Here is a 72,089-nt window from a genome sequence, read left to right on the forward strand (position 1 = left end):
CAACCTTGGACAACTTGACAGTTAACCCAGCCTTACGAAGGCGATTGAGAACTTCTTGCAGATGATCTAGATGTTCTTCAAAGGTCTCCGAAAATACGACGACATCATCCAAGTAGTGATACAAGTACTCAAATTTGATGTCGGAGAAGACCCTATCTAGCAGCCTAGTGAGTACAGCTGCTCCCGTGGGGAGCCCGAAAGGCACGCTGTTGAATTCGTATAAATTCCAGTCCGTGACAAACGCTGTAATATGTTTAGACTCTTCCGCAAGGGGAATTTGATTGTAGGCCTGATTCAGGTCCAAGATAGTAAAGAACTTGGCCTTACGAAACCATGAAAAACAAGAATGAAGGTCAGGAAGGGGCACAGATTGTAACACCACCTTCCGATTGAGAGCCCTATAATCAATGACAGGCCTGAAGCCCCCTTGGGGTTTCGGGACTAGAGAAATAGGTGATGAATACGCCGACTTAGAGGGCCTAATAATACCATCCTTCAACATCTGATCGATGATTTCTTTCAGAGCCTTCATTTTAGGCGGAGATGACCTATAAGGTGGAAAACGGACAGGAATTGAATCCGTGACCTCAATTTTGTATTCAATAAGGTCAGTAACACCAAGAGTATCAGAGAACACCTCTGGAAATGACTGACATAATTTACGAATACTATTAGCCTGCTCCTCAGGTAGGTGTCTAAGGTCTAACAACATCTCATCCTGGGTAGGCGAAATAGATGAACATGATACAGAATTACACTTTAACAAGGGAATTTTACAATTGGACGCAAATTTGAATGTGCACGACTTACTCTGAAGATCGAGCACAAGACCAGTGTGAGAAATGAAGTCAGCTCCCAATATGATGGGGCAAGACAGGTGCTTAGCCACAAACAATTTGATTTTCCATGTAAATTTAAAAATACGAATTTTGACATTTACAGAACCTAGGATTTCCAATGGAGATGAATTAGCCGAAACATATTGAACAGGAGATGAGACATAGTCAGGTAGTTTACAAACAGATTTCAATTTAGAATACCATTCAGCCGAAAAAATCGAACAAACACTGCCTGAATCTAAAAGAGCTGTTACAGGTTCATTATTTAACTCAAGTTTGAGAAAAGGGACCGGTGCGGGGTTATCCGCCGCAATCCTAAGACACTCTTTGGGGCATTCAACAGATAGATTTGCAGATTGAACATTCCCTGAATTTACGACCTGTTTGCCAGGGGCTGAGCCTCGGGAAGATGGATTAGTCGACTCAGCCGAAGCCACTAGTCACTTTTGATTGATGTTGGAAGTTGCACCTGAAGTTGAGCAGGAGGGGGTGCTATTCGAATTGGGACAATTCTTGGCGATATGTGAGAAAGCCCCACATTTAAAACAGTCTTGTGATGAACCAGTTCCATTCCTTGTCCCACTAGACTTGAGCAATGGGCACTTGTTCCGAAGATGGTCGGGCGACCCGCAAGCATTGCATTTACGAGGTGTGACTGGTCGGCGAGGAGGAGGATGCCGAGGATTACCAAAAGAAGGAGGGGGTTCTTACGCAACACGCAAAGAATCGGCGTATCTAACTCCTTCCGCTGAGACGGCCAATGCTTCAAGTTCATAGAAGGTTTGCGGGCACGCCGCGAAACACAAATATGACCTATAGGATGGTGAAATTCCTTCTACAATAGCCTGTACAATCTGATCTTCAGGAAAATGAAGGGCAAACACCCTAGTATAGAATTTAATATCTTGGATGAAGTCTGCTAAGTTTTCATCCAAACGCTGTACACGATAATAGTACTTCTGAATAAGGGAGGACCTGGCCCTAGCCGGGATGAAGTTAGCTAGCAAGTGGGCGTGGAAATCCTCAATAGATGATTGCTCGGCAATGGCTCTTACTATTTTGTCTGAGAGAATACCAATTGCATAGGGATAGATGATTTGCAAAATCTGACATGGGGAAAGAGAAAACACAAGGGCATGATCCTGAAATTCAACTAAAAATCTTAAAAATGAAATTACGTCACTGGTGGTATTAACGGAAAACTTAGAGATACCTCTGAGCAACATTGCCAATGGATGAGGCAAGCTGCTAAACCCGGGTGACATAGTAGGTAAAGGTTTCAGTGGCAAGGAAGTTAATTCAGAACGTATATTATTCAACGATGCACGGCGTTCAGACTCGTTGTCCAATGGGGCAGAGATAGTTTGAGCAGCAACGGTTATCCTATTGGCTTCTCCCTTAGGAGGCTCTTCCTCGCTACCTACATTCATCGTGGTGGGTTGATCAATTTTGGGAGGAACTTCCCCAGTTAACAATTGAGTGACCTTGCTAGATAATTCAGAAATACTTTCAAGCAACGTACTAGCTTCCTTCCTCTGAACGTCATTCAACTTCAGAGACAACAGATCGTTAACTCTATTTGAAAAATGATATAGCCTGGCTTGCACACGCTTAATTTGATTAGGAGAAGGATCATTTTCGTCAAAAAAACTAACTACCGATGCTAGCCCAGTAGTATTCTCGGTGATCGTGGAAAGAGAGTCGTCAATTTCTTTCTCTCCAAAATTGGGGATGGAAATGGGCAAATCAAGGGACTCTCTAAGCTTGTTGGTGTCTAGCGCAACCGTGCCTCCAGATTGCACATTTCTGATAGTTAACTCATAGATCAACTCCTCCTTGCGCAAATAGTTAAGATGGAGAACATCGCGAGGGCTGGGCATGATGACAGAACAATTTTGAAAAAATCAGAAAATTCCAGCAACTGAGAAAATTGTTAGAGTTCGGAACAAACAATGTTTAGCCGTCAAAAGGGGCTAAATTGAGACCCATTCAACCACGCTCTGCTACCACTTGTTACGTGCTTTTGCGGTAGTTAGAGGTGAAAGAAGTTGCGGGTGTGAACGGGTCTCAAGCTACGAAATTAGAGTTCATGTAAAATTAACAAGGTTATATTTTCTTTTCAAAATAAAGAAATAACAAGCATGGCAGGTACAGAGTAGCAAGTCAACAAAATGTAGTTACAATATTTACCGGATTTGGGCTTCGCGCCCCAGATTCACAATTCCTGGGCAATCAGCCCAACCTTACTCCAAAATAAGTTTTAACAGAGGGGCAGAAAACCCCATTCATGCTCAGGAGCACTTGCTCCAAATTACACAGAAAATCCTCCTCGAGGCATACAACACTCAATTTTCAAGAAAGAGCCACTCGCTCTCAAACTTTAAGCCTCTCAAAGGCCACACCAAACTCCACCTTCAAGTTGTCCTCCCAGGACATAGACACAGGGGTAAAATACCCAACCTACTGAGGTCTATTAAGTGAGAAAAAGATTAATTACATGACCTCTAAAATAACAATTTGAGAGGAGGCGAACTTGCGCTCCTAATACACTTTGTTTAAAACCTACTTGGCACTAGGCCGTTAATGCAAGGGCTAATCCCATACTAAAGAAGTGACTTAAGAAAGAAACAATTTACATTACGTTAAAGAAGAATAGGTTGAGAAAAAAAATAAGTTCACCTCAAAACAATATGAGTGGGAGCTCGAGAGGGTTAAGCACTCTCTATCCCGATATGCAGTTTAAAGATAGAATAGATACCAAGGGTTTTTACATTTTAAGGAAGGTTACATTATGGAAAAAACTTCAGACCCGCCCCGAGAGTTAAACTGCTGAGCTAGCAAAGAAAGAAGTTATTAATCGGCCATTACCTTGTCGTTGACCGCTGCCGAAGAAAGAGGCGCTTCCCGCCCCCTGCTATGTACTTTACACCCTAAAAGATGGAACAGAAGTGGCGCAGAGACCCAAAAATCAGCAGTTTATATACTCTCGCGGAAAGTTCGAGGCGTTTTAGGGAAGAAAACACCCGCCCACAATCACTTTATTGGTTAGGGATAAGCAGCATATTCAAGTTGGGGGAAGATACATCAGATTGGTCAGAAATTAATTAAAGAAATTCGGGATTGGCTAAATACAAAACAAGGGGAAAGAGAGGGGTATACAGCCAACTTAAACAATCACAGAAAGAAATTTAACAAGAAACAAACTTTTGAAATAAAAATTTCTCCAAAAAACAGTTCTTTCACATCGCACTAGGGTGCACCATTGTAGTTTTTCAGTAGTGTCCTCTAGAAGAGAAAGTTCACACTTCTTACTACCGGTAAAACAAAAATACATCAAAAGTGGCACAGTTCAAAAACTCCAAACTTTCCAAGTAGTGACATCTTCTGAGAAACTTGAAAATTAATACCCTCGATAAAGTTCAGACTTCCTCCAGCAGAGGAGTTTCAACTGGCGCACATTTTAAATTAGCGGCGTGGAGGTGTACCGCCCGGTACAGTTTCCATCAAATATCTATGTGAATCTGAGGTGTCTGCGCTGGCTTACGTCAAAACAGAATACTGTGCACGACTAGATGTTGAAACTGATCTGAGATGTGCACTATCACAGTTAGAAACAACATTAAAACGCTTGTGAAAGGAAAACAGTGCCAGCTCTCTGATTAATCATTAATTCTGTTCTTACACAACCAAATCAAATGATGTAGTTCGAACAGTTAATTTCAGTGTGTGTTCAATTCTCCGAAATGCACACTGGCGGAAAAATATCCAAACACCATGAAATAAGGAATATAGAATACAGGCATTTTGGCAACCGATTTTTCGAGGTAACGTATTTAATTGATTAAAGGTAAAATAATACAGGTCAATGTCCGCGTGTAGCCGATGGCCTTAGATGTTAGGGCCCTTTAAACAACAAGCATCAATATCCGTGTGAGGAAAACCATTGCAAATATGCGATGCTGGTCCATTAATAACCGATGTAATCGCCTGACAGTTGAATGCAGGCATGCAAACATGCATGAATTGTGTCGTCCAAGTGCCGGCTGTCAGCTTGTGGGATAGAGTTCCATGTCTGTTGCACTTGATCGGTCAACACGGGGACGGTTATTGCCGGTTAGGATTTGTCGTACAATGATATCCCAGACGTGCTCGAATGGGGACAGATCGGGGGATCGAACACTCCTGGGCATCTTGTTGAAACACTGTAGAACACCTTGGGTTACAACAGTGGCATTATCGTGTTGGAAAACATCTCCGGGAATGCTGCTCATGAATGGCAGCATAGGTGTTGTGAGATCGGGGGAATGTGATGGGTAGGGGAACTCAGCCCCGCGGGAAGTTACTCGTCCTGGAAAGGTTCCTTGCAGCATAGCCATAGTCTGTCGAGCGGTGTGGCAGGTCGCCCCGTCCTGCTGGAACCACTGTCTATTCATCTGCATGTTCCTGGTACGACAAAACCTTCTTAGATCCTGAATAAATGGCCTGATCACCATGTTCCTATTTAACAGTAAGAGGTCCACCATCATCATTCTCTATGAAATACGGACCTAGCACACCGTTTCCTGACACTGCACACCAAATCGTCACACGCACATTATGTAGCGGTTTCTGGACTACAGCCTCTCGAAACCAAAAGAGCGACTTGTTTTGCGATTGATAAAACCGCCCAAGTGAATGTGAGTTTCGTCGGAGAACCACACATTGAACAAGAAATCTCGATCGTCGTACACCATGGCCAAAAATCGTGCACAATATTCCACCCTGACATGGCTATCGTGCTCCGTCAATCGTTGCCCAACCTGTATGTCTTTAAACAATCGTCGAAGTGACGTAGGGCTGGTGTTTGATTTCAGGGCTGTTCGCCGAAGACTTCGCTTTGGAGACTGCAACACCTGATTGAGGACAGGTCCATGATTTTCATTTGTGAACACAGTTACTGGCTTACCAGCCCTTCCCTTGCGTTGAGGCAATATACTACCCGTACAACGATTTTTTTTAACAATAGATAGCATAACTGTGTTGCTAGGTGCTGGCTTATTGAAGTGTTCTCGATATTGTTCAGCCACTAACTTTAAACTCGATCCACCTATATAACCGTTTCCGTGCGAGCGAAAATAATACTCTACTATAAACGCTATTTCCTCCGTCGCGAGACCCATTGTCACTTCCAATCACAGAGCACAACGTTCTTTACACAACTAAGAATTCATCATGGCGATGTAACAACACGAAACGTTCAGGCGTGCGCAAGCGCACTGTGCGAAAATGAGTACTGTAAACTTTGGCGCATACCGTAGTACTGACCAAGGGACTGCTTCTATAGCACAATACTCAATCGATGATACTTTTAGTCAAACGGGGTCCAAAATCCAAGTCACCGGCCCCTCACAATGGTACTTATCGCTAGGAAAGTAGAACCATGGTATTTATCATGTTGCGGTACTAATCAAGAGTAGCGTAGACTCGCGGTAATCCACACATTATGGTACTACCCACAGGTAATGAAATTCGCACATGTATTACAGACCTATGCTGTTTCACACATTGCGGCGCCATTTACAGGCAACGCAAACCTATGTTGTTCATCACATAAGGGTACTACCCACAGGGACTCGTACTATCCCGTGGCGTTCCACATATAGTGGGTACTAATCATAGGCAAGCGAGAACCATGGGTTCCGTTATCCCACAGTGTTGCTCTTATCGTGCTACAGATCACAATTACTGTAAAAGCCGTCGAGCCCTCGTTTGCTACTAATCACAAACTTATTTGGTACCTAAAATAGTGGTATTACTCGCAAGTAAAAGCGACCCTTGGTCTTCCCCGCGTGGTGGTATTAATCACAAGCAGTGTCACGGTTCTATATAATCAACCCTTGGTCGCCCCTTTTAGTCTCCTCTTACAACAGGCAGAGGATACCGTGGGTGAATTCTTCGTCTGCGTTCCCCACCCCAAGTGGTTGTGTGTTTGGTCCGCGAGAGGTATTTCATTTCCCTCAAGTCCGCCGGCAAGCCGGTTAGGACCCCCCTATCCACTACCTGGGACGCGCCACGTGGGAGTTTCACCTCACCCCCTGCTACGCCAGCGTAGTAGGTCCGTGGTATAAAAGTTTACTTCACCCAATTTCTTCTCTTCAGTTCCGAATTTATCTTCATTTTACGATCCTTGCTAACTTAAAAAACTCCATCCAAGCTTATTCGTCTTCTATCATATTTCCAAGCAGTCTCTCTACTGTCAGCTTGAAATATTCCGCTTAGTCGACCTCTTCGATTCCTCACTTCCAAACCTTCCCAGTCCAAAGCTTCAACATTCTCGTAACACAGATCTTTTGTCAAAAATCACCCATCGCGCTGCTTTCCTTTGAATAATTTCCATTTCTCCAATCAAGTAATCCTGGTGAGGATACACTAGAAATGAGGTCATATGAGTTACTTACACATTGTCTTATGTACATATTTACTGCCACCCCTGAACACCTTCATGATAATGTGAATAAGTATGTAACCGTTGTTTACAACCTCGTTTATGTGGTTATCCCAATGAACATCTTACCACCTGGGGCGATTAGAAGTTTCCGTTCGACGGCCGTACAGTCTTGAATCGGGATGCCAATCAAGCAAAATCGTCGTGAGCACTAAGGCACTCATCCCACCCACGCAACCAGGTTGGAGATCCCCGTGTTGTAAAACATCGTGTCCTGCGTAAAGAAGTCCTTAACCGCCTGCTGCACATCCTCGTCCAATAGGAAGCGTCGATCATTCAATGCCTTTCTGAGGGGACCGAAGGCCTGATAATCGCATAGGAAGAGATCAGAACTATAGGCCTCAGCCACCGCCCACTTGTTGTTGTCCGTAATGACCTCCAGATCCACCGCCGTCTTCTTTCGAAACGCAACCTTCACGGAACCTGGTGTACCATTCCACAACGACAGACATGCTGCCCCATATACAGTCTTCATTCTCCGATGGTTGTCCACCGGTGTTTGTCCTTAAGCAGCCAAGAAATGAACAGCCCGTTGGTCCTGTTTGGACGCATTTGGTAATAACGTCACCATAGTTCACGTGGCCGCGTTTAACGTACGCATCTCGGCACGATACGACTGCCACACTATTCCCTTTGCCTACATGTCCGTGCTTATATACCTGTACCGAAGTCACGATAAGTTGATTTGCAGCAATGCCCTCAAATGGAAACATTTTTTATCACGCCTTATATTTTCAGTGATACCAACAACACAATTTTAGGTATGGGAGTTAGACAAATTGGATGAATGAGTGTCATAAATTATGTTATAATTTACAATCTAAGTCAGACAGGTGCAGTTTTTTAAAGTTTTATATGTTCATTTACTGGATATAAAGAAGATCATATTTCAGTACAAGGAGAATTTCTAAATGGGAATGATTCTCTCTGACTTCAATATCGACAGTTCACAGAGGTTTAGGCCAATTGCAGTATGTAATATCCACTCTTCAGTCCTCGTGATTCCCAGCTCTGGAATTGACTGTCTGATGACGGATGCAGAAGCCATGTCAACTCTCCCCGTATTGCCTGGCTGGAAATCATTACTTTGGTGTAGTTCAAGCGATCCCGAGTTGAAAGCTTGGTCCACAAAATCCATCAGTCCATCGTAGTTTTGCTGTCCACTGCAGTGTTTATTAACAGTTATGGGAAATGCGTTACCATTTCAAAGATCATTATATTGTCATTATAGTCATCATACGTCATTTGTACACTCGTTATGTGACCAAACTGTCATGAAACCCTACCGCTTCAGTTAGCTCTCCGCCTTTGTGTTCATGGCATTGATTTTGTTGAGGATAATAATAACGAAATTTCTCTTCCTTTACAAATGTTTCTCTTACATGTAAAATTAAAAGAATAGATCTTCCTTTATTCTTCGGGTGTTTAGAAAATTCTTACAATGGGATGCCTAGGTTTTTCTTCTCCTTTAGGATTGAAATAAATAATTTCACGTGATACCAAACAGAATAATTATAATGCAACTATTTTAGAATAGTCCAAACTATCAACACTTTCAAGTGTGATAACAGTATTTTGTCATATCAGCCCATGACGTACCGTTCCAAAACATTGCCCATTATTTTTTTCTCTTATGGCTTAAATTGTTTAAAAAGGCTTTTTCCTTACTTATGCCCAGGAGTGAACGATATGTCAAGGCGCATCCTTATCGGCTTGGTATTTGCCGAGATATCCCGGAGTGTGAGTGAGTGGGTGGGTGGGTGGGTGGGCGGGTGGGTTGGTTGTTTGGTTGGTTGGTTGGGAGAGGACGGAGGTTATCGGAAGGTACAGAATGTCCACCTACTCAGTACCATTAGGTTAATATTATATCTTACATTATTGGTACTATTTTCGACTTTGCTACATTAGGTCATCTTCAGCCATGATCAAAATTGCAAATACATGCATAATTATATACCACCACCAATAAAATATGACAAATTGGTATGTCTTAAGTGAAGTCTTGATCTAAACTTGGTGCTGGTGTCCGTGCCGAGTGCACATAACTTACGAGGAACATGGGGACATTCAATCCACAATGAATTAAAACGAAGATCTTTACATCTGATGGATAGGCCACTTATTCAAGTTGTGAACGTGCTCTTAAATGCTATATAAACTGTCAAGGCATAATTTGTGGATCGAATGGGTCCATAACACACACAAACGATGATTATCAGCTCCAAGATCAATTCAAGACTCACTGATACTTGTCTATTATACGGACATTGCGTAGTCCAACAACACCAGTAACAAAAGTTTTAATGTGTTATTTTAATTCCAATTTTAAACGTGTAGTCTGATATTTCATCACGGCTTTCGATTAAGACTTTACTTAAGACATACCAATTTGTAATGTTTTATTGGTGGTTATATACAGTGTATAAGCATGTATTCCCAAATTTGATCATGGCTGAAAACGACTTAATGTAGCAAGGCCGAAAATAGTACCAATGATATTATGATATTAATCTAATGGTGTTGAATAGGTGGACTTTCCTATAACCTTTGATAGTGATCAATTGTCAATACGGACAATAATGAAATTCGTAACTTATGAGAGGAGTGAGTGAGTTGTTGGTTGGCTGGTTGGTTGGATGATTGAGTTAGGATGCAAGGGTAAAGTGAAAGAATGTATGAGTGAATGAGTGAGGGAAGGAGGGTGGATGGGAGAGAGGGAGTGCTATTTCAGGTTTACATATAGAGATTACGTTTTCAAGTTTAATGATTAAAACATAAAATTTTGCGAACTTTTACGAATTTCTCACCTTATTTTTCACTATTACTTTTCATGATCATTTTACATTAAAGAGCCAAATTTACTATCTACATTCCTCTGATTTATATACCTAACAACAGAGTAAAATAACACACTTTCAATTTCCTGCCATGTGCAGATTATTTTTGTGAATTGTTGCATATAAATAAATTCGTGTACTCTTGCCGAGGTGGTGCAGTTCTTTTTAGGCACAGCCCCAATGCGGGTGAGCTGCATGTAGCATTTTAACCACATACGAGCCCTCCTGCCATTCATAAATCTCTGGTAGTACTGGAAATCGAACCCGGGCCCCTGAGGACTGCAGTTAAAGCGACACTCCGGAGATAAAAATCGATGTTTTGCTCATTTTGGTGAAATTTTTTAATGACTGAAATTGAAAGGGTTGGGTTTCTTTTTTCTTGTCACGAAGTTATTCCGCCGAATTCAAACAATTTATCATTGTAATAATGCTTTGTTTACCAGTTGTAATTTTACATGTAAATCCCATTTTTCTCCCATAATATTCCGTCAAATGTAACAAAATTTGTATGGTATATGTATCAATACTATATTAAGAAACCTGCGTACGGAATTTGTGATTGCAGAATTTTTCATTTAGTAGGGATTTTTAAGTCTAAAATTTTAGAACTTAAAAATTATACAAACTTGAGTACGATAGGTCTTCTTATATAAATTATGTACATAGAAATCGACACGTTGTACTTTTAAAAGAAGTATTATCTACCTAATTACGAATTTATATTAACATGTTAATTAAATTTCATAAAAAATGGAATTCAAAATTTCAAAATATTTTTTGGAGAAACTAATACTTGTATATAAACAAATGTTCGTGATATCTCTACTTTTATGTAGGTGACATTCCCACAAAGTTTCGCGAAGATCAATGCATTAGGTAAAAGTATATTTTTATCTCCGGAGTGTCACCTTAATAGTGCCGACCGTTACTCTACGGAGGTGGACCAATTTATTAAGGCGAAGATCCACCCTGGAGAATACTCAACTATGCAGAAAACGCTAAGTGCAGAAATCTTCATACCCTGCTCAGCACTTGAATCACATAATACGTGCGTAATAGCATGTGACGCCCCCTGTCGCTCTGATTATGGCAGTGATGTGAAGTGACGTGATGTGACGTGACATACTGTACACTCCACAAGGTATTGAAGGCGTACTCCTGCGACCAGTGTTTACCCCCAGGTGCCCCTTCCCCTGGGAGGGAGCTAGAAGTGGGGATTTTTTCGTCACCGGTGTGTCAAGCGCTCCTCTTACTACTGTTGAGAAGAATTTAGCTTTAAACTCTGTAACCGACTAAAGATCGGCCGGTGGTTCAGAGTGAGTGTTTAGTGACGACTAGGAAGTAGACACAACAGTTTGCATGATTCTTGGCATAAGTTTATTTGTAGTTTGCGTTCAAATTGCGTGTCAATACTAGGTTTTAATTTAGGGTTCGAAATTAGTAACTTTAGCTTATCAAAAATGGGTGGGGGGGGGGGCGATAGGGAGGGAGTAAAAAAAATTAAAAAATTCTAGTGTGATAGTGTGGTGTTTGTGTTTGTTGTGTTGTGTTTAGCTTATTGTGGCTTTTAGCAGTTGTTTCATAACTTTTAGGTGCTATGGGTGGAGTTTACCTGTGGCTTCGTATTTCCAATTGTGCGGAGTAATGATTTTGTGTGGGTTTCAGCTTTGGCGTAGAATTTCGTTGGACTTGCCGTTGTGTCGTCTTCGAGATATGGGATTTGAGATTTGCTGTGTAGCTCTTGTATTCTTGTTCGTCTGTCTCATTTTAATGCGAAACCCTATTTAGAAGCTTTTGAATAGCCTTGGTGCCAGAGTTCCCCAAGAGAGAATAGCATAGAGGAGAACTGGCATTATCAACATCTTGAATACTGATCCATGACCAGTGCACAGACTCCCACAAGGCGCGGAGATTGCGTCGGCGCAGGTTCAAGGGTATGCAGATCCCTGCCGATATCATCTCAGAAGCGTTCGATAGGATTGAGATCGGGTGACTGTCAGAACTAAGCAAATATACCCATGTCTGAGGAGTGTTCCTTGAATCAATCGGCCACAATTCGGGAGTGATGGGGCGGTGCAATGTCTTGCTACAGGAAAGTGTTTCCTGCGTGATGCAGACAGCAGTTTCCTCTAATGTTTGCTGGTGAGGGACTTCGGCGCGTATATACCAGGGGTCCATTGCATCACCTGTGAGCAATCCTCTCACCGCCATCACTTGCTGAGCTGTAATCTATTGGCGAGAAGGACCCGTTTTCTCATGTGATGGGTGGTGCACTCGTACTTTGTCATTGTCATGTACCAACTGGTACATCAGCTCATCTGAGCAGGCGACTCTTTTCCAAAGTGGTTTTCCTATGCCCATCTGAGATATTGAGCTTTCTGAAGTCCGGTGAGCAGTAGTACCATTGTGGGGTGGTAAATCTTGTACCCTATTGCAACAAGATGTTTGTGGATGTCATAACCGCTCACTCTTTGTTGTTGTCCATCATTGAATTCACCAGTGATCCGATGCACACCATGCCCGTCTATCACTTCTTACCATCCGACAGTGACTTTCTCCATTAACACGTTGTACACCACGCCCGTCTATCACTTCTTACCATCCGACAGTGACTTTCTCCATTAACACGTTGTACACCACGCCCGTCTATCACTTCTTACCATCCGACAGTGACTTTCTCCATTAACACGTTGTACACCACGCCCGTCTATCACTTCTTACCATCCGACAGTGACTTTCTCCATTAATACGTTGTACACCACGACAGTTGACCCTTGGTGATTGTGGTGGTAATCCGCGATGCCAGGTACTCATGGAGCGCTCTTGACATAGCAGCCCATGAATAGTTCATTGTAAATATTATTTCGGAGATGGAATGACTCGTACGACTGGTACCGATAACCTGTCTGTAATCAAGTGCACAGATATCTCGTGTCTTATCTACCCTGTGGTAAACTTACTCAAGCGGCCAGTACTAGGTCTGAAGACATCGTAGTCAAGAACTACGCCGTACTATTACTACTTCAGCTGCTCATCAGTGTAAATCAGGCAAATCTTCGAAAATGAACCACCAATTACACTTGTAATTCACATGGTGCGTTTTAAGCAGGCATGTAAAGGTCACAAGCTGACTGACAACTCTGCGTGAAAGAAAAAGACGCCTGTCACGAACGCTAGCCCAGGACGTTTCAAGGTAGCGCACGCCTGGGAAGGTGGTGGAGTTTGTACATTACATGCTCATAACTGCGATACCCTGTGCAATACAAATATATTATTACATGTAAAGACATTACATAATTAAATGTGCACAATACCACGTTTGCAAAAAACGTGCGGGAAACAGATTGCTTTATTAACGCCGTGAACTAGTAAAATTAAAACTCTAAAGGTTGCCTTAAGCAATGAAGTACAAAATTCTGGGAGTGCAATTTAAGACTTCCAACCTCCAACTGAGTGTCAAGTTTGGCGTGATAAGAAGTCTCGACATCTGACGCAGCAGTTTCCTAGTAACTTTTAGACTTGTAAGGTGTTTTGTGGGGTTATTATTGCGATGGTTAGGTACACTACATTGCAGAGAATTTTTTTGGTCGAGTGCTGTTCAACACAAGAAGAAGAAACCAGATAAAGGTGCCTTCAAAATTCCTTTGTTTCCCAATTCTACGGTACCATAAAAACATTACGTGCAAGAACTCGTTCACAACTGGCGTAGTACAGGTCTCGTAACTAATAAGGAAAACCAGGGAAGGAAAACAGCTGTCACGCAGGAGAGGTTAGAAGGTATACAGGCAAGACTGAAGGTCAGTCCACATAAGTCGCTTCGGAGAGTAGATCAGGAAACGTGTGTGTTAAATTTGTCAGCACGCAATACAAAAGAATATTACATTTACGATCTTACCGGGCTCATTCAGAAGTGAGTTCAATTTCATTTACTAGTTTATTTATTTATTTATTTATTTATTTATTTATTTATTTATTTATTTATTTATTTATTTATTTATTTATTTATTTATTTATTTATTTATTTATTTATTTATTTATTTATTTATTTATTTATTTGTCCTGACCACGTATATAGCTGGTGAGTTCAGTTTCGTTTAGTTTCTATAGGTGTAATCATGCCGCTTCTTTGAGAAGACTACGTCCACTTCATTGCGGGCGGGCTCTGAGCACGCTGACATCGCTTCTCTGCGCTCCTATGCCTCGGTACTCCGCTACGAAGTCTTAAGTTATACTCCCTGTAGAAGGCATTCATTTTTTAGCGGCTTAACATGCCCAATTCTCCTATGAACAATTATGAAGCGCAATAATGCCAATTACTATGCCGCCTCTGTATCCCTTCTGCAGCGAAACTTAATGTTCTTTATAAACTTGAACGAAGGAATATAGGCTTCGATAAAAGTATCATCTCCTCGAGTAACCGTGTAGATACAACAGTATACAAATACAAACATACAAACAAATGACTCTGTCAATCCTTATACAGAACCCTATGTAGCTGTATGTTTCAACGATTACATGTAGATCTAATCAGGTGACTGGAGCCTGTCACAGCCCTGGGTCAGCAACGTGGGGAAGCACAAGCCGACTGAGGGGAAGAGACTTGTGACCGCACAGATATTTCGAGCACGTTGGGCAAAGTTTCAAACCAGTGATTTTGAGGGACAGTTAATTTCCACCTGTTGGCCCTGTTGAACACTACAACTAAATTTCGATACAATTGTGCCATTGTGGATTTAGGAAATGTAACCACGTTACATGAGTCTGTTATCCTCTCGCCTGCATGTTCCATATTTGATTTCAGCCTGTCAATAAATTAACAGTAGCCTCAGGTTGTAATGACGCAATGAATTAATTAAAAATACACTCTCCTTCAATATTTGGAATGTATCAGTAGCTTCCAATCCCAAGCCAATATGATACATGGTACTACAGTTCGGAGGACTCTTCAACACTTAAGTATGGTAATGAAGAGCGCAGAAAGAGTAAAATATTGAAATTCACAAAGATATGTCGGTTCTTCAAGATATTACCTTCTTTTTAGCACTGACCACCTTGCAAACCACCTCTCAGGTATCCTTCCATGTGAAACATACGGAGGCTCTCACTTCACCTACATGGCGTTTGTGACATGCAGGGACGTGTATTATGTTATGGGGGATTTGCATAAATTTTTTTTTGCTAGGGGCTTTACGTCGCACCGACACAGATAGGTCTTATGGCGACGATGGGATAGGAAAGGCCTAGGAGTTGGAAGGAAGCGGCCGTGGCCTTAATTAAAGTACAGCCTCAGCATTTGCCTGGTGTGAAAAATGGGAAACCACGGAAAACCATCTTCAGGGCTGCCGATAGTGGGATTCGAACCTACTATCTCCCGGATGCAAGCTCACAGCCTGCATAAATAGAAGGGATTGCAACATATAGTACCCGAAATATCCATGCAAATTGAATGGGAAGTTCTCGAAGCAGGCGAGAGAGAGAGAGAGAGAGAGAGAGAAATGTATGGGACGGAATTCCCTTTCTTGGGGTGTGAGAATGGCATTATGATCTCTTTCTGACAATTATTTTCAACAACAAAGGTCTCGTTGCACACTACAAATGAAACCATCATTTCACCGGCTACTTTCCAAAGTTGAGAATATTGCGTTTGCTACAACCTATAGCCTACCCCCGACATTATCTTCCCTAATAATAATAATAATAATAATAATAATAATAATAATAATAATGAACCATCCACCATACACAGAGGACTAATGAAAATCGTCCACTAATAATTATGGCCGTTTATATATAGTAAATATCTCATAAATATCTGTCAAGTCTATTTGTCAACAATGTTAAGTATAAACCGATATGTATGAAGCATATGTGCGTATGTACCAAATAGTACTTCTTCCATGTACATTGTACCGAAGAAGCTCATAAACCCTATTATAAAGTTGTGAATTATATATAATAAAATACAATAATAATAATAATAATAATAATGATAATTGTTCCGGGGTATCTGTGGAATACTGAGGTGACGGAAGGTGCCGGGGTGAATGGGTCTAACTACAATGTCAAGAATTGAATTAAAAATTTAACAAGGGTTATATTTCTTTCATTATAAGAAACAAACTTAACAAATTTCCACAAGGGAAAAATAACAATCAGGTACAAGGCCAATCTAGAAACCAGGTTAGGAAAAATCCAAGATTCAGAACCTTAACACTTTGGGCTTTAAGCCCCTAGTTTTACAATTTTACAAATGGAAGAAGAATTATTTAGTTAAGGGCAGAAATCTCCTAATTCATGGAGCACTTGCTCCCCAAAATACAATTTCTGCCCTTCTAGAGGCACTCTTTAAAATTACGAAACTTTTAAAAAAGCTAACAGGCTCTCAGGTCTCCAAGCCTACTCAAGGCAACATCAACTTACAATCACTGGCCTCTCAAGGCACAACTTACAATTTGAAAATGATTTATACGGGGGTATTTAATACCCAACCTACGGAGCCTTCATGAAAACAGAACATGTTAGGTAACTGGCCCAAACACAAAATGAATGGAGGCGAACACTGCGCTCCAAGATAATGAACGCTTAAAAACCTAAAGGGCTCTAGGCCGATGAAACAGGGACACTTTCCAAACTACTGAGGTGACTCGTATAGAAATTACTTTACCACATTACAGAATGAAAAACAGTTATAAAACGTAGTCACCTCAATTCAAGATGAAGGGGAGCTCGAGAGGGTAATTCAATCTCTATCCCCGACTTACAGTTAAAGATTTTATGAAGGTTTTACATTAGCCGGAAGAAAGTTACATTTTAGAAAAGCTTCTTACACAACTAAAGAGTCAGACCTTACCCTCGGCTTAAACTGCGGAGGTAGAAAGAAAGAATAAAGTTATCTTGCCATTACCTTGTAGATGTTATAGCTGCCGACGAAAGAGGCCACCCGCCTCCTGCTTAACACACACGCTCAGATAGACGTCGATCAATTGGACAAGAAACGTGAAAATCCGCAGTTTATAAACCCTCTGGGAAGGTCCGAGATCATTCAAGACTAAACCAGGTACACCCTCTCAATTCAATTGGTCAATTTCAATGTTACACTCAGAATCAAACAAGAAGCCTGTGATAGGTTGAAAACTAATTACAGAAATTTGGGATTGGCTAGATTCAAAACTGGCGGAAAGAAAAGGTAAATATTGCCAACCCAAAAATAAATGAACATCAATCAGTTACAAAAACCTAGAAATACAAAACAACTTTAAATTATAGGTTCTTTCACTTTGCACCAGAGGGCATGATCATAAATTTTGTGTAGTGTCATCTATGGGAGAATGTCCAAACTTCCTGATGAATGGCAATCAAAACAAATAGAAATTCACTCAATTTAGGAAACTGTACAATAACAAAATTACATAATATTTCGGTGGTGACATCTTCTGATTAAAGTTCCAATTTCCAGTTGTAGTAGTTTCCACATTAGTTCGATAGAGGAATTCATTAAGGCGCTAATTTTGAATGCGCGGCGTTGAGGTGTACCTCCCGCTATAATAACAATATGAATAATAATAATAATAATAATAATAATAATAATAATAATAATAATAATAATAATAATAATGTTATTGGCTTTTCGTCCCACTAACTTCTTTTGCGGTTTTCGGAGACGCCGAGGTGCCGGAATGTAGTCCCGCAGCAGTTCTTTTACGTGCCAGTAAATCTACCGACACAACACTGATGTATTTGAGCATCTTCAAATACCACCGGACTGAGCTAGGATCGAGCTTGCCAAGTTGGAGTCAGAAGGGCTGCGCTTCAACCGTCTGAGCCACTCAGCCCGGCTTCTTCCCTCCTGGAGGAGGAACTATCGAGACCTAATCGCTGAGTATGTAAGCTCAAGTTGAACTTCTAACAGTTTAGGTAGTATATTAGGAATATAAAACCCTTCAAAACCACACAAAGTTGCATTCATCTGCTCAATACCAATTAAGACCAAAAATAGAATCGTTTGGAGCCCTAGGCATCATTCATATATCTACAGTATAAGATCGAAAAATTTCAAAAGAGATTTTTAAAATATAATATTAAGAAAAACTGGCTGCTATCCCCGTATGTTACCCTATAGTTACCCTTTTAAATTTCGAAGTGGAAAGAGTAGAAATTCGCAGGCGAAGGGATGCAGTAATATTTATTTTTAAAATAGTAAAATATGCTGTTGATAATCCTGAATTACTGTCTATCTTACATCTCCATGTATCCCACTTCGGTTCCAGAAATGACATAACATTTTTGAAGGATAAAACCAGGACGTGTACCCGTGATAACTCGCCAGTGAACAGACTCTGTAGTATGTTCAACAGTGCCATTCAGAAAATTAATGGCCACGACTTCAGTATGCCAATGCGCGAGTTTCTAATGAACTTCATCGCGTAATTGTTTGAAGTCAAAAAAATGGGCAGTATCTGAGAACTACCTTATTTATCGTAATTACGCTTTTCCGTAAATTGCTTCATTTCTTGTGTCATTTTACTTTGATGTGTGTCTATCACCATATTAATAAATGGCTCCTTGATTTTTAGAAACAATTGGGGCCACAGCCGCTTCCTTCCCATTCCTATGTCTTTCCTGTTCCATTGCCGTCATAAGGCCTATCTGTGTCTGTGCGACGTAAAGCAAGTAGTAAAACAAAAGTTTTAGAAAAATACTTTGATATTTTATATTAATATTGTAGAATATAGTTTAGATATAAGTACTGCTATGTTAATTGTAGTTTATATGACGTAGTTGCCATTGTAATTGGGACACTAAGTCCTGCAGTGTGCAATAAATAAATAAATAAATAAATAAATAAATAAATAAATAAATAAATAAATAAATAAATAAATAAATAAATAAATAAATAAATAAATAAATAAATAAATAAATAAATAAATAAATAAATAAATAAATAAATAAATACACTGTATAACCAAAAATGACGCACCAGGGAGGAATTGTCCGATGGCGATAAAAATCGGTGGAGGTGAGGAACAGACATAGAAAGCTAAACGATCAACTGTGCAGAACAATCGAATGATTTATTGCAGAGTTAGAGCGTTACAAAGTGAGGACGTCAATAAGGTGTTGGTCCACCCCTGGCCTGGATGCAAGCTGTCACTCGACTTGGCATAGACTGATAAAGTTTCCGGATGGTGTCCTGCGGAATTTCCTGCCAAATGGTCTCCAACTTTTGGGCTAAATCGGCGACATTCCGGGATGTTCGCAATCGCCTTCCCATCACGTCCCAAATGTGCTATATTGGAGAGAGATCCGGCGACCGAGCTGGCCAAGGAGGGATAGAGCAAACTTAAAGACAGTTCATAGCAACACGTGCAGTGTGCGGCCGGGCATTATCCGGTTGGAAAGTAAGGGCTGGATGTCGCTGAAGGAACGGTAACACAACTGGCCGTAGAATGTCATCAACATACCTCTATGCTGTCAGTGTGCCAGGAATGACTACCAGAGGGGTCCGGCTATCAAAGGAGATGGCACCCCAGACCATCACCCCCTGTTGTGGGGCTGTGTGGCGTGCGATAGTCATGGCAGGATCTCCACGCTGGCCTCGACGTCTCCAAAGACGTATGCGGTTGTCGTCAGCGCACCGTCGGAAGCCGGACTCGTCACTAAAGTCTAGGGATGGGCGCGAATGAAGCCTGGAATCGGGAGCAACGACTCCACCGACTCCGAGCACCGGTCTCGATTCTCATGAAGCCTCGCGACTCCAAGCGAACTTGACTCTCATTGCGGGGCCGCTAGCGTGTCGAGGCGCGGAAAATAACATGAAATATCATACATGTTGCTGCCCGTTTGCCTATTGGGTTTTTTAAGAGTATTGTAGAGTGAAGTACGATATCGTTAACGAAGACGACGAGCGTAATGGAGTAGTTGAAATAGAATTCAACCTGTCATGTCAGAAAGTATCGGCATAGCAGACCACGGACATTTAATTTCACGTCTTTATTTGTCGTGATCAGAAAACTGATAAACGGATATCGATAGTAAATCATGAGTTGCACATGAACGATGAAAACAAATCTAATATGGGTAAATCCTCTAACATAATTCGAACATAGATTACACCATTAAAAGCCTCCGTGGCTCAGGCGGCAGCGCGTTGGCCTCTCACCGCTGGATTCCGTGGTTCAAATCCCGGTCACTACGTGAGATTTATTTTTCTCCGGGTACTCCGGTTTTCCCTGTCATCTTCCATTCTAGCAACACTCTTCAACATCATTTCATTTTATCTGTCAGTCATTCATCATTGCCGCAGAGGAGTGCGAGAGGCCTTGGCAACCGGTACAATTCCTGTCCTCTCCGCAGGATGGGGCTTCATTCATTCCATTCCTGACCCGGTCAGTGACTGGAAACCAGGTTGTAGGTTTTCATTATAATTCAAGGACCACGTTAAGTCTTGTTGTATTATTATTATTATTATTATTATTATTATTAGTAGTAGTAGTAGTAGTAGTAGTAGTAGTAGTAGTATACACAAAGCCCCTTTTCGCGACAGCCCTGGTAAGGCTTGGCCTACCAAGTGACCTCTGCCCAGCTCGAAGGCCAGTAGATTACGAGGTGCCGTGTGTTCAGCACGACGAATCATCTCGACCATTATTCTTGGCTCTCTAGACCCGGTCTCTACCTCAACGTGATCACGAAACCTGAGATACGGGTAAAAATCCCTGACCTGGCCGGAATCGATCCCGGGGCCTCCCTAGACTGCGGAGGCGGCTATTATGACGCACAATGTTTGGTAAAATATTTGTTGTAAAATCATACTCTAAGCACTCGCTTCTTTTTTTCTGTTTTATGCCCCAGGCCAGGGGTATTAATCATTTACAATTATTCTTTTTTTTTTTTTTGCTATGGGCTTTACGTCGCACCGACACAGAAAGGTCTTATGGCGACGATGGGATAGCAAAGGCCTAGGAGTTGGAAGGAAGCGGCCGTGGCCTTAATTAAGGTACAGCCCCAGCATTTGCCTGGTGTGAAAATGGGAAACCGCGGAAAACCATTTTCAGGGCTGCCGATAGTGGGATTCAAACCTACTATCTCCCGGATGCAAGCTCACAGCCGCGCGCCTCTACGCGCAATATTTACAATTAAAAACCTAACCCGGCCGAGAATCGAACCCGGGACCGCCGGGTGACAGGCGCACGCCTTTCACCCTACACCGCGGAGCTGAACTTGTTGAAGTCAATATTGGCGATTATGTAAACTTATACTGTCAGATTATTATTACCACTACAATTATCGTCATCATTATCATCATCGTCGCCAAAATAGACCTACAACATTAACACTAATGTTGATAAAATCCCGAAACAATATTTAATGTTTGCTGGCTAATAATCATCTTGTATTCATCGTATCACGAGTTACCAAGGGAGGAACGTGGAACTATAATTCCAAGCAGTTCCGACAATAGCTGATAGATGGCGTTACTGCATCAGGGGAGTCGACACTGGAGTCGAGAATATCGGTTCCAGAGGTAGCAGTCTGGACTCTTCGCGACTCCGTTCGCAGCCCATCCCTACTAAAGTCTACACGTCCCCAGTCAGTGCAGTTCCACGTTGCTCGAGCGTGGCACCACTGTAATCTGGCTTGACGGTGAATAGGCGTGAGTGGTAAGCGTCGTAACGGACGGCGCGAACGCAAATTCCTCTCGCTCAGGCGTCTGTTGATGGTCATGATGGAGACATATGTGCGGGTCACACGCTGGGTCGTTGCTGACGCCGACTCCGGTGCTGTGACAGCTGTTCTGACAATCGCTCTGTCTGCCCGTGCTGTTGTGGCCCTCGGTCGACCGATGCCGTCCTGACGCTGATGCCTGCCGTTGCTGACCCACGCTTGCCAGCATCGTCTGATCGCCGCATCACTTCGTCCCAAATGTCCAGCGACAGCTCGATTCGACCAACCAGCTTCTTTCAATCCGATCACACGACCTCTTTCAAACTCTGATATCTGCTCGTAATGGGCACGAATCCTTCCGCGTGGCATTCTTAGGTGATTCTTCGAAAACCTTTAAAGTAAATAGTGGGACGTAAAAACCATTATTATTATTATTATTATTATTATTATTATTATTATTATTATTATTATTATTATTATTATTATTATTATGAAGAAGAAGAAGAAGAGGAATAATAATTTGGTGTGTATATGGTAGAAGAAAGGATCAGTATGTTTGTCATAGTCACCCATAAAGCGCTTTGTAGAAAATAATGTAATAGTGATATTCAAAAACTAAGGAAGTTAAGATAGCGCAGTCGAATGCAACAGCTACTTTGAGCATACACTTAGAATCGCGCCTTATATACACCTGATGCATGCGCAGTGCGGATGCGTGGGAGCTCCCGCTATTCATTCATTCGACAGGAAACTTTAATAATTTACATGTTCGGTCCGAAGTTCCTTGCATACGTAATTTTCTTACAATCGGACAACGCCTTCTCGGTGCGTGTTTTTTTTATGCTATAGAGTGAAAATAAATAATTTGCCGGAATTTGTCGGCAACTCTGTTTCTTCGAAAACCTTTAAAGTAAATAGTAGGACGTAAAACCATTATTATTATTATTATTATTATTATTATTATTATTATTATTATTTGCTAGTTGCTTTACGTCGCACCGACACAGATAGGTCTTATGGCGACGATGGGACAGGGAAAGGCTAGAAGTGGGAAGGAAGCGGCCGTGGCCTTAATAAAGGTACAGACCCAGCATTTGCCTGGTGTGGAAATGGGAAACCACGGAAAACCATTTTCAGGGCTGCCGACAGTGGGGTTCGAACCTACTATCTCCCGAATACTGGATACTGGCCGCACTTAAGCGACTGCAGCTATCGAGCTCGGTATTATTATTATTATATTATTATTATTATTATTATTATTATTATTATTATTATTATTATTATTATTATTATTATTATTATTATTATTATTATTATTATTATTGGTGTGTATATGGTAGAAGAAGGTATCAGTATGTTTGTCATAGTCACCCATAAAGCGCTTTATAGAAAATAATGTAATGGTGATATTCACAATGTAAGGATCATTAATACAGTACTTTCAAGGGTCGTGCTCCATTACTTAGGAACACAGCCATTTATCTGCAGCCGATGATTAAATCAGCGAATGATTAGTTGTGAGAAAGTTCGTTCCATTTGCCTCTTGTTCATTACTCCGAGGACTAGTAACCCCACAATTCACGACGTTCCGATACAAGTTGTTGTGCAAGGAACAAGCAAGAAAGTTAACCGAGCAGCCAGTGATGAATAGCTCCCCGTGCCTTGTAGTTCGCTCGCGCTTAATTCATTTTCTGGTTCTCCTTTACTCCCGGCTTGGGATATTTCCTGTGCTGTTTACTTTTTATTTGTTTCTCGTGTGTTATTTTCTGCAGCACCGCGTGCTATTAGCCGGCGTAAAAACTGCTCTACCGAGGGAGAATGGATCCAAGCATTCAGAAAGATAAGCGAAGAGGTGGTTGAAAGGCTGTGCTAATGTACGACATGAATATAATAACAACAACAACAACAACAGTTATTACTCCAACGATAATGTGCTGAGATAATACAGAACCGTAGAATGCAAATAAGACATTTTTCCATGCTGTACATACATGCAGCAATGCAGTGCCGGTATGTAATTTAACGCCTGAGATTTTTACTCTTGTAAATACACCTATACTCCCCAATAAACTGTGGAAGCTGTCATTAAAAGCTGAACAGCAATACCGCATGGAACTGCCAAAGGTTTACACTAGCAAAACTAAGGGAATTATGTTCACAATTAATTAATCAGCCAATCAGTCAATAAATGATCATTGACCCGCATTAACGGCTGTAGCCCAGGTTGGCAGATTCCCTATGAATTGTTTACGTGTTCTTCCGTGGTTTCCCATTTTCACACCAGGCAAACGCTGGGACTGTACCTTAATTAATTATGTGTCGGTGAGGCGTAAAGCAAAATCTAGAAGAAATGTAATAACATTGTTTATGCAGTCCTTTCTTAAACTATGTCAAATAACTTGGAAATATATCGATAATATTCCTAGATAAATGACTCTATCTTCTAAGCCCATGACCTAGATTTTAGCCCCCATTATAACATCAGCTCCATTTCCTAAATCCACTTTGTATAACTGAATTATTGTTCCATTTTCACCTCTTGAATTCTAGCTTTATCTTCGTATTATAATCATCCCTACCTTTAAACGCTCCACTCAAGCTTGGTCTCCTACTAAAGTCATTCCAAGCCATCTCTCCAATGACAGCTCAGGAAAAAAAACGCTTCGTCGTGAAACTCGTCTTCTTTCTCGCAAGTTTTCCAAGCCCGACTTTGCAACATTTTAATACCACTACGCCTATGTTTTATATCATCCAGAACAAATCGTGCTGCTTCCCTTTACATATTTTCCACCTCTCAAATCAACTAATCCTGGAGTAGGTCCCTTACATTGAAACCACATTGTAATTGGGGTATTTGCAGAGGCATACGTCGTCTCCGTTTCATCCTTAATACAACCCTCAGAGATATGTAACCATATTTACAAACTTCGTAATGTTATTAACTCAGTGAAGATATTTCTTTATATTTACACCTTGTTACATACAATGCACTCAGTGAGGTGGTGGTGGTGGTGGTGGTGATTGTTGTTTTAATAGGAAGTACAACTAGGCACTAATCATCTATATAGACCTATCACTAATTGGAGAGAAAAATTGGAAGGGATCCGACACTTCGAAAACTCAAGGTATCGGCGAAGGAAAGACAAGTACCACGAAGGGCAAGCAAATGAAAGACCCCCCCAAGCCTCGAATGTCCTAATACCGTCGGGGTCGGAAAAGGACAAGAGTTGACGAAGGAAGGTCGGATAGGATAGATGAAAGTGAGGAGCCTGGTAAAGTAAGTGGGAGCAATGCCAGGACGCAGCGAAGGTCCCCGTGGTCGCCAACCCACGCTCCCAAGTTGACAGCTCTTGGCGGCCCTTTTACGACAGAGAGGTAAAATCGTGGGTGTTAATCTATCGCGCCCATCCACAGGGGAGGAGAAGACAGTGAGGTACTAACACCCTATCAAGACACTAATTTAAAACTCAGAAAACATTTCCTCTCGGTGACGATTACAACCTTACATTTTACGCCATCATACCAAAGTTCACTGTCCATCTCACTAAATTGTTGGATTGTTCTTTTAGTCGCTCGCAATCCTGTAACTTATTTACTACACTTTAGAGTATAACATGATCTGAAAATATCCTTATCTCTAATCCCAGTCCTTTACTCATAGCATTTATAAACTTAAGAAAACCTGTGACATATAAGAACACTGATAGACATGACATTCACACAAGCACGCTAATAAGAACGTAAATATTATTCTACAGTACATGCCGCCACGAACACAGGTAACTAATTTATTTTCATGTCGTCACAAATCCATCGAACGTGATAAGAACGGAACTCCCGATGGTGTACACTAGAAAATACTTGCTGTAGGACTTTACAAGGACAGCTAGTAATTTTAGCTTTCAAAAATGCGAAAATAGATTAATGTGTTAACAATGCAAATGGTAACATTAACGAGCGAGTTGGCCGTGCTGTTATAGAGGCGCAGCTGTGAGCTTGCATTCGGGAGATAATGGGTTCAAACCCCACTGTTGGCAGCCCTGAAGATGATTTCCCGTGGTTCCTTATTTTTACATCACGCAAATGCTGGGGATGTACCTTAATAAAAACCACGACCGCTTCCATTCCAGTCCTAACCCTTTTCTATCACATCGTCGCCGTATGACCTTCCTGTGTCGGTGTGACGTAAAGCAAATAGTAAAAATAAAAATATTTGAAAACAGTGTGTTGGGTGACGGCCACACGTTTTGACGTAGTCATTGTCTAACTAAAATGCATTGTGAGTACGGATTAGAAAGTTTGTTGTTGACAATTTATTTCTTAATCCTAAACAAAGTGATCCATTTTCATGAACATGAGTTCCAAAACATTTTGACACTCCGGAGCAGCAGGTGTTTTTGGCTGAGGCACCAGTACAGCGAAAGTCGTGTCACGACGCTCAGATATCTTAATTTCGAGACACTCTCGATATTCTTTTGACACTCGATATTGTGCTCATTGGAATTCTAACGAGCAGCTCTATTTTCGTGATTGCATTTCCTACAATATTTATGGAATTAATTGTGCATATGTCACGGCATTTTAACCGACTCTTTCTCTAAACGGTCTGCGGTGAGGTCTTCGGTTCAGATAGTCTCGAGTTCGATTCCCGGCCGGGTGGGGATTATAATCGCGTGTGATTAATTCTTCTGGCTAGGTGAATGGGTGTTTCAGTATTTCCAAAGACTCTCTTCTTCATATTCAGACAACACACCACATTACCAACCACCACAGAAATACGCAATAGAGATTACATTCCTTCACATAGAGCTGGTGTCAGGAAGAGTATCCGGCCGTAAAACAGGACCAAATCCATATGTGCGACTCAGTAGCATCCGCGACCCTACAGGTGTGGTAAAAAAAAGAAATGTCACGAGATTTTAAGAAGGAAATTATTTCTTACCACATTTTATACCACAGTTGTCTCAGATGTTCACCATTACATTTCATTTTGCCGTACAATAAGAACTGAATGAGGTGAATCAAACGACACTTTACACAATGGGCTACAACGCCGGAATACCGAGCTACACCCCAATTGTTAGCCGCGCGGCACGGTGACTTCAGTAGTTCACAGCACTAGTGTATCATCCTGTGACATCATGTCGAGGTTAGACTACTATACCTACATACGCTGATCCTTTCTCTTCACAATGAGCTATAAACATTGTCGTCGCGCTACTTGTCTAGAAATTATTTTAAATTTGAAAACGTTCACATTTTTGGAACTCTCATTCGCCGAAGTGAATTTCCGAAGCTATTAATGAATTCTACGCCAAAAACCAATGACATCATTACGTCATGACTCATCACATTGTAGAACTGTGACCTCGAGTTGCCGAGTTCAATCCCGGCTCAGTACGCTGCTCAAATACGCCAGCCACGTGTCATTTGCTGCGTGACAAAATTCTGGCACCTCAGCGTCTCAGTAAACCGTAAAATTATTTAGTGGGACACAAGAGCATAGAACATGCATATTCTTACCATACCTAACCACCAGTTCTCAGTATATGGCAATTCCTTCACAGTTACTGCATTTCGTGAATAGAACAATCCGCCACAATACGTCAAAGGATATCAGTGTCCAAGACATTTGGACGTGCATGAACAAAATATCTGATTGAAAGACACAAATAGTGAGGAAATAAGACATGATCTCTTTCCTACTTCCTAGTCCTGTTTTCTTTTAAGTAGTATTTGAAGGTGGTCAAATGCGTCAGTCTCGTATCGGTAGATTTACTGGCACGTTAAAGAACTACTGAACACCTACAACCCGTTTTCCAGTCCTTGACCGGGTCAGGGATGCAATGAATGAACCAGATATAGGCTATTATTACAATGGGGTCGCCACTCCCAAGGTGATTATTAATGACTGATAAATGCTATGAAATGAGAATGGAGAGTGTTTCTGGAATGAAAGATGACAGGGAAAACCGGAGTGCCCGGTGAAGAACCTGTACCGCCTCCGCGTTGTCCAGCACAAATCTCACATGGAGCGACCGGGATTTGAACCAAGCTATCCAACGGTGAGAGGCCGACGCGGTGCCGTCTGAGCCACGGAGGCTCTTTGATGAGCTACTACGGGACTAAATTTCGACACCTAGGCGTCTCCAAAAATCGTTAAAGTAGTTAGTGGGACGTAAAGCCAATAACATTATTATTAGATAATTATATTTTGTTTAGTAAACCATTCTTATTTCTACAATTTAAGTGTTTTTGTATATATTCGAAACTATACTCCTTTCCTGTGCTATTTACCCTTAACTGTCCGGTTCCATGCCTAAATGGTTAGTGTGCTGGCCTTTGGTCACAGGGGTCCCGGGTTCGATTCCCGGCAGGTTTGGGAATTTTAACCATCATTGGTTAATTCCGATGGCGCGGGGGATGGGTGCATGTGCCGTCTTCATAATCAATTCATCCTCATCATGACGTGCATGTTACTTACGGGAGTCAAATCAAGAGACCTGCACCTGGCGAGCTAAACCTGTCCTCGGACACTCCCGTTACTTCCAGCTTCCCATTTCATTTCGATTTTCCTTACATTTTAAAACATTTAATGTACAAGTAGTTACTGTCAGTCATAGTTCAGTAGTTCTATATAGTTTCAAGTTTAAGATAAGTTAACTTTCAATGATCTGTAATTATTTTAAATTCAGATTAAGTTACTGGTTAAATGTAAGACAGCGACAACTGTCCCTAACTTTGCCAGGATAAATAAATTACCTATCTTCTCTATCTATCTAAAACCATTAACATTATTATTAAGTAATAATATTTGATATGCCTAACTATCGACTTGCCGACCTAGTTAAGTAGTGTCACATAGGCACCTGATCTACCGGGCCGACGACCTCAGATGTTAGGCTCATTTAAACAACAAGCATCATCACCTTATTTACCCATTACTATCTTACGCCATGCTGCCATCTATTAGCAAAAGGTGCTTTTAACGTTGAGGAATTAATTTTGTCGGGTAACGCAAGTGCATGTTGAAGGTCATCGTGAAAATTAATCTTCGTTCATGTTCTAACCAGACAATGCAATGGCTATCAGAAAAAGTTATTATCTTGTGCAGAGACTTTATCTGGGAGACGGACGTTAAAATTCCGAACGTGAAAGCAGCAAACAAGCTCTCATGGCTCGATTCTGCGCCTGAAGTTAGATGACACGTACAGTGCTAGTGTAGGAGAGGAAGAAACATCCCCAGGGGCTTCTGCTCGACTCGACTCGTGAGATGAGCATCTTCGAACAACAAGCACAAGACGGCGATTCCCACATGTCTAATACATTCCTTAAGAAAATGGCTCCTGCTGCTTCATCTTTTTTCTGTATTGCAAACTACGCAGTATGTCCTAGCGGAACATACGATCCATTCAGGTGCGATACGGTGCCATACCTTACAACACTTGTGGTTTGGTGATTGTTATAGAAACTGAAAGGATAGGGGGAAATGTAACCCCTCAATATTAAAGGCTCCCGTCAATGATAATATAATGCAACAGCAGGAGTTAAACCTGAAGACCTGTCAGGCCTCAGAAGTGAATTATCAGCTGGAAATAACCCAGAGAGAACGTGACCCCACTAATTTGGACGCGCAGTATAAAGGATGGGAGACCAGAGTAGCGAAAGAGGAATCATTTGACTCATTTGGGGCACTATAACTAATTATTTACGCACAGGACGCGTAAAGTCTAAAAATATAGGCATAACATTTTAAAAATATGGGAGATAGACTGTTCGAACACCGCTGTTGTCAGCAGCCCTGAAATATTTTCCCGCGATTTCCCATTTTCACTCCAGGAAAATTCTGGGACTGTACATCGATTAAGGTCATGACTGATTATTTCCCACTCCTAGGCCTTTCCTATCCTATCGTCGCCATAACACCTGTCTGTGTCGGTGCGACGTGAAGCAAATTGTAGAAAAAGGGAATAAAAATGAAATATATCACTTTTATTCCTCAGGGCGGTGCTGATTTTTGTTCTAAGGGGAAGTATGACTAGATATCCGACCCCCTTAAGTGAATAAAAATAATAGGTGTAACCTCACAAAGTATCGTCGAAAGAAGATGCGCCATGAACATAAAAACTCTCTAGACTTAGGAATACTAATTCCGTCCGAATCGAATAGATTTCATAAGAAAAAGCAGGCGTTGACCACGGAAGGTAAGACAGGAATGATGCAAGTGAGGAGAAATTCCTTCATGCTAACGCTTTTTGTGGCCCTTACATCACTTTGTATGAAACCTTCATTCTTTGAAGAGTGAGGGATCTTAAAACCTTATTCTAGAATTAGAGTTTAGCGTGGCTGATTATTGTTGGGATTTCCCTTTAAAGAATTCTCTTCTCTATCAATGCCATCTCCTTTTATATACAATACAGTTATTAACATATAATTTATATCCAATACTATTACGAGTAATAAACAGATTTGTAAATAATGAATTAATGTTAAAAGTTCATAACTGTCGTCATGATCATGATCATCATCACTATAAGAAGGAGCAGAGTAATAAGAATGTTACAGATATTTACTGCCACATGATAAGAAGCAAAGCAATCACAGTCGCATACATTGTCTTCTTCTTTCTCTCGCGTCCTCCACAGCAGCTGTTGGCTCCGTCTGTTGAAGCACTGCCGTTATTAAGGTTTTGCACCTCAATCTTGGACGTCCTCTAGGTCATTTTTGAGATAGGTGAGAATTGAGCACTTGGTTTGGGAGAATTCTCTCTTTACTCCCGACATGCGCAAACCACTGCGGTCTTTCCTTTCCTACCATTCTACTAATATTTGGTTTCCCAAAGCGTCAGCATGTTTAACTTTCCCACCTTCCAGACTCCGCTACAGTCGGACCGTAGCTCTCTCTCAGCACTTCTCCCGAATGCATCAGTTCGCTCTTAAAGGCTTTTTCTCTGTTACACATGTCTCACATCCATACTTCAGTACTGTTAAATATTACTTCAGAATATTCGGATGACCCGGCTCCATGGCTAAATGGTTAGCGTGCTGGCCTTTGGTCACAGGGGTCTCGGGTTCGATTCCCGGCAGGGTCGGGAAATGTTACCATAATTGGTTAATTTTGCTGGCATGGGGACTGGGTGTATGTGTCGTCTTCGTCATCCTCATCGTGACACGCAGGTCGCCTACGGGATTAAGATCGAAAGATCTGCATCTGGCGAGCCGAACTTGTCCTCGGACACTCTCGGCACTAAAAGCCATACGCCATTTCATTTTTCTTCGGACGACATCTCTTCGCTGGATATGCCACAGATTATTACGTACCCAACCAAGTTCTAACTTAAAAATTTAAAAGCCAAGCATATAAATTTGCAGTGACAGTCACTTTAGTGAATATTACCAAGGGTCAACCAGCTTTACATTGAAGCCAAACCATAGGGATGTGTCTTTCCATTTCTGAACTCCACATTGCATTCCCCAGAATTACAACTACGTCCAGTTTTCTGACAAGCCAGATATGATGTCAGTTGGCTATTATGTAAACCTCTATTTAAAAGAGACATGAAGCCGTAAGCTTTCTCTTCATCCCTGTCTCATCATTAAATCTCCAGACCATAGAATCCTGGGTTGCTAGAAATTAATATAGATCCCCAAATTAGAAAATCTCAATTTATCGTATGCTTGTACCAATGAGGTTGAAGAGAACGACTTACTAAATATCTTCGACTGCACACACGCCCGACCTAATTGTTATAAGGAGCCCGCCGCCAATTAGAATACGATGGAGATTCATTCCAATAAGCTGCGACATCACGTTCATAGCGTGTACGACTCGAGTAGGTATTGGAGGCTATTAGCCCGATTCTGTGGAGATGTGAGGCTCGCTAGGGTTATCATCTGGTCTCCTCATTAACACACTTGTCGAAGGAATACGTTTGTCTCCCACGTAATTTCAGTTGTGAATTCCACGTCCGAAAGAGTTGGAAAATATATTTACGAAAGTCATAAATTAATTGTTATTAGATAAACAGTTTACATCTCCCTACTTATTTGTTTATATTTTATTATATATTTTAATAGTCTACTCTATGTCGCAACGACGCAGATAAATCTTATGGCGATGATGGAATAGAAAAAGGGCCGGAAGTGGGAAGAAAGCAGCCGTGGCCTTAATTAAGATACAGCCTAAGTATTTGTCTGGTGTGAAAATGGAAAACCACGGAGAACCGTCTTAAGGACTGCGGACAGTTGGGTTATAACCCATTATACCATTATGTCATATCTGCGCGCCCTTAACCACATGGCCATCTCGCTCAGTCTATTACTTCTTTCAAGAAGCTAAGAACGCTTGGCCCTTTCTTACACCATACAACCCAAGACCTAATAGGATCCCGAGAAAAAGCAGTGTCAAAAATGTCGACATAACACAGTTTACATTTCCTAATGCAATCCTATATGGAAAAATAAAATCACCACTACGTGTTTCTTCGGTGGTTGGTGGAGTGGCAAGTTGTAGATATACACTAAAGAGCAATTCTGTTAGATATACCTGGCTAGTAGTCTTTAGTCCTGATGACGGCGGTGATGTAGAATGGCATGGACTGTACAAGACACCGGAAGCGTTGGGGGACCATACTGGTGGTGATCGCTGTGTAGCCGCGCATAATAATTACAGCAGTGTCCAGGGCGCACACGACCCTCTCAATAGCATCCCAGATGTGATCAGTGGGATTCAGATCGAGTGACCTTGAAGGCCAGAAAGCATCTCGAGGTCCGTGGAGTGTACATAGTAGTAATCGTCCTTAATGTGGTAGCGATGGCCCGGTGAATTATCTTGCTAATAATAACAATAATAGTAATAACAATAATAATAATAAATAATAATAATAATGTCTTTGGCTTTACGTCCCACGAACTACTTTTACGATTTTCGGAGACGCCGGGGTGCCGAAAATGAGTCCCAGAGGAGTTCCTTTACGTGCCAATAAATCTACACACACGAGGCTGACGTATTGAGCATCTTCAAATACCACCGGACTGAGCTAGGATTGAACCTGCCAAGTTGGAGCCAAAGGCCAGCGCCTCAACCATCTGAGCCACTCATCCTGGTAATTATCTTGCCATTGGGACAGTCTCCTGAAGGGTGCTGGGGATGAACAAACGGGCGGACATGATCTGAAAGCAGTTTTCTGTATCGTTCGCCGGTGAGGTATGTCGGCAGATGTACGAGGCCTCCCATTTCTTCCCATATGAACAATACCCCACACGAGAATAGCATTACCACTTGCCTGACGTATAACATGCTGGCCTTGCTTCATGAGCTTGGCAACGCACTTTGACCCTGTCAACTGGTACTTCGACTCATCAGTCCAGGCGACATGTTTTCATGCTACCAAGAGCGCCATAGTGCAGACCTGGTAAGTCAGACCTTCCGACTAGAGTGGATAGTGTTTGCTGTGTTAGGGAAATTGCGTATCTGGGATTTTGGGGACAGCAACTGAGTGAATCTACCTCTCAACGATCCAGCCGTGAATCATAACCGTGATACAGATAACAGAAGGCCAGGACGCTTACCAGTCCGCCACGAAGCCGGCAATCCTCAGATGGTGGTAGTGGTGGTGATGGTGACTGTGATGGTGATGACTATTATTTTAATAGGAAGTACAACTAGGGAAACATCCTTTATTAATACTAATTAGAGGGAAAAATGGAAGGGCTCCTATAATTTATAAAATGAAAGTATCGGCCAAAGAAAGACAAGGGCCACTAAGGACGTGAAAATGTCAGGGTTCGCAAACCTAATACCGTAGGGGTAGAAAAGAAACAAAAGTTGATCAGGGGAGGTCGGATAGGATGGATGAAAGTGAGGAGCCTGGTATAAGTAAGTGGAAGCAATGCCAGAAGTCATCTAATTGCCCCGTGGTTGCCAACCCACACTCCAATGCTGAGAGTCCCTGGAGCCTCCTTTAGTCCTAAGGGAGGGAATACTCTGGGTGTTATTCTACCGCCCCCACGCATAGAGGCGAACATTCTAAGAATCTTATGCTCAGTGGCTGATAGTACTGTATTATACATTAAACAAGTTTATCCCTAACTTAACCTCCGAGTGGCCTCCAGTCATTGTTACCATCTGTTTTTCTCTCTAGTTTCATGTCTGGTATTTCAAATTATGAATAAGATACCCGTTTGCTAGTTGTTTTACGTCGCATCGGCACAGATAGGTCTTATGGTCACGATGGGACAGGGAAGGGCTAGGAGTGGGAATGAAGCGGCCGTGGCCTTACAGCATTTTCCTGGTGTGAAAAACCGTTTCCTAAGGATCTTCATGACTTTTACTGAGGTCGGTTTTATATTTAGATCCTATAATCTAGTGACTAGTAGAAATTCGCTCAATTATTCAACATTTTTAAGTGAGAAATATGAAATTCGTTTAGCCCCTTTGACGTAGATTGCATAAAATCTACATGATTAATATTCGGTTAAAATGTGAAGGTTGAAAACATTCTTTGAAATTAGTTTCAATTACTGGATACGCCATGGCAAGTGAAGGACACATCCGTCATATTTTTGTAAAATGGAGATTGTCGTGACACAGAAAAAAAACCATAGCCTTGGTCTTACAGTCTTTGAAGTTATGTCCTTACATTTGACTCAGAATATTCTTATATAACTCTTAGGTTATTCAGTCTGTCGAAACTAATTTAGGAAAAAGTTAATTTAGAAACTACCTAGAAAAGAAAAGGTAGCAGAACTATAATTCAACAACAAAAATCTTAATGACAAATATAAAAACATGTTTCGTTTTGAAAGGACATCATCAAATTCTATCAAATTACGCTCGAGAAATATTTAGAAATGTGTAAACATTTATGACTAAATCCTTAAATATCTGAAATTTGGAACTTAGTCCTCAGTTGTCCCGACTCCAAGATACAATGCAGTGTGGTGTAATACTCTGTCGAAACTGAAAAAACATATATCAGACTAACTACCACTGGTCACCGCAACTCCGTGACTTGGTGGGTTGAAATGTTGTAGATTGTGCTAAATTTCCAAAATATCGGAATATATATGTCTGAATGAATCAAGAACTATCGTAAAGGCTTTCAGAAGGAAAAAAGGGAAATCTGAGGAATCGTTCAAGTCCAAGAAGGCTATATTAGAACGTACCAGGAAGTACCTGTAGATAAGGAAATCGGAGACTTACGCGCAAACTATCGTACCATTAGTTTAGTATCTCATGCCTGCAAAATTTTAACACGTATTGTTTACAGAAGAATGGAAAAACAAGTTGAAGTTGAGTTGGGTGAAGATCAATTTGGATTCAGAAGAAATGTAGGAACACGTGAAGCAATCCTGACTTTGCGTCTGATCTTAGAAGATCGAATCAAGAAGGACAAGCCCACGTACATGGCATTCGTAGATCTAGAAAAGGCATTCGATAATGTTGATTGGATTCTGTAGGTGATTGGGATCAGATGCCGAGAACGAATACTTATCTACAATCTGTATAAAAATCAGTCTGCAGTGATAAGAATCGAGGGCTTTGAAAAAGAAGTAGCAATCCAGAAAGGAGTGAGGCAAGGCTGCAGTTTGTCCCCCCTCCTTTTCAATATTTACATGGAAAAGGCAGTAAAGGAAATCAAAGAGGAATTTGAAAAGGGAGTCACAATCCAAGGAGAGGAAATCAAAACCTTGAGATTTGCCGATGATATTGTTATTTTATCTGAGACTGCAGAAGATCTCGAAACGCTGCTGAATGGTATGGAGTACAAGATGAAAATAAATAAGTCCAAAACAAAAGTAATGGATTGCAGTCGAACGAAGGCAGGTGATGCAGGATATATTAAATTAGTAAATGAAGTCTTAAAGGAAGTAGATGAATATTGTTACTTGGTTAGTAAAATAACTAAAGATGACAGAAGTAAGGAGGACATAAAATGCAGATTAGCACAACATGGAAGAGCTTTCGTAAGAAAAGAAACTTCCTCTCTTCAAACATTGATATAGGAATTAGAAAGATGTTTTTGAAGACTTTCGTGTGAAGCGTGGTATTGTATGGAAGTGAAACATGGACGATAACTAGCTCACAAAGAAAGAGAATAGAAGCTTTTGAAATGTGGTGTTACAGAAGAATGCTAAGGGTGAGATGGATAGATCGAATTACAAATGAAGCGATACTGAATCGAATTGGCGAGAGGTGATCGATTTGGCTAAATTTGACGAGAAGAAGAGATAGAATGATAGGACACATCATAAGACACCCAGGACTTGTTCAGTTGGTTTTGGAAGGAAGTGTAGGTGGTAAGAACGGTAGGGGTAGACCAAAGTATGAATATGACAAGCAGATTAGAGCAGATGTAGGATGCAGTAGTTACGTAGAAATGAAAAAGTTAGCAAGGGTAGGGTGGCATGGACAGCTGCATCAAACCAGTCTATGGACTGATGACTCAAACAACAACAGCGCGCAGCAGGACGTCTAGTCAAGCATTTCTACCGCGTCCGTGGAGCCGATAGACTGAAAGTCGGCTATCAATGACAAAGCAGTGGGTAAAGACCTCTCACAGATTACTAATCACCATGTAATTGCATCTACTTCATTTCTGTTAGAAAAGCGTGTTCTCCGGCTTGAATTTTTCGGCCTTGTGTTTAACAATTGGTGGCGGCGGTGGTGGTGGTGGTGATTACCATTTTAACAGGAAGTACAACCAGGCAACCATCCTATATTACACTAATCAGAGGGAGAAGATGGAAGAGATCCGGCACTTCGAAAAATGAAGGTATCGTCCAATGAAAGGCAAGGGCCACGATGGATGTGAAAATGAAAAATTCCTTGGGCTCAAGTGTCCTAACACCGTCGGGGTCGGGAAAGAACAAGTGTTGACCAAGGGAGGTCTGATAGGATAGATGGAAGTGAGGAGCCTGGCACAAGTAAGTGGAAGCATCTTGATTAGATCCCACTCCTATTTTAGTTTTTGTAGACTTTTAGTTCATGCTCAAAATATTCAACAACAACAGTCTTTAAAATAAATAATTACTCAGCTAGATAAATTGAAAATCCACAGACTGTTTTCAGTCATTCGACCGGGTCAGGAATGTAATAAATGAAGCCCCATCTAGCGGCGATGGTAGGAATTGCGCCTACTGCCGAAGCCTTTCGCGCTCATCTGGGGTAATGACTAATGACTGACAGATGAAATAAACTATTAATAATCTTGACCATAGTGGCCGGTATTTGATCCGTATTGACATGATCACAACAAATATGTAGGTGGATGGTCTGCCTAGTCAGTACTAAATATTAATTATTTATATTTATTTACATGAGTCTAGTACATGTTTCTAGAATCTATATACATTCCCTCCATCAGATAGTCAAATTAAAATTAAAATTCCTGTACACAAAAAGACCTAATAAAAGGGGGTGTCCCCATTAAGAAATCCAAAACTAATGCCAATACAATTTGACATTTTAAAAATAGAAGAGTGGACGCATGGAATTAAATTATATTCAGTGGAATACGATAAAACACAATACAATAAAGTCTGTATGAATTTAAATATTGAGCACTACGTTTTTATGGTGGCGTTAGATCACTGTGTACGTGATGATCCGATGATTTGTTGTAAAATTCAATTGTAGTTAAGAATAGAATTAAATGGTGCAAAAAATGATTGTCATGCCGAAACCATCCGTTAATGGGTGTGTTATGCAGCCAGGTGATATGAGCCTAAAATGATCTGTACGAGGGATAAGTACAATTGAAACTATAATCGGAAGACTATGGCATAAACAAAATGAGAATACAACGCGTAAGGTTATTAAAACGTACGTGAGGCTGTCATGTAACCATTAAGGATATATAAAAGCGGATGAAGTTGTTCGGCGACTGATTGCGGAGTTGCAGTGGGAGGCGCGCTGAATGGACGGAGGAGGGGAAAGTACTGCCCCTGTGTGCTAACGTCATACTTCCCCTCTTTCGCGCTTTCCTTCCTTCTCTTTTGCTCTCTTCATAGCGTATTGGGTCACCAATTTTGAACAACTGGTTATCCTCTGCCATGTGCTCGTTAACGCTATTTTCATTATCAAATTTTTGTAACATGTAAATTTCTAACTTCTCAAGGGTATTCATTTATTTACTTTTGTTTAGCGGGTGTAATAGAACCATGTCCCGTTCAATATTAGTGAAGTGATGATTGTTTTTGTGCATGTGTTCGCACATGCCAGAGTATCTAGAATGTCTTCGTTCATTCACATGCTATTTATACCGTACCGACACACTCCTTCCCGACTGTCCTACTTACTGTTTTTCGCAGTCTTGGCAAGACAATTTATATACTCCTGACTAACTGAAAATGCTCCTGGTGTTAACGCTATTTATGTTGAAATTTTTTTATTTATTATTATCGGTCCTAAAGGATACGTGGATGTTGTGTCTCCTAAAGTGTTTAACCAAGCCATATGATTGTTTATTAATATAAGTGATTGTAGCAAATTTCTTCTTTTCTTTCCTATTTACAAGTACAGTGTTAGGTCTATTCGTGACCTTACCCTTTATCGTGTTGACAAAGCTCGTAGGGTAACCATTTCTTCTGACAATATCTTGGATAATGTTTATCTCTTTATTAAATTCATTTATATCTAGTGGCGTTCATACTGCTCTATTATCAGGCTATAAATTGCCGTATTTTTTTGTATTCTCCCGGGTGGTTTGAGTCTTTCCTGATAACAACATCTGTATGTGTAGGCTTTATGAATACATGATAAACTAGGTTTTTATTTTCTCTAGTTACTGTTACGTCTAGGTAGTTTAGACTTTTATTATCCTCCGATTCAATTGTAAAGGTTATGTGTTTATCTAACTTGTTTAACTGGTCTAACAGCTCGCTTGGTTTGAGGTCATGTTCGTTAATTCTGGAAACATGTACTAGACTCATGTAAATAAATATAAATAATTAATATTTAGTATTGACTAGGCGGACCATCCACTTACATATTTGTTGAGATGAAATGAAGTGATATTGGAGAGTGTCTTTGGATGAAAGTTGACACGGATAATCGGACTACCCAGAGAAAAATCTGTACTTTCTTCGCTTTGTCCGGCACAAATCTCATATGGAGAAACCAGAATGTGAACCGCAGAACTCAGTGATGAGAGGCCGGCTTGCTGCCACCTGAACCGCGGTGGCTTCAACCATATAAATAATTTTTTTTTTTTTTTTGCTAGTTGTTTTTACGTCGCACCGACACAGATAGGTCTTACGGCGACGATGGTACAGGAAAGGGCTAGGAGTGGGAAAGAAGCGGCCGTGGCCTTAATTAAGGTACAGCCCCAGCATTTGCCTGGTGTGAAAATGGGAAACCACGGAAAACCATTTTCAGGACTGCCGACAGTGGGGTTCGAACCTACTATCTCCCGAATACTGTATAAATAATTTAACCAAGTTTTATACAACATTACTTACTTACGCAATGGGACAAAACAAGACAATTGGTCGTCTTTGTGACATTTCTCTCACTACAAAGATTCTAATACGGTGTAACATGACCCCGGGGAAAGAAAAGGTAACATCCTTGAGCAATAAATGTGTCTCATTTTAAACATTATTATTCGTCGTTTCTTTACAGGAAGGATGTGGCATATTTCATATATTTTCTTCAAATATTTCCATATTCCTGCAGACGAAACTCTCGTAATATTTATTACATAACAAACGGAAAAGTTTGGCCCCCCATCCGCAGGCTACTTTCTTGGTCCGGACAGGTATATTGGAAGTGACTAATAAAGAGCAAATAAGAAAAGGATACCGACAGAGACATTTTTCGTCTTGGAGCTTACTACTGTGCGAGGTCAACCTATCAATAAATAGAAGAGAAAAATGTTAAATATCATCTCTATTAAAATTAATTGTCGTTTCATCTGTGTAAGGTTTTAGATTAAAATATTCATCAAGTACCACAACAAAAAGTAGGCGTATGAAAAGTAGGTGTTGTCTAGACAATGAAAAATTATTTTACCGACATGTGCGATCGGGTAACTTTACAGCACATTTCATGGCCACCGGGTGAGTTGGCCGTGAGGTTGGAGGCGCGCAGCTGTGAGCTCACATCCGGGAGATAGTGGGTTCAATTCCCACTGTCGGCAGCCCTGAAGATGGTTTTCCGTGGTTGCCCATTTTCACACCGGCAAATGTTGGGGCTGTACATTAATTAAGGCCACCGTCACTTCCTTTCCACTCCACTTCTGGCTCTTTTCTATCCCATCGTCGCCATAGGATCTCCATTGGTGAGATATAACGCAAATTGTAAATAAAAGGAAAAGGAAAGACTACAGGACCTCCTCCATATGCTAAAAAGTCACGCAGTTATGTTACATAAGAGAGAAGGGTAACGAAGACAGAAGTGGAGAAGATTATCCTACACGTTGGATCTCAGAGAGTGATTAGCTGCCCGGTTCGATTTTCGGCTCTGGCACGAAATTTGATAAGTGGTACGAGGACTGGAATTGGGTCCACTCAATCTCGAGAGATTAACTGAGTAGAGAGAGTTCGAATCCCACCTCAGCCAACCTCGAAGTGGTATTCCGTGGTTTCCCGCTTCTTCTCCAGGTATATGCCGGAATGGTATCTAACTGAACATCAAGGTCGCTTCCTTACCACTCCTAGTCCTTTTCTATCGCATCATCACCATAAGACTATCCGTGTAAAGCAAATTCTAAAATAATAATAATAATAATAATAATAATAATTGCAATTACATTTGTAATAATTCATCAAAAGGCTAGAAAATAACAGGTAGGGAATCTGCCACCTGTGCGACTGCCCTAAATGCAAATCAGTAGTGATTGATTTATTAATAATAATTTCGTGTGGCTATTACTTATCAGGTTGCAGCCCTCTTAAGGCATACCCTCCGATGAGGGTGGAGGGTAGTGTTATGTGTGGTGTGTGAGTTGCAGGGATTTTGGGGACAGCACAAACACCCATTCCCCTGGCTATTGGAATTAACCAATGAAGGGTAAAATCCCCGACCCGGCCGGGAATCGAACCCGGGACTCTCTGAACCGAAGGTCAGTACGCTGACCATTCCGCCAACGAGTCGTACGATTGATTGATTGATTGATTGATTGATTGATTGATTGATTGATTGATTGATTGATTGATTGATTGATTGATTGATTGATTGATTGATTGATTGATTGATTGATTGATTGATTGATTGATTGATTGATTGATTGATTGATTGATTGATTGATTGATTGATTGATTGATTGATTGATTGATTGATTGATTGATTGATTGATTGATTGATTGATTGATTGATTGTGAATAAATAAATAAATAAATAAAGTAAATTTCTATATCCATTCTTTTGTGCAGAAAGCAAATTTGCGAAAACGGTCCTCAATTTCAAATCTTTAGATTGCGTGCCAAAAGCCTCTCCGCAATGTCCATATGACGTAAGGGAATATGACGCTGTTCATGGCGATTCGTCAGTCGACTGGAGACGTTAAGTCTTGAGGAGACCCTTCCGTACTATTCAACAGAATTAGGCAAAACTGCGGTACCGGGCTTCACCTTCACACTTCCTACTATGGTATTTCACGTCGTTCATTTCATCTCATTAACTCCTCTGATGAGGCTGGCGTGAAGAAGGGCATCCAGACGTGAAAACTCGCTACGAAGATTCATCTCACTTCATGCCCGACCCTGTAGAGCAGGGCCTCTCAAACGCCCAAAATCTCACGCGTGCAAATCGAGGCACAAGAGCTCCGTGCACTGTGCATCGGTTCCACTCGGCTCGGGTCGGACCAACGCTTCGTTTCTGGGCAACTCCGCTAAGCTCGGCTCAACCCGACTCGGATTTGGAGCGCTACGGAGCAAGTGAGGAAAAGAGAGACAGGGGGAGCGAGTTAGACAGGTGTGTGGAAAGAGAGAGAGTGCGCTATTGCTCCAAATCGAGGAGTGGGGGTCTGCACTCTGGGCAACCAAGCGAAGTCGTCTTTTGCACCGTACACAGTGCATGCACCAGGCACATGCACCCTGAGAGGCCCTGCTGTAGAGGAACGAGTCAATGAGGGAAACAAAAGTAATTATGAACTCCGCTCCACGCTCTCACCCCACCTCGAAAACTGAACTCACGTTTTTTTCCCTCAATATGAACAAAAAAAGGAAAAAGAGCCATTAAATATATTAAATTTTGGTAATTTCGAAATGAACGGAGGGTATACTAGAGACTTACAGAATCAATTTTTTGCAAACGAAATGTTTCCAATATCAACCAATTAAATAATTTTATGATGATGATGTCATCCGTTCGGTCGAATCCGAACATCGGCGATTCTATGAATTAGCGCTCTCTAAGTTGTCCTATTCCACACTGCCTCCTTTAGTTGTTCCAGGGTGAGAGTTGTGTCTGTTTTAATTGCGTCTAACCAACGAGTCCTCTGGCGACCTTGTCTTCTCTTACCGCTGATCATTCCTAGCATGATTGTTTTCTTCCAATGCATCTGATTGCATTACGTGACCAAAATAAGCTAATATCAGCCCCACGCCATATTCTTTGCCAGCACCAGAGCTCAAAAGCGTCGATCTTCCCTTTGTCTGCCTGTTTCAGCGTCCAGCTCTCACATCCATATATGAACAGTGGGAATATAATCACATTGACTAATCTGTAGTTGGTAGCCAAACTAATGTCTGCCTACCATAACTACTGTTACAGCCTACCAATGATATATAAAACATAGTCAACAACTTTTATAAAGAAATTAATGTTTTCATAATTAGCAATTCAACTTCCTTAAATGTTATTCAAATTTATAATTACCGAAGACTTATTCTTACAATTATTATAGCTACATATCTTTTGTTCTTAAGGTAAGTAATATATATAGGTAGGGAAGTAATATGTTTTAGACTCACATCACATTGTTTCATAATACACAAGTAGACACTGCACTCCATTAATCAATCGTCTCTCTGTGCCCGCTCTTTAGTACAGAAGGTTGACCTCGCTCTCTGCCCGCTTTTCCTTGATCCCAGGCTGCATGATTATATTTTGCATAATTGCTGATGAACTGCTTTAAGAATCGGACAGAGGAATGTGGTGATCTTCAGGACTGCACCACTGTATTGTTGACCATGACTAGTTAATGGAAATTTATGTTCTTGCACTTCTTATTTAAAATTGTAAAGCCTGTCTGTAAAGGGAGAATGGGCGATACCAAAGACAGGAACAAGAAGGATAAGGGGCACTGATGGACTGCTTAGCCTTTGTGGACGACGTAGCCATAGAAAGCGAGACGGAACAGCGTGAAACAATCACCAACATAGCCACAAGTGTAAGACTACAGATCGCCCACTCTGAACACCACCGGTGAATGGAAAACACCGAAAGCCCCCTGTGGAAGGTAGGAAAGTTTACGTACCTTGGAAAATATGTAACAGGAAGCAAAAGGAGCAGCGATGGGATAAAACATAGGGTTAAATTATACGAGGAGTACCTACCTTGCTACCATCGAAGTGTGCAATAAAAGAAACGAAGGATAACAGACCACAGGTGGACTGCCTAGCCTTTGTGGACGACATAGCCATAGAAAGCAAGACGGAACAAAATGAAAAGAAACAACGACATCAATAAGATAGCCAGAAGGGTAGGACTACGGATCGCCCACTCTGAACAACACCGGTGATTGTGAAACACCAGAAGACACCGCGTAGAAGGCAGGAAAGTTTAAGTACCTTAGAAAATATATAACAGCAAGGAACAGGAGCAGCGATGGGATAAAACAGAGGGTGATAAATATGAGGACTACCTACCTTGCGACCAGAGAAGTGTGCAATAAAAGAAACGTATCAACAGACGCAAAGCTCAAGCTCTGCAGGGCAACAGTGAGGAACGCGATACTGTATGTGACAATGACACTGGGCAGAGCAGTTGGAGAAAGAAGAGAGAACAATTCTGAGAAAGATACTGGGACCAAAAAGATGGGATGGAAGATGGGAACGAAGATCAAGGGACGAAGTACTGTACCGAAACATAACGACGATCTCCAAAGAAATAAGACTGAAAAGAGCAAGATTTGCTGGACATGTGATCAGGATGAACATGGAGAGAATGACTAGAAGGTTATGGGAGACAATGGGTAGGAAGAGAGGAAGACGGGAACTAAATGGTTTTCTGAACTGAGATGGGTATCAATGTGGAAGGGACAGCGAACTGGAGGAATAAATATACCCCAACCAATATGCCAGAGCTCAGTGACAGAGAAAGGTACAGGAATAGGATAGAGAAAGAGTGGGGAAGACAAGAGAAGAGGATACTGAAATTATCACTGAAGAATGGGAGAGAAGGAGAGATAGGATGAAGAAGTCTTGGAAGGAGAAGAAGAAAACCCAAACCATGACAAATTGCGTATAGTCCTACAGATACCGTGAGTAAAGAAGAAGAAGAAGAAGATAAAAGGGAGGTCGGTAAATCGCATGGGAAAGAGGATTCAAACTGTAAGTCAGAGCACAATGTATATTTCGGGCTATAAGTTTTGAACTCCACATCATAATCAAAACCTACCGGAGTATACCATGTGTGCACTGGTAACGCGTTTAAGAAGAGAAATAAAGGACTACAACGGACTGTAATTACTACTGGACATATTTCTGAAATAGATTTTATCACGAAAAAATGAAGTTAAATAATACAGTTACTTCTCCTAATCTTCTCCAGAATTGTAACTAATTTATTGACTTTTAATACGCATCAGGTGACTAGCATTAATTAAATGAAAGAAGTTTTAAGGAAGAAGGTGTACGTATTTATCTGCTTAAGGTAAGCTCCAGTATTTTAATTAAAAGAGAGTAATTAAGAGTTGGTTGAAAAGTTTCATGACTCAACTTTCTAGTGGCATTGGTTGGCGGTGTCATATGCTAATCCAAAATGAAAATAAATTGGCAGTTGATTTATTCAATGTAGACAGTGGTTCAGTATGTGTTTATTGGCTCCTCAACGCAAATGCAAGCAACACGCCACGAACTTTCATTAAAATAAAGGATGTCACTGCAAATTCCACGAACTTGTTACGCTGACGTAACAAGGGAAGAGGTGATACTCCCACGTGGCCGATAGGGGAGTCTTAACCGGCGTACTTGAGCGAATTAAATAGCTCTCGCGGACAAAACACACAAACTCTGTTGGTGGGGAAAGCAGACGAAGAATACACCCACGGTATCCCCTGCTTTTCGTAAGAGGGGACTGAAAGAGCCAGCCAAGGGATTCTGAGTTTTGAACCACGAGATTACCTGTGGGTAGTACATAACGCGAGGAACACCATGAGTCGACTTTTCTTGCGATTATTACCACTATGTGAGGAATACCATGGGTCTGTCGATGGGTCACTATGGGTTTACAGTAGCCGTGTATACTATCCGCCAGTAAGACTGAGGTTCACCTTCTGTCCAGATTCGATTGAACACACGAAGGGATAAAAAGAGGCTACCCTTGCTGGTGTGTTTCAGCATCTAGTAATGGGTCTGCGCGTTGCCCGTGATTAGCACTCACTATGTGAGGAACACCACGGGATAGTACGAGTCACTGTGATTGTTAGCATGGCCGGGCTGAGTGGCTCACACGGTAAGGGCGCTGGGCTTCTAACCCCAACTTGGCAAATTCAATTCTGGCTCAGTCCGGTGGTATTTGAAAGTGTTCAAAAACGACAGCCTCGTGTCGGTAGATTTACTGGCAAGTAAAGAACTCCTGTGGGACTAAATTCCGGCACCTCGGCGTCTCCGAAGACCGTAAAAGTAGTTAGTGGGATGCAAAGCAAATATTATTATTATTATTATTATTATTATTATTATTATTATTATTATTATTAGCATGAGTGGCCCCATTATGTGAGAAACACCAAAGGTCTGCGTTACCTGTGCGTAGTACATTACCTGTGGATAGTGCCAGAATGTGAGGAACACCGTGAGTCTGCGTCACTTGTGATTAGTAACGCTACATGAGAAATATCATAGTTCTACTTTACTAGCGATAAGTACCATTATGAGGGGCCGTTGGCCTGGATTTTGGACCCCTGTAGAGAACAAGAATAAACGATTCAGTATTTTGCTTTGGAAGCAGCCCCTTGGTCAGCATATACTGTTGTTTAAAGTTAGAATCTGGAATGGTGGGGCATTGCGGGTCGGATCCCCTGATTCCTTTATGTTCATAATCGTTATTCAGCGTCAACCTTTTAAATTCTACTCAGTGGAATGATTTTGGAATTATTTTCAACTTTGAATATTTTAAGTTGGATCCGCTGATTATTTTAAATTCATATTCATCCATTAATTCTTCAACATCAAGTTTTGAATTCTGGTCAGTGGATGATTTTTGGAATTTTAAATTATCGTCGCATTTCGTCTCATTTTCTAACATTAGGAACCGATGACCTAGATGTTAGGCCCCTTTAAACAACAAGCATCATCATCATTATCATCATTATCATCATCATAATTATCATCATTACTGCTACTTTTCTCACCAAGTTAGAGGAAGGTTTTTACATATTAGTCTTTTTAAAACATCTGAAACATATACACCAATCAACCCTACAGACCATATATTCACATAATTCATCACAGTCACTAACTCGTATGGAAACGTGTTTTTAAGCAAAACTCACATCTCAGAAACATAATTAATTAATTGATGGCATTGCGGGCAAATGTCATATATCAGGCAATATCCAATATCCAGTAATCGGGAGGTAGTGGGTTCGAATCCCACTGTCGGCAGCCCTGAAGATGGTTTTCCGTGGTTTCCCATTTTCACACCAGGCAAATGCTGGGGCTGTACCTTAATTAAGGCCACGGCCGCTTCCTTCCCATTCCTAGGCCTTTCCCATCCCATCGTCGCCATAAGACATATCTGTGTCGGTGCGAAGTACAACAAATAGCAAAAAAAAAAAAAGAAAAAAGGAACGGTGTTACTAAGATTTCCCATTCTGGCCAATTCTACAAGAAATAATGTGGTGGCATTGCTCATTATTCCGGCTTTCATATTTACTGAAGAAAGTTAATAACCGTAACAGAATTGTTCTAACCTACACCAGAAGACATCACCAGCGTCATCATCATAACTAGTGACACACTTCTGGGTGTAGAGATTGTTTACAAAGTTCATCATTGTTGCCAGTATAGTGGCAATTCAAGACAATGCCATGTTGTAGACTCTGAATTTCGGATTGCTAATGAGACAAATTATAAATTTAAAAATTCAGACGCACTGATGTCGGATAAAATTTTTGTTCTAGAAACCAGCGGTTAGTTCTTGTTTCTATTATTTTAAAACAATTTACATCGCACCAACACAAATAAGTTCTCTGAGGACGATGGGATAGGAGTGGAATGGAAGCAGCCGTGGCTTCATTCAACCTTGAATATGGCCTAGCCATTACGATAAAAAGATGACGCAAGCACATGCGGCAACGTAGTAATGAGAAGGAGTAAAATTATAGTTCGCGAAGTACAGCGAACACATGATCAATCACTACTGATCTGCATTTAGGGCAATCGCCCAGGTGGCAGATTCCCTACCTGTTGTTTCCTAGCCATTTATTAAATGATTGCTAAGATATTGGAAATTTATTGAACATCTCCCTTGGTAGGTTGTTCCAATTCCAACTTTATCTTCATATTGTGATATTTCCTACTTTTAAATACACCACTCAAATTTCTACTTCTACTAATATCATTCCACGCCATCTCTCGACTGACAGCTCTGAACATAGAAATTAGTCGAGCGTCTCATCTCCTTTCTCCCAAGTCTTCCCAGCCCAAACTTCGCAATATTTTCGTAACGCTACTCTTTTGTCTGAAATCACCCAGAACAAATCGAGTTGCTTTTCTTTGGATTTTTCCGGTTCATGAATCGAGTAATCCTGGTAAGGGTTCCATATATTGGAACAATACTCTAGTTAGGGTCTTACCAGAGAGTTATATGCCCTCTTCTTCACATCCTTACTACGACCGCTAAGCACCCTCATAACCATGTGCAAAGATATGTACCCTTTTATTTGCAGTCCCATTTATGTGATTACCCCAATGAATATCATTCCTTTTATTAACACCTAGACACTTACAATGATCCCCAAAAGGAACTTTCACCCCATCAACGGAGTAATTAAAACAGATTGGACCTTTCCTATTATTTTGCGAAAATCACAACCTGACTTATAACCCCGTTTATAACCCTGCTGTCCATCCCACAACATTATCGAGGTCATTTTGCAGTTGCTCACAATCATGAAACTTATTTATTACTCTGTACAGAATAACATCATCTGCGAAAATCCTTATCTCTGACTACACTTCTTTACATATATCATTGATATATATAAGAAAATAAAAAGGTCCAATAAAACTGCCTTGAGGAATTCCCCTCTTAATAATTATAGGGTCAAGTAAAGCCTCGCCTACTCTAGTTCTCTGAGATCTATTTTCTAGAAATATAGAAACCCATCAATCACTCATTTTTACCAGTAGTCTCCCATGATCCACCCTATCATATGATTTAGACAGGTCAATCGCGAAACAGTCCATTTGACCTCCTGAATCCAAGGTATCTGCTGCATCTTGCTGGAATCATACAAGTTGACTTTCAGTGGAATAACCTTTTCTAAACCCAAAATGCTTTCTATCGAACCAGTATTAATTTCGCACACATGTCTAATATAATCAGAAAGAATGCCTTCCCAAAGCTTTCATGCAACGCATGTCAAACTTACTGGCCTGTAATTTTCAGCTTTATGTCTATCACCCATTCATTTATACACAGGGGCTACTATAGCAACTAACCATTAATTTGGTAATGCTCCTTCTTGCAAACAATAATCATATAAGTACTTCAGATGTGGTATTATAACCCAACACATTGTCTTTAGTATATCCCCAGAAATTTTATCAATTCCAGCTGCTTTTCTAGTTTTAAATATTTGTATCTTATTGTTAATTTCATTGCTATCATAGGTAAATTGTAATACTTCCTTAGCATTAGACACATCCTTTATCTGGACATTATCCTTTTAAACAACAATCTTTACATACTGTCGACTGAATTCTTTCGCTGTTGACGATCCTCACATACACACTCCCCTTGTTCATTAATGATTCCTGGAATGGCCTTCTTGGAACCTGTTACTGCTTTAATGTACCTATACATACCCTTCCATTTTTCACTAAAATTTGTACGACTACCAATTATGCTTGTCATCATGTTATCCTTAGCTGACGTCTTTATTAGATTCTATTTCCTAGAAAGTTCCTTCAATTTATCCTTACTTCCACAGCCATTTCTATCTCTATTTCTTTCCAATCTCGCCTCCTTCTTAGTCTCTTCATTCCTCTGTTATAATAAGGTTGGTCATTACCACTCCTTACCACCTTTAAATTAACAAAGCTATTTTAACATTCCTCGACAGTTGCTTTAAGCCCATCCCAGAGTCTGTTTACATTATTTAGTGTTTTCCTCTGATCATAATTCCTTTTAGAAACCTCCTCATGCCTGCTTAATCAGCCATATGGTACTTCCTAATAGTGCTAATTTTAAGGCCTTCCTTTCTATCACATTTATTTTACCTACGACGAAAACAATTTCATGATCACTAACACCATCTATTACTTCGATTTCTCTATAGATCTCATCTGGTTTATTAGCATCACGTCCAGGCTATTTTTCCCTCTAGTTGGTTCCATCACTTTCTTAATCAGCTGTCCTTCCCATATTAGGCTATTTGCCATTTGTCGGTCATGCTTTCTGTCGTTCGCATTTCCTTCCCAATTGGCATTTGGTAATTCAGATCTCCCGCTACAATCACATTCCTTTCATTATCGTTTCCCACAGAGCTCATTGTCTTATCATATTATTCTGAATCAACGTCAGCGCTACCCTTCCACGGTCTGTACACTCCAAAGATATCAAGTTGCCTATTATCTTTAGGAATGAGCCTTACACCTAAAGTAGAATTTCATGATTGTCATATTTAACTTTTTCGTAGCTTACAAATTCTTCTCTCACCATAATGAATACTCCCCCTCCCACCATCCCTGTCCTATCTCTACGATACACACTCCAGTTCCGTGAGAAAATTTCTGCTTCCATTATATCATTTCTCAGCCACGATTCACCTCCTGTTACGGTATCTGGTAAGTATATCTCTATTAAATGACTTAATTCTATTCCTTTCTTTACAATACTTCTACAGTTTAACACTAACATTTTAATGTCATCGCTACTTGACTTCCAGATTTGTGTACCATTGTCACCGCTCCCTAGACCATCCCGTTTCCCTGAATGTACCTCCCTATTACCCTTTCAGACAAATTGATTAACTTATACGTACCACTGCGGTTTAAATGAAGGTCATCTGCGCTCAGCCCTCTATCTCCTATCCACCCATTAGGATCTAGAAATCTCACTCACAGTTTCCCACATACCCACTCCATAGTCTCATTTAAATCCCCAATCATCCTCCAGTCAGTATCCATCCTACACAGTATTCCACTGATAACAATCTCCGCTTCCTTAAACTTCACCCGTGCCACATTTACCAGATCCCACACATCCCCAACTATGTTGGTGCTTATACCAGCTTGCCTTACGTTGTTGGTACCAACGTGAAACACTGCCACATTCTCCTAACCCTCCTCTTTCCCTTCTTCAACATCTCCCTCAACCTAATTCCTGGATAACACTCTACCCTGGTTCCCTTTCCTCCACACACTTTTCCCACACATCTAACAATGGAATCCTCCATGACAAGAGCCTCAACCCTCTCCACTTCATATCATCTCCTCCCCTCTTGGTTAGCCCTATCTTTCCTATCAGCTGCAGAAGCTGCTTCCTTCTCCCTCTTCTCCCTCCCGTGACCCTGTTCCACCTGTCTTTTCCTATTCTCTACTCTACATTTCCCTTTCTTACCTTTTCACTTCCTCCTACTTCCACACATCTCAGCAACCGTTCCCCGTTCCTCATCTCCCCTATATTGTTCTACTTGCAGTGACTCGTACCGATATCTCACAGAACGTGTCCTGATTTCTGATCCTGAATAGAGCCCTTAGCCTGCAAACTCGTTCCCCTTAGAACATTAGACCCCTGTCTTCTACAATTCCCCCCTTTCCTTCCTATCTCTCTCTTATACCTACTGTATCCTGCACATTGTTTAAGGGAGGTCTACCTTCCTTCCTGTCATCTGAGAGAATCCTAATTATCTCCCTCTAAATCTCCAACTCCCCCCTCATACTCCACAATTGCTCGCCACACCCGCAATATCTGTACTTGCACTCCTTAGCCATTCCTTACGGAAAAATGAAATTAAAAGTAAAAATATAATAATTTATTATGTGCACAAAAATGAAAGGGAAGAAATATAGTCTAGGATAGTACACAAAGATCACACGACAATAAGGTAATTAATATACTACTACACTACAATACTACTTGTCGTACTCTATTTTTATCCTACAACACCACAATAGAATAAAAACTACCGTTAATTCCTGAATACCGAAAGGAACACATAAGAATTAAATAATTCTAAACTGCAGTTAAGCCTATCCTAATTACAACTACAGAATTCTAGTAAGAGAATTTCTACGGATACCTCTACTATACTACACAAATACTTTACAATAATAGAACGAGCACGCTAATTTCTAATAAGATATTACTCGTATACTACTGCACGGTACACTACAATAATTTTAAACTACGTTCAGACTTATCCTAATTAAAATAACGTATGTTACTAGTACGCACAAACAGAAATGAAATTTGCAAGAACTACTCAATGATTACCGAAAAAGCTAAATGCTTAGACAGATTATTATTAGTACTATGCTGTAATAGATACACACGAAAGATTCATTCACAAAGATGCACACGAATATAGCAGGCAAGATACGGAACTATCTAAATATACCGTTTTTACACTGCAATATTGTCAACTGAAATGTGGTTTTATGACTTTTACCACTGGCGGATTATTATTATTTTCCCTACTACGTGGGGCGGAGAATAAAAGAATAAAAATAAAAGGTTGTCTACAATATTTCTGTCAAAACTCGCCGGGGGCTTGAACTGCCAAAGAAACGAATAAACTCTAAACTAAACTGATAGCAAGATGAAATTGCTGTATTCATAAGCCAACCAAAATAGATCCACGCAATAACAACTTCGAATAACCACAACATAAACATTCACGGCAACAGATCCCATTTGTCGAAAATAAAAATATTTTGTAGGGCTAGTGGTTATATCTGCAGAGTAAAAAACAAATTCAAGGCTTTACATTTCTGTCACGATCAACTGTTACCATTTAACAGCCACGCAAATGACCAAAATCCGTCAATAGGACAGAACCGATGTATCGGCGCCGTGAGCTTTCTCGCCATAATCTCTCGCGGGTTAAGGTACAGCCTCAGCATCTGCCTGGTGTGAGAATGGGAAACCACTGAAAACCATCATCAGGGCTGCCGACAGTGGGGCTCGAACCCACTATCTCCAGAATACAAGATGAAATATGCCTTAAGTTTGGGATTTATCTGAACATTTTTGTCACATAATTAGCGATTCAAAATGTGTGACGCGATGTTCCCAAGCAACCGTGCAGGCTGTGATGTGAAGTATTGATGGATGGAAGGCTCTTTTATCAAAGAAGGCCTCATCTCATCATAATCCAGGGAATCGATGATTTCACTCATGGTAGTTTGATAGGCTCAGAGTCAGTTCCCCCTTTCGATTCACTGAAACCCACACTAGTCGACTCACAATTGCATACAGATGTCTCTCGCAAACGATTCGGTAGATCAGGGCCTCTCAGAGTGCATGCACCGGTGCATTGCGCGGTGCAAGGTGCTTAAGACGACTTCGCTAGGTTGAGCAGAGCGCAGATCCTCCTCTTCTCGAGTTTGAACAAGAGCGCTGTCTCTCTCTTTCCCTACGCCTGTCTCATTCGCTCCGCATATCTCCCACTTCCTCAGTGACTCTGCAGGGCTTCACCATCCGAGCAGAGTTGAGCCGATTTTAGCCGAGTCGCCGCAAGACAAAACGCTAGTCCGTACCGAGCCGAGTAGGACCGATGCACGGTGCACACAACTAGGGTTGGGCGCTATGTCCCTGTTTCGGCACGCTGTGCCGGTGCACAGTTACTTTCCGCTGCTCCGGAACACGGAGCGTCAGTTGATCCGAAGCATTCTCAAGCGAGACCGAGACAGCGACTGGCTATCCCCTTCAAAAGCGCCACTATGCACTGCCCTTCGCCTATTAGCTGACTGTCGATACCGGCAGTGTGTCGCCATGTACTGGAGTGTTCCGTGTTCCGTCGTATCATCTTTGTTCTGTCCGTTCCGTTGCACCGGCAACTGGCCTTCGTACATGCAACTTAGTGCGTTCTATTTAGTAAGAGCGTTGCAGCCTTACGAAAGAGAGTAAACTTTACATAATGTCGCACCGGAGTCCTGTTTAGGACTTTTTTACTAGAATAAAACCGGAGAGGGTGAAATGCAATTTATATTCTTCTATTTTGTCTGCAAAGGGATCTTCAACTGGCACAATAACGAGGCATTTCCAACTTAAACAACCCACCGTTTTTATTTTCGTGTTCTGCTTGTATGGTTTTATTTTTAATCTATTGTTCTGCTTGTATATAATTTTTAATTTTTATCTTCGTGTTTTTTTCTATGGATTAATTTTTATATTCGTGTTTTGCTTGTATAGGCCTGTTCCGCTTGTATATAGTGTTCAATTTTTATCTTTGTGTTGCGCTTGTGTAGGTTACTTTCTATTTTCGTGTTCCGCTTGTATATTGTGTACGTAAACAGAGTACTGGCGAATGTTTCTTCGACTGTGCGAGTATATTTTTAATTGGTGAAAATAACATTGTGACATTTGTAAACACATCTACTCCCAGTGTAATTGTGACAGGTGTATTTGAGAATGAGGGAAAACATTCTTATCCTAAAAACAACATTTAGACATGATTTTCCGGGTGCGTATTTCAGAGTTCCGATTGCTTTTTCACGTGCCATGAAGTTTTATCCTGGCCCTAATTACTCGCAATAGAGGCCGATACATTCAAATGCTGAACATATCGTTTGATTAGTTACTTTTAAATACCTGTACTGCCATTGTAACCGTCTTACGTATATTTCATGTTGATCGAAAAAATCTTCACCTAAGAGCAGTCTTTGAACGTTATTATTGGGCGCGAATTTCAGTGTTCCGACTGTTCCTTCACGTTCCGTGCAGCTTTACGCTGGCCGTAACTACACACAGCACGTCTGATACAGCAGCACTTTCCTGCTGACGCGGTGCATGTCCAAGTGCGGAACTTGCATTAGAGCAATGCAATTATTCACTGTAAACACAAGGAAACCATCACCCCCTCCTCAAAACACCCTAGATTAAAACCCACCTATTTTTGTTAGTATCGGCAATCAATAGTGGTTTAATTAATGAAGTTTGATGCTGTGGTTCCTAATAGGATCAGGGCTCTAGGTCAGCGTTCTTTGTTGAATGCATTAATATTGTTTCCGTTTCAACGTATTCAGTATATCATCTAACTTACTGCGTTAACGAATGATCACATTTAAATGACTTCAATATTCTCAATTCTTCCTTAGTTGCTCCCTTAAGGAGACAGTCTGCAGTTAAAAATAGACATTTTGGTAATTTTTGCGGAAAACATTTTATGGCTGAAATTAAAAGTATTGAATATATTATTTCTTATCACGAAGTTATTCTGTTGAATTCAAACAATTTTTCACTTTAATAATGATTTGTTTGCCAGACACACTCCACATTCCCGCCAATTATAATTTTACACATTTTCCCCATTTTATTCCATAATTATCCGCCAAATGTAACAAAATTTGTATGGTATTCGTATCACAGCTATATTACGAGACATTTGCGTGGAATTTTTTATTGCAGAGTTTTTTCAAGTAGTAGGGATCCTTAAATCCAAAATGTCAAAAATTACACAAAGATTAGTACAATACATCTCCTTGTATAAATTATGTACAGAAAAATCAATACACAGTGCTGTTTAGAGAAGTATTATCTACCTAATTCCCAGTTGTCATTAACATTTCAAGTAAATTTCATGAAAAAGATGGAATTAAAATTTTTAAAAATATTTTCAATAACCTTTTTTGGAAAAACGATTAATTATATATGAAATGAAATCTAGAGAGATCCCTACTTTTCTTAAGGTGACATTCCCACAAAGTTTCGTAAAAATATATTATTATTATTATTTTGTTTTAATAATACTTATATTCTTTTTCTACCGCTTACCCCACACCTATGAGTTTCCGGGTGCGAACTACGTCGCACATGAGGATTTGGCCCTGTTTTACGACCGGATGTCCTTCCTGACGCCAACCCTACTTGGAGGGATGTAATAACTATTGGATACTTTTGTGGTGGTTGGTAGTGTGGTGTGTTGTTTGAATATGGAGAGAAGAGTGTTGGGACAAACACAAACAGCCACTTCCCGAGCAAGAAGATTTAATCGCTCGAGACTGAATTCCCCGACCCGGCCGGGAATCGAACCCAGGGCATTCTGAAGCCGAGGCCTCAACGCTGATCATTCAGGCGAGGAGTCGGACGATCTAATAATAATAATAATAATAATAATAATAATAATAATAATAATAATAATAATAATAATAATAATAATAATAATTTATCCCAGCAAAATTTTCGCATAGAATTAGTGGTATGCAGTGGCAAAATCCCCATGAATCACGGAGCGACGTATGAAGTTGTTCACCAATAGTTAAAATGTCATCAATACCATTACATTCGCAGCAATTAAGGGATGAATTGGTGTATTGAGATATTCTTATATCAATGCCCTCTAAATCACAAGTATTTATATTTCATATTTAATCAAATCTGTTGCAGAATATTTTTTTCATTTGCTGGAGTAGTTTGGATCCTTGCCACGTGTAATTTCCGGGACATTAAAAATAATTAGCTAATTTTAACAGAAGAATTTTAGTAGATTGAAATTTGCGTCTATGTTTCTATTGTATACTTTGAAAAATGGTTACGACTTACTATATTACACCATTTTTCTGGTACTTCCGGATGACCGGCTAATTCTATTTGCGTGGAAATCTTCTGCGTGGATGTCCGAGCAACTAAATAAAATGGGTGCGTTATTTCCTCAACTAAAGGCTGTCTATCCAAAGGCTAAAACAAAGACTGGAAATGTCTTCTTTGGTTATCTTTCTGCTGAGAATAAATCAATGGAATCTGGAGAATTGAATCCAATTGGAATTTCTATGTGCTTCTTGAAAAATGTAGAAAATAAAATCCCTTTCAACTGCTTTAATAAGTATTCCACCCAGCAATCCGGTTACATTATATCATTGCCTCATTGCATTCTGGAGACACAGGGTTTGAATTCCATCGCCAGCAGCTGTAAAGCTGACTTTTTATAGTTTCTCGTGTTCACAGCAGACAAATTCTGAGGCCGTATCTTATTCAGTACTACGGCCGATACCTTCTCTGCCCTAGCTTGACCTTGTCCTATCGTCGCCAAAGTAGGCCTATATTTAAGCGAGAGGTAAAATCACTACAAGGAAGATAAGCCATTTTGCTTTTATAATTAACATTCTAAATTACGATTCACAAGGTTTTACCTTACGTGGTATTACTGATATCCTGACTGGACTCTGTTGAGGTTGATGATGATGATGATGATGATGATGATGATGGTGATGATGCTTGTTGTTTAAAGAGGCCTAACATCGAGGTCATCGGCCCCTAATGGTACGAAATGAGACGAAATGTTGTAAAAATTTAAACGTCCAAAATCCTCCACTGACCAGAATTCAAAACGTGAGGACGAAGAATGAATGGATGGATATGAATTTAAAACGATCAGTGGAACCGACCCACAGCGCATCACATGCACAGAAGCTGGCACAAAACAATAGTATTACTGACCAGGGAACTGCTTCTATAGCACGATGCTGAATCGATTATGCTTGTAGTCGAAACGGGTCCAAAATCCAGGTCATCGGCCCCTCATAATGGTACTTATCGCTAGGAAAGTAGAACCATTCTATTTACCATTTGGCGGTACTAATCACAAGTAGCGTAGACTCGCGGTGTTCCGCACAGTATGGTACTATTCACAGGTAGTGTAATGCGCACTAGTAACAGACCTATGTTGTTTCGCACATTGCAGCGCTATTTACAGGCAACGCAAACCTATAAAGGCAACGCAAACTTATGGCGCTCCTCACGTACGTGGACTAACCACAGCAATCCGAACTATCCCGTGGTATTCCTCACAGAGTGGGAACTAAGCATAGGCAAGTCAGAACCATGGTGTCGCTCATCCCATGGTGTTGCTCATATACGGGTACGAATCACAGGTACTGTAAGACATCATACTGATTCACACACTGTCGCTACTAATCACAAACCTATTGCGTACCTAACATAGTGGTACTACGCGCAAGTAAATGCGACCCATGGTGTTCCCTGCGTGATGGTGCTAATTACAAGTAGTCTCATAGTTCTAATTTGATCATCCCTTGGTCTCCCCTTTTAGTCACCTCTTACGACAGGCAAGGGATACTGCGGGTGTATTCTTCGTCTGCGTCCCCCACCCGCAGGGGGTTCTGTTGAGGTTAGTGTGATTTTGTTATGTACAATAGTAATAATAATGATACTAATAATAATAATTCATTTAATGTGGGAAAGAGATAGTTAAAAGTTGAATTTATTTTTAAGTATTAATATGGTAATATCCGCCTCTGTGGTGTAGTGGTTAGTGTAATTATCTGCCATCGCCGGAGGCCTGGGTTCGATTCCCTCCTTAGCCTCCTTTCCCAATTCTCCTCTAGGCAAATGCCGAGATGGTAGTTAAGGCCACGGCCGCTTCCTTCTCTCTTCCTTGTCTATCCCTGCCAATCTCCCAATCACCACACAAGGCCCCTCTTCAGAATAGCAGATGAGGCCGCCTGGGGAGATACTGGTCCTCCTCTCCAGTTGTTTTCCACCGACCCACGCTCCAGGACAATGCCCTTGAGGCGGTAGAGATTGGATTTCTCGCTGAGTCCGAGGGTGAAATCAACCCTGGAGGGTAAACGGATTGAGAAAAAAATATGTTAATAAAACTACTATTGTAATAGCGTATATGTAAGAGTTAGTTACAAAATTAATTTATTTTAAGTATTAATGTTGTTAGAAGAGTTATATACAAGAAACAGAGTCGTGTAAATATGTAAACAAAGTAACGTGTGAATAAATACTACTACTATAAATATATTCCTTTAGTATGAACATGTTCTGCGTAGTGATTTAAAGGGATGAATACATCTTTCCCTCGTGTAACATAGCCTCAACTATGGACTTCCCTGTGAAAGTGTGCAGTAATGGAGTAAGCTTATCATTCCCGCACTCCAGGCATTTATGTGGTATTACACCGTTATAATGATCACAACTATTATTTTAGTTGCGGTGGTTACGCTAATGTCTCCCATATGAACATCGTCATATGAAATATTTGCAACTGTGGTGACAGGGTGGTAGTTCTGCGGCTGCACAATGCTCGATGTAATATGAGACTGAGAAACAGCACTGATCTCTATCAATGTTGGCTACATGTTCGTGGTTGTGTAAATATTCATGTTGTTAATTACTTGGTCTTTCAAAACTTTGTTAGCATATTTTTAAATTCGTGTCGTCTCAAAACTCCTGAGTCTTAAAACTCACGAATTCCAGGAAGAGGATTAATAAGAGAAGGTTTCTCTACCGGGGCCAGTCTCAGTGGATAAATGCCCACCCTATTAGTGATGGGATTATAGAATACTTTTAATAATCGAATAAATTCCATCCGATTATTTAAATAATCGAATTAATTTCAAATATCATTCAGTTATATTGCACAGAATAATCGGATGCGTCATGAATAATATTTTTCGGTTTACTGTAAGTGTGTCGGGTAGACAATCTATTGAAAAATAGCGAATAGATGAACACCTACGAAAAAAAGAAATACGCCCTTTTCCAAATGAATCTCCAAGTGTTGAAACTATATGAGTGAATTAACAGTCTTGATCTTTAACATTTATAAATAAAATTCCTTATTCAGGTGAATGGCGCCGCATAATGGAACTAAGCCCCAGTGCTACCAACTGACAGTTCCTTTTATCTTGTAACGGGAAGTACACCTACTTTAATTTTATGTCGTCCGGCTTCATGAATAGATGTTTAGCATACTGTCCTTTGGTCTAAGGGATCCATAAGTCTCGGATTCGGTTTCCGGTCGGGTCGGAGATTTTAAATTCCATTAGTTAATTCCTATGGCTCGGTGACTAGGCGTTCGTGCCGTCTTCAGTATTAGACTTTATCTTAGGTAGGGCCTCATCCTCACAGACGTGCAGGTCATCTATACGGCGTCAACTCTAAAGACCTCCCCAGAGGCCACACGTCATTATTACAAATTTATATAAAAGGGAAGAAATGCATTATATTAGTTTTAACACAACAGAAAACATTTTAATAATAATAATAATAATAATAATAATAATAATAATAATAATAATAATAATAATAATAATAATAATAATAATACACCTCAGTCTCTGGGTTGGGGTGGCAGAATAACATCCACAGTATTCCCTGCCTGTCGTAAGGGAAGCGTGAGTGACCGCGTACTTGATCCTTCCTGTGGTCATCGCAAGCACCTGCTGTCCGGAGTCATGAATTTTGAGACTCACCAGAATGTTTACTTTAGCTACCTGTTTGTATTCGTGAGTTTGGATACTATTTGTAACTAATTTTAGCCGGTGAGTTTTGAAACTCGTGAGTTTTGAGACGTAATCTTTTAAATTTACTAGGTCACAGAAAGTATGTACATACTGCTTTCTACGACATTCTCTACCGTTTGTGACCATCCGAGCTTGTTATGGAGTCGTAACTGACCACACAGAGCGCTGCTATGTTCCTTCCGTCAATTATGGCAAGCTCAGGTCTGTTTACGTGAACGAATCCTGTGTATAAAATTTAATTGTACTTTTTGTTCTAAATGAATTGTAATAATAACTTGCACGCAAATCAACGTAAAGATGGCGGTATATTAATAAATAACATTATTACTGATGAAATATATACACGTACCTACGGCGACTACTTCGCTCTAAACACGACTCTCTTCCGTGGCATTCTGCTTCGTCGTGCCCTCTTTTGTTTAATTTCTGAGGTTCAGAGCTAGCACCGACAATAATGGGAATGCTGTATCTGTGAATTCTCAATATCTTAGTCCATCATGACTATCACGAAGAGTTCAAACGGGAAAATGGAGGTGAAAAGTACATCGTAACACAAAAATGACTTTTTGAAAGACCCCCTGAGGGTGGAGGACGCAGACGGTATCCCCTGCCTGTCGTGAGAGGCGACTACAAGGGGCGACCAAGGGATGATTGATTTAGAACCATGAAACTACTTTTGATTCATACCATCACGCAGGGAACACCATGGGTTGTCTGTACTTGCGAGTAGTACTACAATATTAGGTACGAAACAGGTTTGTGATTAGTAGCAGCAGGGAGTTGGTTCGCCTGTGGGTTTCCAGTACACGTGAGTCGTAACCATGTGAGCAACACCACGGGTCTGGGCGTTGCCTGTGAGTTGTACCACTATATGAACGACACCGCGGGTCTGCGTTGCCTGCGATTAGTACCCACTATGTAAGGAACACCACGGGAATACCGGCACCCGTGACTAGTACACCTAGGTGAAGAACCTCATCGGTTTGCGTTGGCTATGAGTGGCGCTATTGCGTGAGAAACACCATAGGTCTGCGTTACCTGTACGACGTACAATACTTGTGAGTAGTACCATCATGTGTGGAACACCGTGAGTCTTCGCTACTTTTGATTAGTACCCCAACATGACAAATACCATGGTTCTACTTTACTAGCGACATGTACCATTATGAGGGGCCGTTGACCTGAATTTTGGACCCCTTAAGAAAACAAGCGTCATCATCATCATCAGGATTGTACTTTAGAATGGTCCCTTGGTCGGTAACGCTGTTTCTTTCTGGTAGTTTTTGGGTAGGATCCACTGATTGTTTTGGGTTCATGTCAATCCATTCATTCTTTTGGTCAGTGGGTGATTTAAAACTTTTGTTTTGTTATTTCATTTCGTACCATCAGGGGCCGATGACCTAGATATTAGGCTCCTTAAAACGACAAGCATTATCATCATCACTTTTTGAAAGACAAAGGGTATGAATCCTGCAACAATAATTATATTAATTAATGGGTTATGGGCACCCACCCCACCAAGTAACATCAAGCAATGCAAATGAATCAACAGAGACTTCACCCACAAGTGTTACATAAATGGGTACTCCGGTTTCCCCTATCATCCTTCATTCCATCAACACTCTCCAATATCATTTCTTTTCATCTGTCAGTCATTAATCAACTTTAATTCCAGAAACACTCTCCAATATCGTTTCATTTCATCTGTCAGTCATTGATCATTTCCCCAAGAAGTGCGAGAGGCTTCGGCAGCCGGCTGAATTCCTATCCTTGCCGCTAGATGGGGACTTCATTCATTCCATTCCTGACCCGGTCGAATGACTAGAAACAGGCTGTGCATTTACAAATTATTATTTATTTCTTCGTTAGTATTATATTATTATTGTATTTAGGCAGCAAAATGTCCACTTATTTTGTATATTGTGTAGTACATAAGATATTTTACACACTAAGGTAGTGCATTACTATAGTAGTGTCTGCCTCCGTAGTATGCTAGTGTTATTAGCTGCCGGCCTTTGGGGCCCGAGTTCGATTCCCGGCACTGCCAGAAATTTAAGATTGGCAGGAGGGCTGGTATGTGGTTCAAATGATACATGCAGCTCACCTCCATTGGGTGTGCCTGAAAAGAGCTACACCACCTCGGGATGAGGACACGAGTTTAACTTACTATAGCAGTTTGTTTCCGCATTACATGTCACTTGTGTATTCACTAGTTAAGTGTAATTCAACAATAAATCCCTAAATTTCCCACTTAAATAATTTCTACTTCTATCTATCTATATATCTATCTATCTATCTATTCGACCTTACCTTCGAAGCACTGAAGACTGCCTTTCTGGGTTGTTTCTGATTTTCACACCAGACAACCGCCAGACCTGTACCGTACTTAAGGTCATGGTCTGTATATTTCAAGTCCTATTCTTTTCCCACCTTGCCATCGCCGGAAATGTGTATGTTTAAATGTGACATTAAGCCACCAGCAGACAGAACAACGTTCATATAAAGGGGACTGATTATCTTGTTGATTACAATTGGGTCCCTGAAGGAGATGAACGTACAGTCTTGCACAATCCATAACAATGGCACTGCGTTGAATTCAGCGGTTAATTATATGCCCAGTAACTTATGTCCCAGGAGTTCCTGTTGTAGGCTGAATCAGTGGCGTTTTCTCAGGGTGTGTAAGTGGTGTGTCAGCGCCCCACCCCCACAAACAATTGGAAGGAAATGAATAAATTACTTCATTTGTTTAAGTGTAATATTACAATGTGGTGTGGTTTTCTTTCGCTATCGTTCGTTCTTCCGCTTAGGACCGTCCGGAACCGTTAACCACGCCGCAAAGGCGTTGATACCGTTTCCAACTACTCGGCAGCTTCACTCCCTGGAATGGCGCATGCGCACACACGCTCTCAGCACACACTTCTCGTGCTTGCTAAACCTGACCAAGGCGTTGTTACCGTTTCCAACTACTCGGCAGCTTCACTCCCTGGAATGGCGCATGCGCACACACGCTCTCAGCACTCACGTCTCGTGCTTGCTAAACCTAACCAAGGCGTTGTTTCAGTTCCCAACGCTTTGTGTTGATTTTTATTTTCGAGTTCCGCGCGAGTGTATTACTGCTTACGCAATAAACTCGGAGGTTTAAATGTTTTAATATGGGGGTAGCGAAAGCATAGTAAAACAATTATTTAACACTAGATTTTCCATCACTTCCTTATAGTGAAAAGAAAAACTAAAGAAATGATTGACAGTGACCGACTATCCCCAATCATTTTCAGGGCAGCCGACGGTGGTTTGTTAATTTTCTGTACTTTAGTTTCTCAGTATTATATTATTACAATACATAGAATGTTCTCCTATCTCTAGGAGAAGAACGGAATCTAGTTAATGAAATTGAAAAACGGAAAATAAAATTTATTGGCCACATTGTACGGCATGAAGAGTTCCTTTGTAACAGCTTTGGAGGAAGAATTGCTGGAAAAAGAAGAAGAGGACGATCCAGAGTATCTTAATCCAAGAACTTGCTTCTGAAGATGAAATAAGAGAGCTACGCACAGTTGAAAAGACTAACTGAAGATAAAAATATATGGCTGCGACGACAAGACTTAGCCTTTAGAAATGAAATGGCATATGGCTGTTAGTGCCGGGAGTGATGCTGCTTGCTTGTTGTTTAAAGAGCCCTAACATCTAGGTCATCAGCCGAGTGCCGGGAGTGTCCGACGACAAGTTCGGCTTGCCAGATGCAGGTCTTTCGATTTGACTCCCGTGGGCGACTTGCGTGTCATGTTGAGGATCGAATGATGATGAAGACGACACATACACCCAGTCCCCGGGCCAGCGAAATTAACCAATTATGATTAGAAACCCGGGATCGCTGTGACCAAAGGCCAGCACGCTAACCATTTAGCCATGGAGACGGATGCCTTTAGAATATGGTGATGTAAAATTTTGCAATGACGAAGTTACTGAAATGGCCGAAATTCGTATTTCACCTTTGAAAGAAAATCGTAATGCTATTCTTTCTTCATGCCTTTCTATTACATTCAATTCGTGGACTGAATAATGTGGTAAAAATATGTGGGGAATGGGAAGGGGTGAAATGTGTGGGATTATATTTAATCCATTAAGTTCATGTATAACAGCATCTGAAATTCTAGCCCGGGAAACGCCACTGGGCTGATTGAGCCCCAGAAGTTGGTGCCTCTCCAGAAATAGAGGAGATGATTCTTATTTTCTCGACTTCCAGACAGGAAATCGAACCTATATCCTTCCTAGTTAACCAAGCACGTCTCAGCAAGGCAGCCAACCTAATCATCGCTATTACCTTCACAAACACCCCACCCCCACCCCCACCCTCCACATTATTTAAACATCTCTCTCCTATTCGATAGTTGCTTGCCATCAGACGTTCGGGATGAGGACCAATTTACGTTCACCGTACACTTCGATCTCTTTAATATAGAACGAAATACTTTGAGACGCGGCCGGAGAGCGTCAGGTCATTCTATTACCGGTTACTCTTTTCACCGTAATGAAGTTCATGCATTGTTAAACTCTGAGGAATCTTCCTCCTTTCATAGCTCGGCGATGAGGGCGCGTCTTACGAACAAAAGATAATCTTATGTAAATATGCTTTTTCTAGTTAGTCTCGTCACTGATGACATTACAGATATTGGACATGCCAGAAAGGCGTCGAAAACTCATCAGCTTTAAAGAATCTTTAATTTTGCTCCAGAAATTTACGGATCCACCTCATGGTTAAGCTTCTTATCTCTTGCGTCAACTCGTGAAATGCCTTAACTAATTTGTAATTTACAGTGTTGTTGTTGTTGTTCTTTGGATGATCAGTCCAGAGACAGCTTTATTGCAGCTCTCCTTGTTCTTCTTATTCTTCTTCTACTGCAGCTTTTTCCTGCGCTTGTAGGGTCGCAGGTGCCAAATGTGTCGCACATGTGGATTTGGCGCTGTTTTATGCCCGGATGACCTTCTTGACACCAACCCTAAATGGAGGGATGTAATCAGTATTGGGTGTTTCCGCTGTGGTTGGTACCGAGCTCGATAGCTGCAGTCGCTTAAGTGCGGCCAGTGTCCAGTATTTGGGAGATAGTAGGTTCGAATCCCACTGTCGGCAGCCCTGAAGATGGTTTTACGTGGTTTCCCATTTTCACACCAGGCAAATGCTGGGGCTGTACCTTAAATAAGGCCACGGCCGCTTCCTTCCGACTCCTAGCACTTTCCTGTCCCATCGTCGCCATAAGACCTATCTGTGTCAGTGCGACGTAAAGCCAATAGCCAAAAAAAAAAAAAAAATAGCTGTGGTTGGTAGTATCTTGTATCAATACCGACAGAAAGTGTTGGGACTAACACAGACACCCAGTCCCCGAGTCAGAAGAATTAATCAGACACGATTAAAATCCCCGACCCGGCCGAAAATCGAACCCGGGACCGTCTGAACCGACAATCTCAACGCTGACTATTCAGTCAAGGACTCATACTTGTTGCAGCCCTCCATTGCACCCTATCCTGTAACATATTTATTACGCTATATAGTATAACATTATCCTCAATTAGTCTTCTCTGTGATTCTAATCCTTTATTCATGTAACTTATGTATACATAAGAAAACATAAAGCTCCAATAACAATGACTGTTTGTTGGTCAGGAATATTAATAACTTTTTTGCTATTTGTTTTACGTCGCACCGACACAGATAGGTCTTATGGCGACGATGGGATAGGAAAGGCCTAGGAATGAGTAGGATTGGCCGTGGCCTTAATTAAGGTACAGCCACAGCATTGGCCTGGCGTGAAAATGGGAAACCACGGAAAACCATCTTAAGGGCTGCCGACAGTGGGATTCGAACGCACTATCTCCCGGATGCAATCTCACAACTGCGCGCTCATAACCGTACGGCCAACTCGCCCGGTATTAATATTTTTATATTACTGTTGCTTTATACTATTTCTAGAGTTGCATGTATTATTATGTGCACATACTTATTCATCAGGAGTGGTCTGAAATGTTGACATGGTGAAAACGTAACCTCAGAGTTTGAGTGCCTATAAAAGTACATAATAAAATACGATACATGTACTTGGGAATTGGAAAAGTTGGAGAAAGAGAACGTTAGGGCGAGCCATCATGGCGTTAAGAGCCTTCCCGCTTGTAAATATCTTATAGTGGGCGTTCGCATGCTAGTCGTATACCAGCCAAGTTACTACGACATTGTGCAAAAACTCCAACTTTCTCAAGCCACAGACTCGATACTTCGGCCTGCTAATGGGGCTCAGTCAAACTGTTCCTTGATACTCTTCACTCAGTAAAACTATTAACTAAATAAAAGTAATAATTCATCATTAATATTTTTTAAAAATTATTTACGCCCGAAGTGTAATACTGCCATGTTTAGTTCATATTTATGTTCTGATAAACGTTCATTAATTATATTAATAACTCGGCGTTGTGTGTTCCAAAGTTCTGCATTCACCATCCTAAAGTATTGTATTCTTTAATATCCCAGTACTGTTTCCGTTTGCAAAAATAAGCGAATACCCAGTAATCACTAACAGCTTGTGGACTGGGAGTGAATTTAAGTGAAGTGGTAGTAATTGCTTGCCTTCACAGTGCAATACCTGGAATCATTTAAGGATTTTAATTATACTTCTTCTTCTTTTCCTACCTCTTTTTTCCCACACCCGTAGGGTTACGGGTGCGAACTGCGTCGAACATGTGGATTTGGCCCTGTTCTACGGCCGGATGCCCTTTCTGACGTCAACCCTATATGGGGGGATGTAATCACTATTGTGCGTTTCTGTAGTGGTTGGTACGATGGTATGTTGTCTGAATATGAAGAGGAGAGCGTTGGAACGGACACAAACACCCAGCCTCCGAGGCAGAAGAATTAATTAGAAGCGATTAAAATCCCCGACCAGGCCGGGAATCGATCCCGGGCCCCACTGAACCAAAGTCCAGTACGCTGACCTTTCAGCCAATGAGTCGGACCAGGTTTTATATATACTATCTGGTTTTTAAAAGGAAATTCTTACTACCTCTCATGATACCCCTCGCCGTGGTGGGGGTGGTAAACTGCATCCACGGTAAACCTTGCCTGTCACAAGAGGTGATTTAAAGGAGGACCGTAGACTCTCAGTTTGGGAGCGTTGGTTGGTGACCGCAGTTCTCCTAGCTGAGCCTGGCATCGTTTTCATTGATTTGTCTCAGGCCGATAATATTCCTATTTACTATTCGTTCTCCATTGGTCGACTCCTGTTCTTTTTCGACTCCGATCGTATCAGGTTTGAATGGCCTAGGGCGTCTTTGATTTGAATACCCATTCTTAGCGATACCTTCACTTTCCGAAGTGTCAGATTTCTTCAAATGTCTCTGTTATTGGTGTTAATAGAAGATTGTTACCTAGCTGTACTGTACTTCTGCTTTGAATTTCAATCACCACTCTGTGATGGTAGGCCAATTCTAAATTCTCATTTTTAACGTGGTTATGTTGTTATTCTGCTTGCCCTAAGAAAAATTATCGAACGTGATTGCTTCTCGTTGTGAAAGTAATTCACATGCTCCTAGAAGTTTATAATACCATTATGTGCAACATTTTAACGTATTAGGTTGTGTTCCGTACATACAGTACATTTGGAACAGTTGTTAAGTCTTTTTCTTAATCTCTTTACTCTCCAGGATTGGTTTTTTCCCTCGGACTCAGCGAGGGGTCCCACCTCTACCGCCTCAAGGGCAGTGTCCTGGAAGGTGAGACATGGAGTCGTGTGATACAACTGGGGAGAATGGCCAGTACCTCGCCCAGGCGGCTTCATCTGCTATGCTGAGCAGGTGCCTTGTGAGGGGATGGGAAAATTAGAAGGAATATACAAGGAAGAAGGAAGGAAGCAGTTGTGACCTTAAGTTAGGTACCATCCCGGTATTTACCTCGAGGCGAAGTGGGAAACCACCAAAACCACTTCCAGGATGGCTGAGGTGGAAATCGAACCTACCTCTACTTATTTGACCTCCCGAGGCTGATTGGACCCCGTTCCAGCCCTCGTACCACTTTTCAAATTTCGTGGCAGAGCCGGGAATCGAACCCGGGCCTCCGGGGGTGGCAGATAATCACACTAAATACTACACCACAGAGGCGGACCCAGATGTTAAGTAAAGAACAAAAATGGCCAACTGGGCAACAGTGGGATCCGAGCCCATTAGTATATCGTCGCTATTCGGGAAAACTGTTATATCTAACAATGCTCTTCCTATCCATTATTTTCCTTAAGACTGGTCATGCCGGGCTGTGTGGCCCAGACGATTGAGGTGCTGGCCTTTTGACCCCAACTTGACAGGTTCGATCCTGGCTCAGTTCGGTGGTATTTGAAGCTGCTCAAATACGTCAGCCTCGTGTCAGTAGATTTATTGGCACGTATTAGAACTTCTGCGGGACTAAATTCCGGCACCTCGGTGTCTCCGAAAACCGTAAAAGTGTTAGTTGGACGTAAAGGAAATAACATTATTATTATTATTATTATTATTATTATTATTATTATTATTATTATTATTATTATTATTATTATTATTATTATTAAGACTAGTCACGCCTCCCAGCCATATACGAATATTTAGTCCACCAGAACCGTACCGCAATCTAGGAATAAATGTTTGAATGACATATTTACGCACGCCTACACTGTAATGAACTTAAGGTTCATTTTCCTTTACACTTGTGCATATGAAAATGAACACAACGAATATTGTTCTGATGGATGGGAGGCGTGACCAGTCTTAAGTGAAATAATGGATAGCAAGATCATTTTGAGACATGACCTTCTTCCCGAACAAAGACGATATTTCCTCGTTTCTGTTTCAGAGGCTGTTTTCTTCGTTTTCTAATTATGCATTGATATATAGGCTATTCTGCCTGCTGTCATTTCTTGATGGATGCAGTACTTTTGCATCCATCTCTTGGCACAGGCCAGAGTAAAGTGTAGCTTCCACCGAAGTCCCAGTCAACATCCATGGCTGCGACAATATGGAAGTTGCTGGGGTATGGGTAGTGCTGACTAATAACATTCGGAGCATGACTAGTGCATCTGAGTGTTATGAAAGGTGCTACTCATAGGGTCAGTCGTGCTGCAATAGTACTTTCTGACCCAGTGAGGAAAGCAATGGCAAACTACCTCACTCCTCATCTTGCCTAGTACGCCTCATTTTGGTGCTGCCATTGGTTTTGGGGGTTTCCTTATAACCGCATAACCTTTGGTGGTGCTATTTGAGGATCCAACCAGCCTTTGGGCTGATGACCTAACAGACAGATATAGGCTATATTACAATTTGCTTTACGTCGCACCGACACAGATAGGCCTTATCGCTACGATGTAATAGTAAAGGACTTGTGATCGGAAGAAAGTGACTGTGACCTTAATTAAGTTACAGCCACAGCATTTGCCTGGTGTGAAAATGGGAAAACACGGAGAACCATCTTCAGGCCTGCTGGCAGTAGGGTTCGAACCTAGTATCTCCCGAATGCAAGCTGACAGCTACGTGAACAAAACCGCACAACCACTTGCTCGGTTCCTTTGAATCTAAGAGAGTATTTCATTTCCAACAACATCAGTCTCACACTCATCCGTCATGCTCCAGAAATGGTTCGCTGAAAAGGACGAGATCAATCTTACAGACTGGTCTCCTTGTGTCCCGAATCTCAGCCAGTTTGAAAATATGTGGGCTAAGATGAAGCACATCATGAGGGAGAAATGGCTTGACCCCACCCGAAAATCAAGGTGACCTGTTGTATCTACATTGTCACCAGGCTTCCGTTCTTCGCAGACTTCAACTGGCAACCGAAGTCGAAGGCTTTTATACGAGTTACTAGGTGAGCTCATGACGTGGTTCGGGACTTTGTCATGTCAAAAATAAGCAGAAATTATTTATTTCTCGGAGACTGTACCGATACTCTTGTCTGCAGAAGATAAACATACCTATCCACGGCTAAAACTGCTCTAACAACTACGGCTGGATCTGGAAATAATTTCACCATGGCCGTAAAATGGAAGAGACAAATACCCAGCCGCATAATATGAAGATGAAGTTTGAATTCAAGAGTACAAATTCGGGAAAATATTGATCCATAGGACGAAAAGAAACGTATTCTAAATTTATCGAACATTTCCGTTCATAAATGATTCTAAATTCTTTGAAAATATTAAAGATTAATTAAACACTTAATAGGAAATCTGCCACTTGGCCGACATTCCTAAATGCAGATTATTTATTTATTCATTTATTTGCTTATTTAATTGGTTATTAGTATTATTGCTACTACCTCATATTGTCAGACGTTTCACTCATTCTCTGATGAGGCATTTTCAAGGAGCACAGCGAGAGACCCAGTCGGCCATGGTATGTTGTAGTTTTTACTCCAGGTGGCCTACTGTGCGCCTTCCGAGCGGGAAATGATGACGCCATCTTAGCTGTAAGGAAAATGTTTCTTGGTCATACGTCTGTGAGATGTGAAATAGACACCAAGGGCATCGCATTAATTAGAGGCGATGGAGGAGGAGGAATATAGTAGAAAAAGTAATAAAAACAAGTACAACGGAAGAAATACACTGACTGACAGAGCAAATGCAACACCAAGAAGGAGTGGTTCGAAAGGGATGAAAGTTGGAGAAAAAACAGAGACGGCACGGAAGAATAATTGATGTTTATTTCAAACCGATATGCAGGTTACACAATGCGCACGGCATCGACTCAGTAGGATGTAGGACCACCGCGAGCGGCGATGCACGCAGAAACACGTCGAGGTACGGAGTCAATAAGCGTGCGGATGGTGTCCTGAGGGATGGTTCTCCATTCTCTGTCAACCATTTGCCACAGTTGGTCGTCCGTACGAGGCTGGGGCAGAGTTTGCAAACGGCGTCCAATGAGATCCCACACGTGTTCGATTGGTGAGAGATCCGGAGAGTACGCTGGCCACGGAAGCATCTGTACACCTCGTAGAGCCTGTTGGGAGATGCGAGCAGTGTGTGGGCGGGCATTATTCTGCTGAAACAGAGCATTGGGCAGCCCCTGAAGGTACGGGAGTGCCACCGGCCGCAGCACATGCTGCATGTAGCGGTGGGCATTTAACGTGCCTTGAATACGCACTAGAGGTGACGTGGAATCATACGCAATAGCGCCCCAAACCATGATGCCGCGTTGTCTAGCGGTAGGGCGCTCCACAGTTACTGCCGAATTTGACCTTTCTCCACGCCGACGCCACACTCGTCTGCGGTGACTATCACTGACAGAACAGAAGCGTGACTGATCGGAGAACACGACGTTCCGCCATTCCCTCATCCAAGTCGCTCTAGCCCGGCACCATGCCAGGCGTGCACGTCTATGCTGTGGAGTCAATGGTAGTCTTCTGAGCGGGCGCCGGGAGTGCAGGCCTCCTTCAACCAATCGACGGGAAATTGTTCTGGTCGATATTGGAACAGCCAGGGTGTCTTGCACATGCTGAAGAATGGCGGTTGACGTGGCGTGCGGGGCTGCCACCGCTTGGCGGCGGATCGCCGATCCTCGCGTGCTGACGTCACTCGGGCTGCGCCTGGACCCCTCGCACGTGCCACATGTCCCTGCGCCAACCATCTTCGCCACAGGCGCTGCACCGTGGACACATCCCTATGGGTATCGGCTGCGATTTGACGAAGCGACCAACCTGCCCTTCTCAGCCCGATCACCATACCCCTCGTAAAGTCGTCTGTCTGCTGGAAATGCCTCCGTTGACGGCGGCTTGGCATTCTTAGCTATACACGTGTCCTGTGGCACACGACAACACGTTCTACAATGACTGTCGGCTGAGAAATCACGGTACGAAGTGGGCCATTCGCCAACGCCGTGTCCCATTTATCGTTCGCTACGTGCGCAGCACAGCGGCGCATTTCACATCATGAGCATACCTCAGTGACGTCAGTCTACCCTGCAATTGGCATAATGTTCTGACCACTCCTTCTTGGTGTTGCATTTGCTCTGTCAGTCAGTGTATAAAGAAGAGTAGAATAAGAACGAAGGCATATACTGTATAGGGTAGTAAATAAGCTTGAGGATTGTGTGCGTCTGCAAAAAGACCCCGACAATGTCGTCAGGTAGACAGAAGATAATTATATAATGTGAACGGGACGGAAAGTCAGGTTGTAGGTTTCAACAAAAGGAAAGTACTGTGTTGATAGGGTGAAAATACCCCACGAGGATTGCTGTAAGTGTTTAGGTATTAATATAAGGAAAGATTATCACATTAACGAGGTTTTAAATTAAGATTACGGATCTCTTGATATGGTTGTGAGGCTATTTGCTAGCTGTAGTAAGGATATAAAGCAGTGGACGTATAAGTCCCTGGCAAGGCCCCAATTAGCTCACGGTTACAGTGTACGGCACCCAAACCAAGATTAATTTATACCAGTAC

The sequence above is a fragment of the Anabrus simplex genome, chromosome 7 (genome assembly GCF_040414725.1).
Source record: "Anabrus simplex isolate iqAnaSimp1 chromosome 7, ASM4041472v1, whole genome shotgun sequence".
NCBI classification, from domain to species: Eukaryota; Metazoa; Arthropoda; class Insecta; order Orthoptera; family Tettigoniidae; genus Anabrus; species Anabrus simplex.